Source organism: Gossypium hirsutum, chromosome D07 (genome assembly GCF_007990345.1).
Source record: "Gossypium hirsutum isolate 1008001.06 chromosome D07, Gossypium_hirsutum_v2.1, whole genome shotgun sequence".
NCBI classification, from domain to species: Eukaryota; Viridiplantae; Streptophyta; class Magnoliopsida; order Malvales; family Malvaceae; genus Gossypium; species Gossypium hirsutum.
Window position 1 is genome coordinate 16389797 of NC_053443.1, and position 72089 is coordinate 16461885.

The 72089-nt window shown below is 32.8% G+C and overlaps 6 protein-coding genes and 1 long non-coding RNA gene across 9 annotated transcripts; 3 read left to right on the forward strand and 4 right to left on the reverse strand.

The window, feature by feature from the left end:
* The first annotated feature begins 9742 nt into the window (after nucleotides 1-9742).
* LOC107954123 (uncharacterized protein At5g41620) lies at nucleotides 9743-12980 on the forward strand. 2 transcript variants are annotated; one of them, XM_041097601.1, is made up of 3 exons: nucleotides 9743-10771; nucleotides 10870-10989; nucleotides 11403-12980. In XM_041097601.1, exons 1-3 carry the CDS (start codon nucleotides 10352-10354, stop codon nucleotides 12600-12602), a joined length of 1740 nt encoding a protein of 579 aa, XP_040953535.1. In that variant the 5' UTR covers nucleotides 9743-10351; the 3' UTR covers nucleotides 12603-12980. The 2 variants fall into 2 exon arrangements, with proteins under 2 accessions (XP_040953535.1, XP_040953534.1); XM_041097600.1 differs by having other exon boundaries at nucleotides 9748-10771; nucleotides 10867-10989.
* A 685-nt stretch (nucleotides 12981-13665) lies between these two features.
* On the reverse strand, nucleotides 13666-17347 carry LOC107954122 (bifunctional nitrilase/nitrile hydratase NIT4A). The gene is made up of 4 exons (XM_016889597.2): nucleotides 16457-17347; nucleotides 16055-16348; nucleotides 15150-15431; nucleotides 13666-14042 (listed from the first exon to the last, which is right to left on the reverse strand). Exons 1-4 carry the CDS (start codon nucleotides 16773-16775, stop codon nucleotides 13885-13887), a joined length of 1053 nt encoding a protein of 350 aa, XP_016745086.1. The 5' UTR covers nucleotides 16776-17347; the 3' UTR covers nucleotides 13666-13884.
* Nucleotides 17348-38197: 20850 nt separating this feature from the next.
* On the forward strand, nucleotides 38198-39452 carry LOC107954120 (probable CCR4-associated factor 1 homolog 9). Its single transcript, XM_016889595.2, has one exon. It carries the CDS (start codon nucleotides 38538-38540, stop codon nucleotides 39366-39368), a length of 831 nt encoding a protein of 276 aa, XP_016745084.2. The 5' UTR covers nucleotides 38198-38537; the 3' UTR covers nucleotides 39369-39452.
* A 10873-nt stretch (nucleotides 39453-50325) lies between these two features.
* Nucleotides 50326-51226, reverse strand: LOC107954119 (uncharacterized). The gene is made up of 2 exons (XR_001699423.2): nucleotides 50875-51226; nucleotides 50326-50655 (listed from the first exon to the last, which is right to left on the reverse strand). It is a non-coding gene; the product is annotated as an uncharacterized lncRNA (long non-coding RNA).
* A 5680-nt stretch (nucleotides 51227-56906) lies between these two features.
* On the forward strand, nucleotides 56907-57512 carry LOC107956641 (transcription repressor OFP13). Its single transcript, XM_016892229.2, has one exon. The coding sequence runs from the start codon at nucleotides 56907-56909 to the stop codon at nucleotides 57510-57512; it is 606 nt and encodes a 201-aa protein (XP_016747718.2).
* A 2853-nt stretch (nucleotides 57513-60365) lies between these two features.
* On the reverse strand, nucleotides 60366-68495 carry LOC107954118 (transcription factor E2FB). The gene is made up of 15 exons (XM_016889594.2): nucleotides 68014-68495; nucleotides 63859-64048; nucleotides 63614-63670; nucleotides 63361-63446; nucleotides 63199-63287; nucleotides 63056-63110; nucleotides 62382-62434; nucleotides 62246-62296; nucleotides 62109-62157; nucleotides 61915-61980; nucleotides 61720-61796; nucleotides 61339-61564; nucleotides 61022-61088; nucleotides 60812-60938; nucleotides 60366-60728 (listed from the first exon to the last, which is right to left on the reverse strand). Exons 1-15 carry the CDS (start codon nucleotides 68215-68217, stop codon nucleotides 60719-60721), a joined length of 1407 nt encoding a protein of 468 aa, XP_016745083.2. The 5' UTR covers nucleotides 68218-68495; the 3' UTR covers nucleotides 60366-60718.
* Nucleotides 68496-69566: 1071 nt separating this feature from the next.
* Nucleotides 69567-71386, reverse strand: LOC107954116 (uncharacterized). Of its 2 annotated transcripts, XM_016889592.2 has the most exons (3): nucleotides 71301-71386; nucleotides 70293-70460; nucleotides 69567-69960 (listed from the first exon to the last, which is right to left on the reverse strand). In XM_016889592.2, exons 2-3 carry the CDS (start codon nucleotides 70363-70365, stop codon nucleotides 69713-69715), a joined length of 321 nt encoding a protein of 106 aa, XP_016745081.1. In that variant the 5' UTR covers nucleotides 70366-70460; nucleotides 71301-71386; the 3' UTR covers nucleotides 69567-69712. The 2 variants fall into 2 exon arrangements, with proteins under 2 accessions (XP_016745081.1, XP_016745079.1); XM_016889590.2 differs by lacking the exon at nucleotides 70293-70460 and having other exon boundaries at nucleotides 69567-69968.
* Between the last annotated feature and the right edge of the window lie 703 nt (nucleotides 71387-72089).

Genomic DNA, 72089 nt, shown 5'->3' on the forward strand with positions numbered 1-72089 from the left:
ATCCATAATACAAAGTAAGGTGATATGTCAATTTCTCAGTATTATGTTAATCTTAATGGGTTGTGGCAAGAGTTGGATTATTATCAAGACTTTCAAGCAGCTTATGCTTAAGATGCTATTAAGTTCCAAATACTTCTTGAAAAGGAATGAGTCTATTATTTTTTAGCTGGACTCAACCATGAGTATGATCAACTCACCCACAACAGTATTGAGGACCCATTGCATCATATCCACATTAACACTAAGGGTCTCTACCACTTGTTCCTTGAGGTAATCTTGCCTCGATTCCAACCCTGTAGTATGCCCATCAACTTCCTCAGGGGTCTCCCTTATATTACTTATGGAGCCCTCAAGTTTGGCAACTCTGCCTTCCAAAGTTGACAATATATCCCTCAAACTACTAGCTTTTTTGCCCCCACCACGGGTCTCTTTAGGCTCAATCTGCTCATCTACTCATTTCATTATCTCAACCGACGCCTTTGGACCTTAGCTTTGATACCAACTGTCATAGAGCTAAAACATAAGTCTGGCAAACCGTACAGCCTTAGGCAATTTCTTAGCTTCAAATCCTCCTAAATTAGCCTAACTCTCGAAAGCACATGTCACAACCTGTTACACGACTCGACGACATGACCATGTGAAAAATTTTGATTAATTGCACTTTTAACCCACACTATTACAGTAAGTTACACGGTTTGCTCGCACGTCCGTATGACTTTAGCTCAAGACAGCTTCAGCCTTTCACACGGTCGAGGGACACAGCTGTGTGACCTGTAACACCCCTATACCTGGTTCGACCCAAGGAACCTGATATAGGAATATTACATTTGGTGCCAAAGTGATTTTGGCTAATCACTAATATATTTGAACCTAAAAAAAAAAATTTATAACTTACATTTTAGTCCCTACTACTTGGAACACACTTGACCTTTCTAACGTACATGCCATTCTATTCAAAATTTTGAAACATAACCTCTTGGCACTTAGAGATGTGATGAGATGGATGCTCACAACCTCAATTACAACTCTTCAAAATCACTGTACCTAATCTGCGCACGGAAAACAAAACCGTACGCTGAGTAAAAACTCAGTGGTATTTCTATAATCTGAATATTTAAAGATAAGATAATATAATAGACACAATTAAATTATAATGACATATTAATGTCTAGTATCATAACTATTATTTTTCATTTGTTAAACAATATCCTAATTCGCATAATTGCTATATAAATGGTTATTCACATATAAAACCATATTTATTCGTACAATGGCATCAGTCATGCAATACTCAATTCATGAATACATTATTTCATACCATATTCAATTCTCATCATTTGCTATATAATAACTTTTCACAATATGATACACATATAATTTAAACAACAATATTGTTCATTCCATATCCAATTCATGAATACACAATTCATGTGTCTCAATCCATATTTCAAATCACTATCTCATTTTCATTCCACATACAATATCATCCAATATCAATTATAGTGTCATTTCAATTAATTTCCCCTATTAAAACCCTTCGTCTCCTTCTTTCTTTCCCTTTTTCTTTTCTTTCTTTTCCTTTCTGTTTCGTTTTGCTTGTCTTTCTTTTTTTCCTTTTTATTATAATATATATACTTAATAATTAAGTAAGTATAATTTAATATATATAATAATATATATATTAAATTTGCCGCCTCATTAATAAAAAATAGTATAATTGCTTCTTTAGTCCTTTTAATTTTTCTTTAATCTATAATTCAACTTTCATCCTATATGCAATTTAGTCTTTTTACCTAATTACTCTTAATTCAAACAAATTCTCTTAACCAAGACCTAATTAACTAGACAACTAGCTTTGTAAATATTTTTAATAAATATTTACGAGTTTGATTTACGGAAACGGAGTTTTGAGAATACACTTTCTGACACCCCTGACTATTGGGTTGTTGCATGACCCCTGTTTACAAAATATTCCATCTTTTTTGTATTTGCTTCAAATTGATCCATGATTGATACCGGGTTAATCCAAAACTTTCGTAAGCTCGACTTAAACCCGAATTCGGTTGTATTGCATGTTATATCCGTTCATATGTGACAAATTAATATTGAACAGAAATTTTGAGTTTAGAATTGCATATAAATATTTCGTAATTTTCTGTAGCACTCTATTACTCGGGTTTGACAATTGGACTAGGTAAGGAGTATTTCAATTTTCTCACAAAAATTCTTGTAAGGCACCAAAATTAGCAAAAGCAAACTCAAAAGGTAAAGGAGTTCAGAAGAACTGAAAAGCCAAAAGAAAACAATGCACACCAAGTATTTGAGTAAATGCTCTCAAATATTTTTTAACTTAAGAATAAAGTACTATGGGATTATTACAAATGAAGGAGAAGACCTCTATTTTATAGTTGAGCTCCCCCAGATCCAATAATATAGATTGAATTACATCAATTATTGAGATTAGTGCTTATCTACAAGATGAGAGTCAAGAGTCTTAAGAGATTTAAACTCTATACATTCTTATCCTTTAGGATTTACAATAATTACTCTGGTAACTTTAGTTTTATCGGAATGTTTCACTGGACTACCAAGACTTCAAGTAGATGAGCTTTTCCATATATTTCACAAATCGAGCCAATATAAGTGAGTCAAATAAGTCTCATTTAATCAATTAATCTCCATGAAACGCTCTATGTACATTCGTCATGAATTTTAATCTGCGACCCGTGATATAAGCACTCATTTAGAGAAGACAACAACAATGCAAAAATTATGGCTGATTTGGATAGTGGCTATTTTAGTCCTCCGATCAGAGAGATCTTCAATTTCGATTCTTTTTGTGTTTGTAATAGTTCACCGGACTACCAGTGTTGCTGGCTAACTGTATGGGATGTTTTCTTCACCTACTGTTTGATGTTTTAATTAATGAACCTTCTAAATAAAAGAGCTTGATAAAACAATATAATGGAACATGAAAACAAGTGGTGATGATCAAAGGATAAAGGACCACTGTCACTTATCAGTTATGACGACTAGGGGTGAGCATTCGATCGAATCGAATCGAAAATTTTTGAGTTAATCGAGTTTTTGAATCTCATTTTATCATCCTAACTTTATTTGAAGTTTTCTTGAATCGATTCGAGTGAGATGGAATTCGAATCGAATCGAATCGAATATATTTGTTCGAGTTAAATTTTAAAAAATAATTTTGGGTCCTTGTAACCACTGTCACCCATTGTAATAAAATTTGTCCACCTTAATCAAAATTTTTATTAACTTTCATCACCTCATAATTTATTTATTAATTTTTTATATATTGGTTAGCTTCTTTGCTTGCTTAATTGTTTCAATTATCTTCAGATTTTTGTCACTATGTATTTTGGAATTAAAAAATATATTAAATGTAAAAATATGATTTTTTTAATAAAAGTTATTTTAAAAATAAAATGTGAAATTGATACTAATATAAAATTTTAACACGAATATTTTATGGCATAATTAATAATTCAATTTTAATATAAATATTCAATATGACTAAACAATTCAATAATATAAATAATATAAAATGTGAAATTTAATTTAATAATATAAATAATAGATATAAATAAAATTATTACTATTTATGTTTAGTGAATTTTTTTTTGGATAATTTTGATTTTTTATTTGAGGGTAAAGGGTGAGAAGTAAAGTTTAGGGGGAAAATAAAAAGTTTTGGAGAATAAAAGTTTGAGGGAAAATAAATAGAGGGAGTAAAATTTTGGAGGAAAAATATTAAAAAAAATTGGAGGGGGGAGGGTTTGGGGTAGATTGGGAGGTGGGATGGGAAGGGAATAAAAGTTTTAGGGGAAAAGTGGGAGGGAGTAAAAATTTTGGGAGAAAATAAAAGGTTTTGAGGGTTTTTGGGAGTAAAATTTTGACAAAAAATAAATGGGAGAGTAAAATTTTAGTGGGAAATAGATTTTGGGTAGATTGGGGGGTTGAGAGGGGAGGGGAGTAAAAGTTTTGGGGGAAAAGTGGGAAGGAGTAAAAGTTTTGAGGGAAAAGTAAAAAGGTTTAGGAGTTTGGGGTAAAAATGTAAAATATTATAGTTTGATATTCGAATTATTCGAATTATTCGAGTTATTCGAATTTGAAAACTCAACTCGATTCGAACTCGAAATTCGAAAAAAAATTCGAGTTGATTCGAATAACTCGATTAACTCGAATAACTCGATTCGTTTAACTCGAAATTCGAATTTTTTTTCGATTTTTTCGAGTCGAATCGAGTTTTGCTCACCCTTAATGACGACGAGATGACTCTGCTCCTTCAGAAACAACATCTAATGTTCATAAACACCAGGGTTTTCGTGGACCACCAACTTCATTTTTACCCCCAACAAATTTTGACATATTTCAAAATATAATTCCAAATTATCTCATGTTAGAATTTAATAATGTTTACTTTAATTGATTTTGAAAATTTTAAAGTATTTTATTTATTTATTTTGCTTTGTGAATTTTAAAACATTTTAGATTTTTTTTTCGATTTATTATTTTTTTGTAAGTATGAATTTTAGATATTGAAAATTAATTGTTTTAGCTTCACAAGAAATTTTAAAATTTGACTTATGCTTTATTATTTTAAATACAAGTGATCTCATGCTTGATTATTAGAGATTTTAGATTCTACAACAAAAATTAAAAAAGATAATACAAATTGTTTTCCTTTCTTTTATTAGGGTTGAAGGGGATAATTTTTTTTTTTGTAAATTATAAGAAGAGGGTAAAGTCTTAATAGCAGCGCGATTAGCGTAATTTGAACCGAAGCTACACCTGAAGCAGTAAATACTCTAACCATCAAGCCAACACAAAGGGCTCAATCAACTAAGGATTTTATATAATCTTTCGTCACTCCGTTAATGGTTCAATCAATAATAATACATAAAGGTTAAAATAAAAAATAAAAGAATTTAAAATATGTTGTTAGTCATTGTATTTTTATAGAATTTATGATTTAATTTATCTGTTGTAAAAGTTAAAATTTCAATCTTACTATTTTTTCAATTTAAAAATCTTAGTTCAATCATTATCGTTATTGGTAGTTTTCACTAAAATTTGTCAATTTAACATGTTTATTTTCCGTCAATCATATGCTACATCACATGAGAGTAGCCTAATCAACATGCCAAATTGACAAAATTTAAGAGAAAATACTTACGATTTACATGAGAGTAGCCTAATCAACATGCCAAAGGACTTAATTGTTAATTTTTTAAGTATTGAATCTCAAAATTTATCAAAGTACAAATATTAACAATATATTTTAAACATATGAAAATCTAGTTTTATTTGAGAAATTTAAAATTTCACAACTAATGTAACAAAAAAAATATTTTTAATATCTTAAATGTGTATCTTACTTAGTAGTGTTTGAATCGGTTGGAGCGAAAATGATGGGGGCATCAATTTAATGAGATGTATAAAATTGATTGACCTATGGACTAAAATATTACATATTTAATAATTTATTTATTTTAAATTTTCGGACCAACTCATAATATGATTGATTAGGCGATTATTGTTCCAAAAACATTTATCTTATTACCTTGTTAACTCACTTCGAAAAAAATTAAAAATTTTAATTATTAAGTTAGTTTGGATTTGAAATATTCAGTGGTTGTTTCTTTTATTTGTTTTTGGAGGAGAAAGAGATAAGAAAATGGAAAATCCGAAGATAAAATTCCAAAGAAATAGAGCCGTTGGTTATAGTGGGTCCCTTCCTCATGGCCTCGGCTTTCCTTCGCAATCAATGTTTTCCTTTCTTTTTGTTTGCTTGCGGGAAGATACTGATTAATCCATTGATTGATCGTTAAAGTTAGGGATTTATGGGTGGCTCACATTTCCACAATTATTACTTTGTACTTTTCCCCTAATTTCTTTATTTGTAATCTACCCCTTGTCTTATGTGCAATTTTTCTTATCACTCCCTATTTATGTCTTTCTTTTTAGTTGGTTGGGTGATCACTGATCATGCATTATGGAATTTGGAAGAGTAACGTTATATGCATGTCCCCTTTTGCATGAGGTCCTTCAATCATGTATGCTTCTCACGATGCCTACTATCTAGGAGATAGTAGGTTTGATGAATCATGGTCAGCTTTAGAAATGCCCTCTCAATCATCCTTCGTAGGTCGATTCAATATTACCTAAAATATGAATCGGTTTGGTACGAGGAATAAAAGTGGTTAGTTATCCAAAACCTAATTCAATAGCATTAATTTACCAATAAATATTGATTACAGTCAATGTAGTCGTCTCCATGGGAGGTATCTATGGGTGAAGTCATGGCAAGGTATTGCTCGCTCAAAGTGGTTGACTTGCCCAAGTTTGCTTAGGGAAATTCAAATGTATAACAATTGCCCTTCTAGTCAAAGCGAAGTGATATTCCCTTGAGACAAAAAGTGTGGGCGAGGTCTTCTTTACTTCGGTGAGCTTATAATTTTTTTCAATTACACAAAAACTTGTGTGGAGCATGCTAGATAATTTAAGTGTTAGTGGAGGCATGATTTTGGGGAACATGCTTTGATCACATTATTAGTAGTTGAAGGCGTGACTCTTTCGAGAGACATGAGTATTTAGTGTAAATTTTTATTCTCATTTTTGTATTTTCTTGTGTTTATTTGTTTAGTGTAAGAGAATCGGGTTTGTACGAGGGGTGATGTTTACCTTGCTTTAGTTAAGAACTTTTTTTTTCCTTTGCTATTTTTGTAGTTGGATTCTTGAATACAACATAGGATGTCTAAGTAGGGGGGAGGGGGAAAGGAAAGGGCATGGCAAAAGTTCCTAAGAAGAATTATAGTTCAGGGATCAAATTAGTAATTAACCATTTAAATTAATATACCCATTATCTTCTTAACGGTAGTTAACAATTCAATAGTGTTAGTGGCTTTTATGTGATTTTTGAAAATTGAGCTATTGAAATGTAATTTTAAACAAAATTTAGGGTCAATTAGTGTAGTTTACCCTTACAATTATTATATTTACTCCAATGATTTATTTATTAGTATATTAATTATGTTTATGATTATAATTATGGGTTAAAATACAATCACTTTTCATGAATTATTAGAATTATGATTTGTAAATTTTTTTCAAGATTATATATTTACTTATAAATATATAGATTGTAATAAAAATAAAAATTATAATAATTTATCATAAATTTATGAAAATTGAGTTAAAAATTATTAAAGGAACTAAACTTTTTAAAAATAACAAATTCTATAGCAACGGCAGTTAGTAAAATATGTTACATTACATCAACCAAACACTTAAATTTTACATTCAAACCAAATTAATCAAACAAGATAATAAAACATACTAGACATTATACCTTCTAATCTTACATTCCTGTAATCCTTGAACCAAGACCCCTAAATAGTTGGATTGATGAGTCACAACCAACTTTGGAGACGTGGTTGAAGTGGCTGTGGGAAGTCTCATATTTGTAAGTTAGCTTGAGTAGACCACCTTTATGAGACCAAGTAAGGCCGAGGTGCAACATAAAAGTATCTAGGCGAGGTATCTTTAAGCGGAGTATCTCAGCGAGTTTTAAGAACAGCCTAGCTAGGTCTTAGTTGGCCAAAGTGGTTGGCTTGCCGTGGTGTAGATGTGTAACACGATCTGATAACTTTTTGGTACATTGAGATGGCAATAACAGAAATTGAACCTTGCTCTTTAGGTGCCAACAAGTTGTTGACCAATTTAGTAAATTAAGACTTTACAAATAAATGTTATATTAAGATATTGTTAATGGATTTATAATCATTTTATTTGATACATTATAATTATTAAATTTTACTAAAATTATTAACAAATCTATATAATGAATTTTACAATTTTTTCCTAATTTGATATTTAAATTTTTTTAGTCTAATTTGATACTTGAATTTGACATTTTTTAAACTAACGTCGTTGGTGTTTTGGGGGGCAATTTGTATAACATTTGACAAGTTTAAGTACCAAATGTAAACAAAGTGTCAAGTTCAGATGTCAAATTAGAAAAAGTTTCAAGTTTAGATATTAAATACTATATTAATGGATATTTTAATTCTTTTGGGTAAAATTATGGATATGTACTTTTTTTAAAAAAAGCATTAGGGGTTATTTGCGCAAATAAGCTATTTGTACTAACTAAACTACTGGGGAGGCAAAAACACGTTTGAAAAGCACTTTTTCCAAACGTGATTTGCTTATAACATTATTTGCCATTTATCCTTGTGGTTAAATGTAAGTGAAAAATATTTAACACAAATAATTTTTTATAATATTCGAATTTATTCTACTCACAATATAAGTAAAAAATAAATATTTGACACATAAAAATCATATATAAGAAATTGGTATATATGTAAGATAATGATATATATAAAATATATTTTTTATTATTTAATTAGATATTTTTTATTTTGTTCATATAAATAAAAAGGTTATTAGTTAAAAACATAAACTAAAAAAATGCTTGAGAAAAGATTAACCAATTTCTTTTAGGTGAATTACAGGGTAAAGCCCAAACACCTAACACAACTAGTGCGACCTGAATTCAGGCCACATCTAGAACGATGAACACCCTTAACCATTAGATCATCACATAAGGTATATAAAAAGGTGGTTTTGGGTCATCTTAAATTTGGCATTCTTTCTGTCATGATTTTCCTGTTCTGATAGCATTTAGTATACTTTTTAAGATCATATGATCATTCTTAGTAGGAAAATAATTTTACTATTATGGAATCTTATTATTCATGATTTTTGCTGATGTGCTCATTATTATTTCTACAAAACTAAAGATTCCACTTACCCATTTCATTTAAAATCTATCAAATTATTTTATTTTAATAATTAAACAAGTTTTTATTTTTTTAATTTTTTTAAACTTACATATAGTTTCATAAATAAACTAGTTTTATGATATAGAATTTCTCAATAAATTATTTAAATTTCATATGTCATATATAAACTATGTTGTAAGCATGAGAGTTTGAGTTTAATCTCAAGCAATCCGTTCCCTACCTCCAATTATAAAAAATAAAATAGAAAGTAATTAATATATATTATTCTTTATGATACATTTATTATATGGTTGAAAAATAAAATAATATAAAAATAATTCGATTAAAAAATTAATGCAATAAGAAAAATAATAAAATATAATTTGTTGAGATTCAATATAGAATAATATGAATTTAAGTATGTTGAAATGTATTTTTACATTCTTATTTAAGATTTAGATAACAGTTAATTTAAAAAAAAAAATTGGAGAAGTGAATAACTTATTAAATTACCTTCAATATTGTATTTTTGTTAGTATGCAATATTATCTAAACTTTTGTTTTTACATTTGATTAATTGAGTGAAAAAAAATTTAGGAGGGGGAATTCAAATGTATATTTTTATGAGAGTTAAAATGTAATTTTACAATTTTAATAGCTTATATCTTTATAGAATTTATAATATTAAATAAAAAAATTCATTTTGGGAAGGGGTAAAGTGTAATTTTATCGTTTACTAAATTAAAATCTTATAAGACTTAAAGGGCTAAAGTGAAATTTTACATTTTCTTCCTAGTCTATGATTTTTTATACCCTCTCAACTCTTAAATAGCCCACAATGCATAATATATAAAATTAATTTAGTAAAAGAATTGCATAATATTATAAACTTTAACCTTTATATATAATAAAACATGTTGTATCCATAAAACACTAAAATCTGATATTGAGACGATGACTCCATTTTAAACACTTGAGAAACAAACCTTTCTTCTTTCTATTTTATTATTTTTCCTAATCAAATCTTTTGACATTATATTTGTTGTTGACAGCTGCCCACTTCTTGAAAACGCTTTTTGTGATTTTATATATATATATAAAAAAAACTATTCCTTTCTTTCTGTAAAATCCAGAAGAAGAAGAAGAAGAATCCTTGATTCATAATTTGATTGTCACTGTCTTTGCTTCTTCTTCTTCTTCTTCTTCTTTTTTTCAATTGATGAATTCAAGGCAACAAGTTCTTTGAGGGTCAGGGACTTGCCTAAAAAGTAAACATGCCTTTTCTTTAATCTGTTTTCTTCCATCATCTTTTCCCTCACTTTTGCCTCTTCTGATATTCCATTTTTAAAAACTTCCCATTCCTTGAAACAATAAATAAATAAAACCTTCATTTTTTGGTTTCTTTCTCGAATCTTCAATGAGATCTTGAGTGGTATCCCAAAATACTTCCAAATTTTTGAAATTGGGTCATCGAATTTGAGACCAAAATCTTGTCAAAATAAAAAATAAAAAATAATCAAATATATATAACCTATAATGTCATGGCAACAACACCATGTAAGATAAGAAAACGAGGTTGTTCATCTTCTTCTCCATCGTCGTCGTCGTCGTCGTCATCATCTTTCATCCAAAAATACAGATTCAAGCGTGCAGTTTTGGTGGGAAAAAAGGCAGGATCAACGACCCCTGTTCCTACATGGATAACGGCTACAACGAAGTCGCCGTCATTAGCAATGCCAAGCGCTGAATTTCCACCAAAGATTGTTGCCCAAACCAAAGAAGCCTCAGTTTCCGCTAGAAAACTTGCTGCCACTTTGTGGGAGATTAATACAATCCCTTCCCCACAACCTAAGGAAGTATTGGCGAAGAAAGATAAGAGGAGAAAAGCTTGTAGAGTTGCAAAAATGGCTCATACTTTGGCCCAAAATTTGTCTGATCCGTCCTATAGTCCTTTTTCAGAGGTTGGGTTTTTAATTTGTTCATGCTTTATATCAGTTTGAAGTTCTGGAAAACATTTCTTCTGAAAATCTTATTGGCTGCTTTTTTTTTTTCGTAGAAGATGGATGGAGGCAGAGTCCAATCTCATAGGAGAAGAGCTTCAATTGTTTCTCAAAAGCTTCAAGTAACTGATTATAAGTTGGGGAGCTTGGGCCCTGTTGGCAGTGGTAGTTTCATGGAGGTGATAACTTTCTTTTCTTTTTTCTTTCTAACTTTTGGCTTTAATTCTTAAGTTTTTCTCTTTCAACCAGAGCACTTTTTTGGTGTCATTATCTGCAAATCTTGGCAAATGCATGTTCTACTGTTGTTTTCTTCAAAATGGCTCTTTCTCTTAAGGTTTTGCAATGGGGAAATTATCATATTTTTGCAATTGTTTTTTAGAATTAAAATTTCACTTTTTGTTGAAAATAGAAGTGGGGAACATTGATAATGACATCTGCCCAGATTTATCCCCCACAATCTGCAATTTTAAATTTATTGCAGATCAAATATTTTCAATTGTGTGTGCTTTTTTAGATATCTATGTTCGTTTTTGTTTGTATATTTGGGTAATTTTATTTATTTTGGGTACTGATGATATGCCTTGCAATGCAGATTGAAACTCATTCTAAACGCAAAAATTATGGCGGATGCATAATTGGAGTTAGAGCTCGTTTAAAGGATGTGAGTAATGGCTTAGCCACTTCTAAAGAACTACTTAAAGTTTTGAATCGAATTTGTGGTCTCGAAGAGCAACATACGACGAGCATGTCTTTGGTCTCAGCATTACGTGTTGAAATTGATCGAGCTCGAATCCATGTTGATCAATTGGTTCGAGAGCAACGATCCAACCGCAATGAAATCGAGCACCTCATGAGGCATTTTGCGGAGGAAAAGGCCACTTGGAAGAGGAAAGAGCGCGAGAGAATCCACAATGCCGTTTCGTGCATTGCCCAAGAGCTTGAGGTGGAGAAGAAACTCAGGAGGCAAACTGAGAGATTGAACAAGAAACTTGGAAAGGAATTGGCTGATACCGCAGCATCACTGTCCAAGGCAATGAAGGACCTCGAGAGTGAGAAGAGGGCGAAAGAGATCCTGGAGCAAGTCTGCGACGAGTTGGCTCGAGGCATTGGAGAAGATCGAGCCACAGTCGAAGAACTGAAACGAGAGTCAGCTAAAGTGAAGGAAGAAATTGACAAGGAAAGGGAAATGCTTCAGTTTGCTGATGTATTACGAGAGGAGCGAGTCCAGATGAAGCTCTCTGAAGCTAAATATCATTTCGAGGAGAAGAATGCAGTCGTCGAAAAGTTGAGAAATGAACTTGAGACCTACCTAGGAAACAAACTAGACGAAGAAAATGGCGATGGTTCACCGAATCTGCAGAGAATCAAAGAGCTCGAAGCTTATTTGAAGGAGATTGATTTTGGATCCTGTCAAATAGTGGAGAAAGATGTAGATAAAATCAATGTTACGAACGAGGAAGAGTGCCAAGGAGATGATTCAGCTGATAGTGATCTTCACTCCATTGAATTAAACATGGACAACAATGACATGAGCTACAAATGGAGCTATGCTTACAGAGATTATGTCGAAGATGGATCGAAGAAAACTTGGGTCGAAAAAGAAAGCAAGGGAAGGAAATCACTTTCTGAGATGATTTCATGGGGAAGTATTTGCCTAGAAAGAGGAAACTCAAACTCTAAAGATTGGGATTTTGAACTCGAAATCCCAGAAAAGTTCGAGAGGGATGGGACATACAATCCACCGTCGCAAGTCCAGGCACACGATTACGAAGACGAGATCAAAAGATATTGATCAGTTAAGAGTCTAAGAGATCATATATTACATAGCAATAAAATAGCTCCCATCCAAAGTTTTCCTAGTCCGACCAGGCAATGGAGCCATTTCGAGACAGGCTCGCCGGGGTCAAAGGGGGGTGGTTCGAAGCCCAAGCTCATCGGTACAATAAGTGAAGGCCGAACTTCAACAAGCTAAGATAGAAGAAACTTGTTATTTGTTTATTTGTTTGTTTGTTTTTTTTCTTTAGCTCTCATTACCGATGGCTTTGTTGCATTTTCTTGAAATTCAAAAGCTGGTTTTTGCTGCTTATGTTTTTAATCATTTGCCGAACTTGGGAAAAGCTGAAACTGTAAATTAACCTTGTGAATTTATGGATATTTATAAAGCATAAAACAATTATGGGGTTCATAAATTCTTGTCTCTAATCTGGGAGTAGTGACACTTGTCAACAGCCGGATGATTGGGAATCATACTCTGACACTATGAAAAAAGAGAAATGGGGAAAGGGGTTCCTTTGTCTTGTTTCTCCATGTTCTTTGAACATGGTTTTATCCCTCGTCCACAACTCAATTATTCAGCTCCAATGTAGAACAAGGAAATGTCGGAGTCGAGGATTAAGAAATTAAAAATAATTAATTAACGAGACACTTTTATTAATATTATTATTCTGAATTATTTCCAACATGTTACTTGGTATCTTATGTATTCTTTTTTATACAAGTCACCATCATCCATGTGACATTATCCTACCAAATCGTGTGGAATGAAATTTGTCTCAAAAACATACATTTGACAAAACTCCAGACACCTCACATGCCTCTGTAATTTGTATGATTAACTAACACCACCTCTTTATCTTTCATTCTCCACCCCAGGCCCCAATGGGTCTTCCCTCCTTCAATTATTTGACCAGTGAGGGTGAAAATGTGATACACTGGACATTTTTATTATTGATGCACCATGGTTTTTAAATAATGAAAACACCAAAATTGAGCAGCATTAATTTTATTTACACTTGTTAATGGCATGCACAACAAAATAGCTAATGAATCCCACCACAACTTTCAAACCAAGAAAATGGACCGTAAAAAGTAGCAGCATAAAATGAAGGGAAATTCGCAGAATCAAGGTTCTGTATCATTAGTTACAGAGGGGATGGATGAACACGAGCACAAAGGGGTCATCTGTTGAAAGAGAGATGCATTCCAATACCCTACAATTGGTACAGTCAGTCATCAGATGGCTATACAACTTTTATTCATCTGATTATAAGGGACCCAATGCGTATAACTTAAGATCACAGCAACTTATGAGCGTCTTCAGTTTTTTCAGATGCCGATGTAAAAGTAACTGGCTTTGCTGGATGGTCTCTCACAATCAAGCTAAGCACTTCTGGTCTTGAATAATGGCCCACCACATCGAAATCGAATTTCGCCCGTGCAATTTCTCCCATATCTGCTTGTCATTTAATCATATATACAGTCGGTGATCAATAAAGAAAGTTAATATCAAAGTATGCAGAACCAGTGGAGTTGAAACATGCAAGGGACATAGTAGTCGGAAACAGGAATCCTGCCTACAAGAAATTGGACAAGCAAACAAAGAGAAATAGACGAGCACATGCAGATTCAAAAACTGAGACATGGTATTATGGTCCACTCCAACCTGAAAGGTTCAATCATTTTAAGTTTCAAGATTTTGTCCACAAAATACACATGTTAAAGATAGTATGGCTACTTGTATCCCAAGTCAAGCTTTAGTTTACAATCGATGTTGGTTTCATGGTTTCTTTCTAGGACCACGACACAAATGTTACAATCCACACGAACTTGCAAGCTATTGTTTAGTTTGGCCCACTGAACCTTATGGTTTTGTCCTCGAAGGCACTTCACAAGTTAAAGATTCCTGATCAAACTCTACACAATCGATGCACACCACATAAACAAGTGTTTAAATCATGGTTTTCAGAACTGGACAGACCGGTCAGACTGGTTGGACCGGGAACCGATTAAGGTATCGGTCCAGAACAAGAAGTTGACCTGCAAACTGACACAGACTGGTTGAACAGGGTTAAAAAACCAGTTGACCGGAGGTTGAACCAGTTTTTTTCTATTTTTTTATTTTTAATGATTTTTTAATCGAACTGGTCAGACCGGTGAACCGGTGGTCTGACCAGTTCAACCACCGGTCTGGTTTTGAAAGCCTTGGTTTAAGTCATCATTGCATTGAAAACCCATTCTCAACATTGCTTTGAAGGTCAGCTCCCCATGGACCCTCTGACACAAACAAGTGTCTCAAGAATTTTAAAGAAACACGGGATCATCCATAGTCCAAGTCCAAGAGAAAGAGCATCTTGAACTATTAATATTACTTCTCATCAACATCTTGATGAGAAAAAAACCATATGCTGAATGGTTATTCATAACTTTTAAGACATTCTCTCTAGATTCTAAATCTAATACATTCTCCCTGAAACAACCAATTGCATGCAATCCAGCAATGATTTGGTCAAGTTAGAAAGAGAAGTTGAGTAGATATTAAATCATGGATTACTGTACAAACCTAGATCTGCTGATATAAGTGCCTCCCCATCGTAATTGGGTCCAGCCAGAATAGCTCCAGATGGTGATATAATGACACTTCCACCGGCACAGACGACAGAATCTGGATTGAGTTCGTCTTCTGTCCCGGAAAACAGATATTCTGGAGGAGGTGGGTAGTCTTTCCTCCGACAGAACTGGTTGGCTGACAACACAAAACACCCGCCTTCAAGAGCTATATGGGTCATTGATGCTTGCCACACAGCCCTGGAATCAGCGGTTGGTGCACAATATATTTCAATGCCTGCAATCCAATGTGTACATTCAAAGCCTTGCAAAAATAAAAAAGCTTTTGGTAGATAAAACTTTTGCAGGTAGATAATTCTTCGGTGTTGAATGACTGATTTTGGGCTAAATAACATGATCAAGTATCTACCACCCTCACTGTAACTCATGCATTCTACAAGAGTTATGGCTGCTTACCGACCATATTCGATAATGTTAAACACTAAACAACTATATCACATAAAAGGAAGTAAAACAAGATATAAGAAATACAAGAAACACAACAAAAATAAAATACATTTATGTTACTAAGAAAATACACAAATTTCCCTATTGCTAGCATATACCAAGGAGAATAGACTAAGCACTAAGCGCACAGGAAGTATTTGGCCCCAATGGTGTTCCACAATTTCAAGTTAATCCAACCCGTATCACTAATTCAATATCCATGCTTGTTTTTTTTTTGGAATCACTGTTTATATTTGAATAAAATATAAAATAATTCTTTAGATAATGAAATGGGTTTTCAACTTTCAAGCAAAAATAGTTCTTTTTCTAGTCTAACCAGGTCCCTACTTGCAATCAAAATCAAATTATGTACATTGAGCGTCTAAATGTAGGTGAAGGGTCAAATAATCGAACCTTTTGCATACATTGCTGTTCTTAAAAGTGGCATTTTATTTTCCCAACAAATGGCAGCCCCTATTTTCCCGATGGGAGTCTCGAAAACCGGAATTGTGGATCCATCTCCAAACCCCCAAATTATGCGCTCCAATGCCGTCGGCATGATCTTGCGGTGCTTCCCCAGGAACCGACCTTGAGAATCGAAAAACACCACCGTACAATATAGAGTGTATCCATCTCTCTCTATCACACCCATCACCAAGTAAACCTTATACTTTCCAGCCATGGCCGCCAAACGCTCGATTTCAGGACCTGCAGCAAACATTAATGGAAAGTGGCATTATTAACCCAAAATTTATTATCCAAAATCTGACAGAAATGATCAGAAACAAAATTTTAAAAAGCATGATAAATACAAACCAGGAACATCAATGGCTGAAGCGTGATATTTCCGGAAGTCTTCCTTCCCTTTAGCAGTGCGGTTCCCAATGGTAACGCCGAAGTTGGAGCCGCGTGGATATCCGCCGATAAACGCTTCAGGGAACACCACTAGCTGAGACCCATATCCGGCGGCTTCAGCCAACAACCTCTCCGCTTTGTCTAAAGTAGCGGGGGTGTCATAGAAAATGGTAGAAGCTTGGACCACGGTAGCTCGGACGGTGGGGGCGGAAGCGTCGCCACCCATGTCGACCTCGGCGAAGAGAGGTCCGTCGGGTTGTGGGGCGGGGACTATTGACATAGTGGGATTGGGATTTGAGAATGTGTGGTAGTGGAGAAGGTTGCATGTATGGTATGTGGAAGTAAATTAGAGTTTTAGTTTGAACAGGTTTTTAGGCGTTTTGGGTTAACCAGAGATTTCTAGACTGTTGTTCTACTTTAATCAAATTTGCTCTTCTGCTTTCAACAATTTCATGCTTTTCAACTAAATTTTTTATTGATATATTGATACATTTTAGGGAAGTTTAGTGAGTTTGAGAGAATTTCAAATTTATTTATCATTATTTTTACTTATTTTTTATTTAATATCAAAATCGATGGGTTTACGTAATCTGGCTGCGGATAAACCCAAAGCAAGATTGAGTGGTGACGAAAGAAATGGAAACCTCAGCCTGACATTATCAATATCTAAATAAACAAAGGTTTTTTTGATGAATTCTAAGTTTGCCTACAATCCTAACTATACATTAAAAGAAGATACTGTAGATGTTTTGCCTTCTAATCTTGACACGTTAGTCTTTTTTTCTTTCTTTGGTTTAGGTGGGATGGATGAAGGAAACAAAGAAAAATATGGTTTTTTTTCTACTTTGAATTATTTTTTATATAATGTACAAAATTATTTATAATTTTTTAAACCCTCTGAATAAAAAGAAAAATTATTTCAATATGCTTAAACCCATATTTTCTCACCTTCTATCCACAATCGAGTTATGCAATACCATATAGTGACCTATTGGTAGTCTCACAAACATCCCCAGTATCGTTGTTCTACCTAAGTGGGTCATCCTCGTAACCACCGATTCAAACAGGAGGGGATCTACGATGGGCAACTAGGACATGATTGCAATCAACCACGGAGGAAGGAGATAAAGTCATCAATCAACCTTGACGTGCACGTCAAGATGAAGTCAAAGTCGACGAGGAGTCACTAAACCAAATAGTGCGACAAAACCTTAGGCGTGCCCGACATCCACTCAGTTGTAGCACACATTCGGGGCACCGATGATTATGTTATTTTTTTAATTTTTTTGTTTTACATCCCAAATGTACACTTATTTACAATAAACGAAACAAATTTGTTAAACTGGTTTGATTTTTACACAATCAAGTTGTGAGTTTAAATTTTACAATTATTTATATTACTTTTTCATTTAAGTTTTTCTTCGTCCATTTGTTAAGTACAATGTTTTCAGAAAGCAAAAAATTGCTTAGAAGGTTCGAAAAAAGATTAAAACTTTGGCTTACGTATTGTAATACATCTTACTTCAATAATGAATATTAACTTACACTTTACAGAAAAATCAATGAATAAACGAATAAGTTAGTGTTTTCACTGCAAGAGTTAGTGTTCTACACTTTAATAATTAATGTTAACTTTGGCATGCGATTTCTACATTTTCCTCGATCAAGTTTATCTTCGGAATCCCGAGTTGCAGGAGCTTAGAAGTAATCAAGTTTGGTGGTTGAAACGTCTAGAGAGAAAATGCTCCCTGCAAGAGGTGTTTTCATCTGACATGGTAGTGAAAATGCCTCTCGCAGGATGTGTTTTCCATTGACTATGGCTTGAAAACGCATCATGCAGGAAGCGTTTTCACTGCCATGCCAGATGAAAACGCCCCCTGCAAGGAGCGTTTTCTCTCTTGGTGTTTCAACCACCAAACTTGATTGCTTTTGAGCCCTGCAACCTGAGATTCTCGGGATAATTTTTTCCCCTTTATACCTCACCCCATCCCCTATATAAATGCTCTTTCCTCATCCCTTACTCACATCTCAATCTTCTCTAAATTGTTTTTTTTTGTTGAAATTTTCAGGTTTAAAGATTTATTTCTCTCTCGCTTTGAGGGAGATGTAGTCATAGTTTTAAGTTGTGTTTAGGTTCACGATGATGTCATAGAGCTCGGTAACCTACAAATTTCACCTATTGTGTGAGTATGGAGTCATCACCTAAGAAATCAGAATCGTTTTGCAACTTAAGGTCCAAGTTGGCAGTGATTATACTATCTCAAGTTAAAGTGTAACTAAGGCTTCAAGTTTACAAAGGTTATTTTGTCAAAGGATGGAGCATAACTGAGACCGTAGTTGACAGTGTTAATGCAGGCAGCACAATGAGTTTCTCCTCATTAGAGGAGCATGCTTCATAAAACTTAAACATAAGAACGAGGAAGGAAAATGCAAAGGGCCTTCCAGTATAATCAAGTAATTCGTGTTGTCCATATCCACCAATGGTGGTGACCTTGTTAGTATAATTTGTTACACCTCAATACTGTCACAGGTTATAATAACGGGGCCATCGCCTTTGGTGGTGATAGATAAGACGCATTACTTGATTATATTGAAACGCCACTGCGTTTTCTTCCTCGTACTTATGTTTGAGTTTTATAAAGCATTCTCTTCTGATAAGAAGAACTCATTCTCGTGCCCACATAACCACTGTCAACTACAGCACCATTTATGGTTCATCCCTTAACAGTATAACATTTGTAAAGTTGAAGCTCCAGTTACACTTGAACCCCAAATTGTATAATCACCGTCAACTGAGACCTTGAGTTGCAACGCAGTCTGGCTTCCCGGGTGATGGCTCCATACTCACATGGCAGATGAAATTTGTAGGCCACCCAGCTTCACGGCACCGCCGTAAGTTCAAGCATTCTGTAAAACTATAACTATGTTTATCTCAAATACGGGCAAAATAAATCTACAAACTTTTAATTTCTAACCACAAAAAAAAATTTTAACCAAAGTGAAAACGCGCCTAGTAAGACGCGTTTTCAAGAGAGAATAAAAATAATATAGATGATAAATTTTAAAAAAATCAGCATAGTTTCTTAATTAGTTTCTTTTTTTCAACATATATGGTTAAATTAACCTGAAAACAAGCATGCAAAAATATTTAAATAACAAATAATGTTAATAACCTAAAAGAAGGCTAAAAACTAAACATAGGTGGGTAAACTTTAAAAATAATTCATCGTTTACTCATTGGTTGAAATATTTAAACTCACAAATAAAACGCTTTTTTAATGATTGATTTTCTTAAATTATCTTAATTTTACTTTAGATGATATATTTAAAGTTTTTTAAGAGTAAACAATCACTTCATATATTTAAATATTTTGTTGCAAACTAATTTAGGACTCATACACATTTTGCTTACAAACACATTATTTTTATTGTTAAAATATATATAATATTAAATAATAAATAATAATTTAAGTGATTGTATGATTAAAAAGTATAACTATATTGTCGAAACCACTTTTTAGGTTTAAAAAAAACGGGGATCGATTTTTAGAAATGAAAATTGGGAGTCGCCACCGATCCTTTATTGAGGTGTGATCAGTACACCTTAAAACGATTTTAGGTCTACGAATTTTGAGGAAATAGGTTCGGGAGTCGGTTACGCACGAGGAAGGGTTAGCACCCTCGTAACGCCCAAAATTGGTACCGAATTGATTGTTTAATGTCTTAGTGTCGAAATTTTTGAAAAAATTTTAAATACGATTCTTTCTCTTCGTTTATTAATTTTACAAAAGATGCTTGGATAAATCGAGGTGAATGCTAAAGATCATCTCATCTTAGAGTAATAAAACGTCATACCCAATATATTAGGACACGACATTTTTAGTCCTCAAGAACGAGCTTGTCTTTTGATTTTCAAAATTCTTAAGGTTGAAAAGGGATATTCAATTGCTTGAAGTCAGATGAAAAATTGAAACCCAATACGTTAGGGCACAATTCCTCAAAATTCCTAGCATTGAACACAACCCTTATTTTTTTAAAAATCTTCATTTCGAGAAAATGACATATCGCATCCAATGTATTAGGACACGTCGTATCAAATTCCCGAGAACGAGTTTTTTTTTTGTTTTGATTGAAGCATATCCTCGATTATTTAGATTCAACAAGGAGAATTGGAACCCAATACGTTAGGGCTCAATCCTTTCGAAGATCCTAAATGTCGAGTATTGCGTTATTTTTGAAAACTTTTGTAAAAAAGGGTTTTAATGCTTTAATGAAACTAAATATTTTAGATTAAAACGATGGGATGTTAATATACAACACGAAACTATAATTAATGAGCTAAAATATGTACCAAATAATCATCAATAAACAACAAACACTAATAAATAACATAATACATATGCGGGCAATAATATCCAATACACATCATACGAACACAAATATCGACATTCAACAACTAAATGAGTTAATCATCGATTTTGGAACAAGAGCTAAGCGAAACAACATAAATAAAATGTAACAAGTTTTCAAATAAATAAAATGAATAATGAAATATATCAAAAGGTTCGAAATAACTACTATGTGAAAAAATAATATACAAATAAATTTTCAAATAAACATTTCATGAAAAGAAACTCAAAATATATACATATGCTAGTTTAAATAAGTGATACATACAAAATGCAAAGAAAAGTTTATAACAGTATGTATGCCAAATTTAGCTAATAGTAATTTAAAATAATAGTATATACATAGTAATGATATATAAGAGTTAAATAAATAAAATAAAATAACAAATTTAAAAGGAATAAGGCTTTTATGCATAAGAAAATATCATTTGAAATTAATAATACATCATTATATACATACGTACATAAACTACTAAAAATACTATGTATGCCTATATATAAAACTATAAAGCATTATTATTAAAAAATTTAAAGTTTATTATATGTATATGCGTTCATGAACGAAAACAAACAAAAAGGTATGTATAAATCATATTAAGATGATATCTAAAACATAAAAGATTTATAACATTAAGTAATGAATTTATGGAAGACAAAATATTAAGATGAATTAATAGAGATTAAATTAGAAATAAAACAGAATTGAAGGGAAAATGTCGAAAATAGGATAACATGGCGGGTCAAAGCGTGACGTGCGGATAACATGGGGACCAAATGGGAAATATTTCCCATACCCCCAAAACGCAGCGTCTTTGCGCGGACCGAAATGACGCCATATCAGAATGCAAGGCAAAAAATTAAAAAGGATCGATATAGAAATGCGCAAGGGCAGAAAGGCCCTTTTGCGCAATATACCCAAATGCTGGAAGACGCGCGGATCCTCCCTGGATCAGGTCACCGAGCGGGTCGGAGGCTTCTAAATGGCGTCGTTTTTCAACGCGCATAAACACCCCATTAACCTGATCAGCAACCCCCCTTTTCATTTTCAAAACAAATGTTTAAAAAGAAACAAACGAAAAAAAATAAACCCTAGGCCTCTTTCATGCGCCGCTCGACGGTTCATCGCCCCCTTTCAGAGACTCTTCGAACCTTGCTTCCAAACTCCGATGATGACGGAGAAAGAGCAAAAGGTCCGGTGGCGAGGTACGTCTTTCTCTTTTTGTTATCTTTTTTTAAAAACAATTGATAGATGTAAAAAAATGAAAGAAGAAAAAAAAACTTCGAAAGTAGAGAAAGGAAACCAGAAATCACCTTTTTGGTTTTTTTTTTGTATTCTGATTGCGTAACCTGTTAAAACATATTCTTGGTCTTTTTATAGTCTCTATTTACAAAAAAATGAAAAATAAAAATCAAGACAAATCGCCCCTATTCTGTCATTTTTGTTTCTCTCTGCTCCTTTTGTGCTATTAGTGCCTGCTCTGCTGCTCGTTTGTGCGTCTCTTGCAGGTATGGAGTGCAGGGTTTGGGACGTGACATGTGAGGGCAGAGACTCGGCACACGCGTGGGAGGGTCTCGTGTGTGGCTAGCGGCGGCTGAGGCCGAAGGTTGCCGAAGGCTAGGGTTTCAGGGTTTTTTGTATTTTGGGCTGATTTGGGTCATTGGGTATTTGTAATCTGGGCTTGTAATTTTTAATTTGTATTGGGCTTAGTTAGGTCTGGTGTAATGGGTTAAGGACTGAATTGGGCTTTGAGTCTGTAAATGGACATTTTGGTTCAATTTTAATATTTATAAAACTGGGCTATATTTGTTTTTCTTTTTGGTATTTATTGGGCCGGGCAAAATGAGTTATTACATATATAATTATATAATAGATTCTTTTATTTAAATTGTAAATAAATGACAATGAAAAAGTAATTGAATATGAATACAAAATATAATTCAATATTTATTCAACTTTAACTTTTTCATTCTTTTAATTAATTTTAATATATGGAAAATGTAATCTTCAAAATTTTCTTTGAATTTGATTAAAGGTAGAAAAACAACTCATAATAATGTAAATATCTTAAAACTTAACTTCTTTTGAGAGCTTGATTTAATTTATATACCAATAATGGATAAGTTTAATTATGTTTTTAATGTATTATTGACCTAATTAACAAATTTTTTTATATTTAGGGTCTATTTGATTGCCAGTAAAATATTTTCCGTAAAATGATTTCGGGAAAATGTTTTAATTTTCTGTAAAATGACTTACTGGAAAATATTTTCTGGTGTTTGATTGAATCTGTGTAAAATATTTTCGGTTGTTTGGCAGATTTCCTGAAAATATTTTTCGAAATTTTTTTTTACATATATTGATATATATTAATAAATTTTTATATTTTAAATTATTTTTACATATATTGTAATGATTTATTTATAATAATACTCAATTATTAAGCCACAATATTAATAGTTATAAATTGAAAAAATTAATATCAAATAAATTATTTGTAATTGTGTTAAAAAAACAAGTATTGAATAATTAAAAAAACAAGTTACTGGAAAATCGATAAATAGAAGCAATTTTCTATCGGAAATGAAGGAAGGAATGAAGGAGGCAATAGAGAGGAGAGCACGGAAAATGTCTTACGGAAATTGAAAGGGTAAGACATTTTCCCTAAAATGTAACCCATTTTCCCTTGTTTTGGAGTTCATTTTCCAAATGGAAAATGTTTTCCGCCTATCAAACGCTGGAAAAGTTGGAAATGATTTTCCGAAAAATCAATTCCTTCAATCAAACAGACCCTTAAAGTCAAAACCTTGGTTTTTATTTCAGTTGTTCTTAGTTTTCATATTAAAAACTAACTTCTTTGAAATTTTAAATTATATTAAAATTTTATTAATTTAAAATAAATTCAAATACAATCAAATCACCCATTGAAGGATTTTAACTTAGAATTGTTATATAAAACGAAACAACACCATCAATCATAAAATCACCATGCCATGTAAAAATAAACCATTTCTCTCTTCTTCTTCTTCTTTTGGGTTAATTTAACAAAAAAATGTTGAAATTTTTTTTTGAGAAACTATGTTGATTTTGTAAAAATTTATCGATTTTATTCTGTTTTTCTTCTCTTTCCTAAAAACGAGTCCTACAATGTACGTTTTCACGCCACATAATAGTGATTATTTAACTTTAATTTTTTGAGAAACGTGGACGTAATGATGGTAGTGATAGTGAGGGAAGCGAAAGAGGAAGATAGATTTTGAGAATCGGTGGTGGAGCCTGAAATTTTTTTGGGATCAAAATTAAATTGCATATTATTATAATAGTAAAAATGTGATTTCATCATTTTAATAACTTATATCTTTATATTTTTTAAAGGGTTAAATCATATTTTTATCATTTTAGGGGCCAAAGTGTAACTTTATTATTACTAATTTAAAATTTAAAGAGGCTAAATTAAAATTTTACCATTTTAGGAGGGCATGGCCCCCTGTGTCTCCACTACGTTTTGCCACTGTTGAGGATCAAATAAGGTCATTTGTAAATTTTGAGGGTTAATTTTTTAAAATTATGATTAAATTGATATAATATGTAAAAGTTGAAGGCTAAATTTGTTATCATTCCGATTTTTAACTACCACGTCATCCTTTCATTACAAATTTAACAACACATAATGGAAAATGAACCAAAGAAAAATAATATTGATTATTTGGCTAACCAAATTATAAAAATAAAAAAATAAAAATAAAAAGATAGTTGGGTGGCCAAAAAAGAAAATGGACAATAATTGGGTGACATATGGTGTAGTTTACCCTATAAAAAATTATTAAAGGGTGCTCATATATATATATATATATATTTGTTATGAAATAAAAGAATAGAGAGAGTAAAAATAACAATAAAAAGAGAGTAAAGAAGTAGAAATAGGAGAGCAAAAGAGAATGTATTTTATTGATTAATTGAGATGTTTATAGTACTTATTCAAAGTTTATATTTATAGACGTAATAAGTATAAAGGATTTTTATACTTCTAATGTATATCAAACTTCTCTTTAACATCCACTTGATAATAAAATATTCATAGCACTCCTCATTGCATGTCCACTTGATAATAAATTATTTGGCCCTCCGTCTTAAAAAAAAAAGAGAGGTCATTTTAGCCATTTAACTTGCGTTGTTTGTCAAATCATCTAAAAAAAAAGATGGAAAATGTTAACTTTTCTAACGTGGCATCTATGTGAATTGCCACATGGATGCTACATCAACAATTAATTATTTTTTAAATTTTTAAAATTCAAAATATATGTTATAATTTTTTTAAATATATATATATTTTAAAAAATATGTGCTTTAATTTTTTTAAATTATTAAATTTAAAAATCTATGTGGTAATATTCCACGTATATGCCACATCAGCAAAGTTAATAAACGTTATCTTTTCTATTCATTTTGGGTAATTTACAAATAACACAAGTTGAAAGGCTAAAAAACGAAAGATGTCATATAACTTACATCCATAATTAAGTTAGTATTTGGTGCACTAATAGTGTAAATTTTTTTAATTTTATAAACAACCTTAAAAAAATGGTCATGTGTCTCTTTTTTAAAATATTTATTTTTTAATATTTTATTATAGACACTTATTAACCCTACTCTTTTGAAGTCTTAAACCTCTAATGACAGTATAATAAATATTTTCTAATAAAAATTATTCTAAAAAAGTTCCCTTTAAAAATTACTATAAACATTTTAAAATTTTGTTATATCCTAAAAATATAATAAAATTTTAAAAAATTATCTCACGCCTCAAAATCTATTTTACTTTATTATATATTTTTGTAATATTACAACTAGACTTGTTCATAGGTTGGGCTACTTGCCAAGGCCCGAAGGTTCGCTCAAAATTTGAGAGGGTTTGGGTAAAAATATTATGCCCGAGAAATGGGCTTTGACAAAAAATTAGCCCCGTTTAAAATATTGGTTGGGCTCGGGCTTAAACATTCAAGGCCCAACCCCGACTTGTTTTAAGTTTATAATACTTTATATTATGTTATCTTTATACATTATGTAATTTAGAACACATTAAAAGAATAAATCTATACTAAATATATAATACTCCTCTAATGTAAATATTAAAATAATGTTAAGATAACTATATAAAAAGTTCAATAAATAAAAAATGTATAAGATTATTAAATATTAAAGTAATATAATATAAATATTTTTAAAAATTTAAAAATAATATAGACGGGCCTAAAATGGGCTTGAGTTAATCTTTTACAAATATAGGCGGGTTTAGACAAAATTTTAAGCCCAATTTTCGAATCGAGCCGAACTTGAACAAGCATAAAATATATTAATATCATGCTTAAACTCGACCCGGCCCATAATCACCTCTAATTATTACTATAACTTTTTTATATAAACAAATCCAATGTATGAATGAGACACGTTAGCTGTCAGGAGTTTTTTTTCTTTTTTTGAATAGGGTAGCTATTAGGACTTAAAATTTCAACTAAAAGTTCTAAACCTACATAAAAAAAAAAAAAGTGGTTGAGGTCACCTAAAAAAATACACACATTTATAACAATAATCTTTATTTAATGTAATTTATATAAAATTTTGTTCAAATTTACGATATACAATTTTAAAATTAGTTGCTTTTAAGAGAATGAGTGGAAGAGAAAACAGTCCAAAGCTTGAGTTGAAGCTGAATCTATTATCACCACCTACAGCTAGGCCTAATAACCAAGTAAATGGGTCGCCAAACACGTCGGAGATGTCACTCGAAAGTTCTTGCGTGTCTTCGGAGACTGACGACTCATCGATGATGATGATGCAACGCCGTAGCAGTGAGGAAGAAACTCCGATGGTGTTGGTAGGATGTCCTCGGTGCCTCATGTACGTTATGTTAGCCCAAGTGAATCTCAAGTGCCCCAAATGTAAAACCACCGTCTTCCTTGATTTTCTTAACCATTATAACACCAAAATGCCATCCAACTGAATCTATCCAACAACATCTATCATTCTCCTTGCTTGCTTGTTGGAAGTTTTGTGTTATTTTGTTCCATTTCATATACTCATCAAGATGTCTGGTTGCTCAATGTTTGAAAAAAAATAACTCTTTATACACAACATCAAGTGTTGTAATTGTTTAATTAGGTTTGCCTTCTTTGTTAAGGGAAGATTTAGCTTTCTCTCTTTTCTTCAAATAAATGAATAATTAAAACAATTAAGTTCATGTAGTGCAAATTAAGCAAGATCAATAACAATTAACTCTTGAGAAATATGAGATCTAAAACGGCATAAATGACGTGATAAACCCATCATCAATCATCCAACTAAAATATTAGTAAGTGGAATCAATATTATTTTCCCTATTAAGTCATTTCCAATGAGTACGATTGTAAGTCTAGAAACCAATGATATGATTCAAGTCGTTATCAACTGAGGGTTGGGCATATACTATATATAGATAGCAAAGCATCAATGTCGATGCATGCACCCGACTGTCACTAAGGGTAGTTGAACTAATTTTATGTAATATATTGAATGCCATTTCAACCTTAATCAACTTTCCACAACCAACTTGAAATTGACTGGTCTTGTCTTTTAAACTTAGGCTTAGGCATTAGGCTTTACTCGGTGAAAAGATTGAAATTTAGAGGAGGACGATAGTGAATAAAATTATATATTATTTAATTTTTTTAAAATTAAATCCATTAACATTCATTTTTAGATTATGTGCCATCATTTAGTGTACTAACACTACATAAACTTATATATTATTAGTGGGACAGAGCCATGTAAGTTGGATTGCGAGGCCAATTTTTTTAAAAAAATTAAAATTAAAACGTTTATTATTAGTCATGGATAAACCAATATATTTAGTTAAATGTAAAATTATTACAAAACTATTAAAGCAGTAAGTAAAGGAAAATGTATATCAAATAAATTTGAATAATGTGTATCTTTTTTCTATAATTGTTCACTACGCTTTTTTCATATGTTAAAATCGTTGAATTATTTTCTCCTTGTTAATGTTGTTAAAAATATGTTTCTCAACATATGTAATCAAACAATTATTCATCCATTAATTTTCACTACAAAAGATACTCTATCCAACACTTGTAGCAATTATCAAAATCAACGCAAACCAACATTTGGAACAAACAAATTTAAGCCTTTATTTTAGAAAAAAACTCTACCTCACTATTAGACTTTTTTAAAAAAAGATATTTTTTCATTATTGTTTAACATTTAGAAAAAATAAATCTAAACTTTAAACACAAAAGTTTTCACGAAGCCAACATATAATAAGTAATTTTCTTTCACAAAAATAAAAATGTTAGAGTTGTGACCCAAATTCTTATTAAAATAAAATGCAAACGGCAAGATAGGGGGATCCACGAGGGTGAAGGCCGAGGGTTTACTTCTTCTGTTTGATATTGATTTGAATAAGGTGTTTCAACCTTACTGCATTACTTCTATTAGATGTTGATTAAAATAAGGTTTTCTAAACCTATAAATAGATGCAGTCTATACTCCTTGTAATCATTCGAATTTGACATAATGAAATTTTCTTCTCCTCTATCCGTGGTTTTTTTTTCCAAAAGGGTTTCCACGTAAAATCTATGTGTTCTATTTTTTTCTCTCTTTTCTTGCCATTATCAACATTCTATGTTTTACATAAAATCACTTAAATGACTTTTAATTTTATAAGAATGCAATATGTCAATTTTCAAACACAATATTTACTAGAATCACACTAGCAACAATTATTTTATATTAAAATGTTAAATTTCTAATTAATATTGTAACGCCCCAAAATTTTGAGGATTTAATTGTGAGAATTTGTATTAATTAAATTTATGTATCTGTGGTTCTGTGTTCTCCTATTGTGTTTAAGGTTTGGAGTTCAAGTTGTATCATTAAAAGTTTTATCCTTTTAGAACTACCCTTATCCATACATTACATAGTTAAGTGTAATTCTGTACGATTCTATGTTAAGAATGAGCCTACTGGTTCACTGGTTAAGCATCTATCTGTATTTTGTCTGGCCTGAGTTCGAATCCCACCGTATGCGTTAAGGAAATTTTTGCTTGTTGTTGGAAGTACGTTGGTGGTTAAGACAAAAGCATCATTTTTTTAATGTTCTGTACTCTTTCTTCTTCTTTCCCTTTTCTTTCTTTTTTTACTCCTTTGATTTCTCCTTTTCAATTATGTTCAACAAGTGAATATCAGAATTAGTGAGACCCCTAAGTTGTTGGAAGATTTCTGTGTAAGTTCTGTCAGAATCCTTAAACCTCTGGGAAGTTTCGTTAGTTTTCTGTTGTGTTGCTAAATTGGGAATTCTCTTATTGTTTACATAAGCTCTCTAATAATTGGTCGTTTTGTTTTCCTTAGGCGTGAGTACGGAGGGAGGTGATCCTTCACGTATTGTGTCGATTTAGTACTATTAAACTGTCGGTAAGTGTTCGTCGTCGAAAGTTTAATGTCGAGGTTTCGACACTTTTTCTTGAGAGTTAATGTATGCGTTGATTCATTTTTATAGTCATGTGATTGGTTGTTGAATGGTTAGATTAGGTTCTGGGTTCGTGTTGTTACTACTTCAAAATCTCTTTAGGTGCGTGTCAAAAATTTTATTTTTTGCGAATTTCAGTCACCGGAAATCATAGCTGTAGACACCACATGGCCAGGCACATGGGCGTGTGCCCAGGCCATGTGAGCCACATGGCCGTGTGCCAGGTCGTATGGGTGGCCGTGTAACTCACTGTTTGTGATTTAGGACCACACAGCCAGGGACACAGGCGTGTGTTTAGGCCGTGTAACTTACTGTTTGTGCTTTAGAACTACATGGACAGAGGACATAGGCATGTGCCTAGGTCGTGTTAGCCACACGGGCAAAGACATGGGCTTGTGTCCAAGCCGTGTGGCATATAAATAGGGCCTGAAACCTATTTTTGAGGGTGTGAGTGTTGCCCAACACTGATATTGACTTCCTTAATGTATGAATGATTTGATTTTGATTATATGAGAACTCTCTAATACTCTGTGACTAACGTATGAATAACATAATTGTATGTGTACTGTGATATTTATTCTGATATTGAACTGTATTATCTACTTGTGAAATAATTTAGAATGATCGAATACATATTGTGGATATTTGTACTCTGCATTTGCATGGGTTGTGATGTTGTGAAGAAGGAAGTAATCTACTTTGAATTGGTGGCTAAGCCACAATGCGTATAAATCTGATTCTGGTACTTTATCGCATTTCAATCTAGCAGCTAAGCTGCGTCTCTGTAAACGAGTCAGGCAGACACGTTAAGGTGTGCAGGGTTGGTTGGGCATTGAACGCCCTTAACAATGTGTTGGGATGGCCGAAGACGGTGTGTAGCTGATGGGGGTAGGAATATTGCATATGAATCATATATGTTCTGTATATGAAACTGAAATTGCTTTTGTATATGTAACTAATTTGTTTTGAATCTGAACTGGAATTACTTCTGATGGTTGTTGATTCCACCAATATAATCCTACACCCAATTTGTAAATTTAAGCAGTATAGGGAGTAGGGTCGATCTCTCAGAGACTGGGTTTACTGAAAATTATTTCTCTCTCAACCAGAATTATGTCTGGGCAGTTGTCGTGCCTAAGAAGTTTGGGGGGATAAAATATGAAACCTGAAATAACAGAGTAAAAAGTAAAAGTTGAAGACAATTAAATAAAAAAACAGTTAAGTAAATTTGAAGAAAAATCAATCAAATTTAGCTCAGCTTCAGGCACGAGAAACATGCAAAAACAGCGACAACGGATAAGCAAAGTAGAACCAATTTATGTTCCCTTCCCCTACTTATTTTACATTGTCCCAATTTAATTTGAATTAAATTAATGGATAAAAAGTAAAAGTAAGTAGGGAAAGGAAAAAAGAAACTCCCCATGTATTTCAACATCGTGGAGGGTTGCCTCGTAGGTGTGTGAGTACGTCTGTCACTAAGGTGTATAAAGAGTCGAGTCCTTCCTCAATTCGAGCCAATCGAGTTTCGACAGAAGTTGGAGGCTTCATTCCGTGCTAGTGTCTTCGTTGGAACACTCTATGTGACGGATCTGTCCTCGTACCTGGAAGGACAAAATAAAAAGAAGAAGGGGTACCAGAAAGTAACCCCATAAAATCCAAGCAGTATATATCTAAAGCGTCTGTTTTGTATGCCAAATTTAAAGAACTAAAATTGATAGCTGATGGATTCAAATTGGAGGCCAAATGCTTGATGTATGCATCCAAAATGAGTGGCCTATTCGACCGCAAAATATGATGAAACTGAATAGCAAACCAATAACCTAAATTTACCTTTCTACCTGAATTCATGCACTATAGAAAAAATAATTCAGTCTTAGTTAAAGAGGCAGATGCATCATTGCGTCCGGAAAAATTGAAAGCAATGAATCTATGTATGTATCTAAGTGCAGGACCGTGAATTCCTATGTCTTTACAATGTTTCGGATCATACGAAATCTGTCTCATTTCAATTAACAATGCCAAAGCTTCATTAGCATCCAAGTCGGGTGGTATGTCGAGATATGATTCGTAATAGTCATCAGTTGCTAAATAGTCCTCTCTAACGAACCCCAAAGCAACATTAAACTCAGAAATTGACAGATTATAATACACACCGAGCAAGCAAAAATAAACAGCGTGAGGTGTGTCTACGGTGTTAGCAGAGCGGTTGAAGTGAAATGGGTTAGGGGTGTTACATTGTTTCCTCATTTATATTTACAGGTTATCTTTGTATTATATGTGGACTAATTGTTTTTAATGTCACACTCAAAACTACTTCTCATGAATTCATTTATGTTTTCTTCATTGATTACTTGTTATAATCATTTTGTAATATAAGACTGATTGGAAGTGTTAAACAGAATTTACGTATGTCGATAATCCGACTAATTGGTGTCAGTTATAAATATGTTTGACAGTTGTTGGTAACTGAACATGAAAATGTTCAATTATGTATATTTGTATGCATAATACCATTTGCATTTGCATTTGTGATTGGGACATGGTTTTGAAGTGAAAGAAGTTTGTATTAGCTGTTCCACTGCATATTTATATTTTTAGCGGTATTTTCGCATTACTAAAAGTGGCATACGACCCCTTCATGGTGTGAATTAGTTGGACAGGTCCACCATAACCCAATAGTGGTTATTAGGTTTGATTAGGAAAAATTAAATTAGGGTATTAAGTTTTAAATTGTTTAGGGTTTTAGGGTTTGATTTTTTTAATTGCTAAGTATTGTTCTGGGAAAAATAATTTTGACAAGATGGGTTCTGAAAAATAAATTTGAGATGATGTATTTTGAAAAAATTATTTTGATGAGATAGATTTTTTTTTTTTGAAAAAACACTCTAAGTAGAATGCACAGCCAGTAATATATTTGTACAAAAATATTCAAAAGAACTTCTATTTTATTAAATGAAACAATATAAAAATAATTTGTACAAAATTATTCAAAAGAACTTCTATTTTATTAAATGAAACAATATTAAAATAATTTTTACAAAAATATTGAAAAGAACTTCTATTTTATTAAATAAAACAATATAAAAACAATTTGTATAAAAAAATTCAAAAATAAATCAATGCATGTGCTGGTCGGAATCAGTGCCACATGGGGATGGTCGACGGTTATCTCTGGATTCCTTCTTGGTTCAGCTTTCGACCGAGGTTGTGGTTGTTCGGGATCAGCTTGTGGTTGTGGGTATTGAGAAGATGACCTACCTTAATAGAACAAAGATAGTGGAGTTGTTTGCATCACCCACGACGAATGAGCGTAACTGGCTTGAATCTCATAAGGCGATGGGGATTGGAAATAAGTTGAGCTCCTCAACAATGTCTCGTGCGGTCCCTCCTACGATGATGACTTATATATCGTCGGTTGACTCGGAGTTATCGGGAAATGAGATGCACCGAGCCATACATTCTAAATTGGCATAGGAGTGGAAAAAGAATACACATAAGGGTTAGGATACGTACATTGCATAATCTGAATGAGCTGTGGTGTGGGTATCGTTGCTTGCTCCGTTGGGGCTGGTAATTGCGTGGGAGCTATTGATGGGCCCGCTTCTCCATCCCTTGTCCTTGGATTTAAAGGGCCCTATTATTCCTTTTCGACACGGATTTACTGACGTCTCTCATCTTCCAAGAGCAAATATGGCTTACCATGAATCCTAAACTATGGCATGTAATCCGGATTACACACTAACTTCGGAACGATAATCGGTTCGCGAGTAGGTACATTATCATACTGATTTTCCCATATTTCGATGTATTCCGAGTGGAAGAGCGGCCAATATGTATATGGTCGCTGTAAGACAATTTTGTGCTCATCATCGAGCACCTTAGGTGCTACAGGAATCGATTGTCAAAATTTGAATTGTCGCAACACTCTGTCCGTTTGGTGCATCTCGACGATAGCGTAGCTGACCAATGGGACCCTAACGTGCCAGATGTTCAGATTTTGTAGGAATCTATTCAGAATTACTGTCTGAATTACTGGATCCTCATATGGTGTCTATTAAAACTATATGAACTTGATAAAAATATTGGTTTTATACATAATACATAATACTAAATACGGAATCAACTATGTTATGTATATATAGTTCAAAATGAAATAAATACTTACATCTGTTTCTAACCGTTGGTCTAATAGAAGCCGTATATCTTCAAGAGCGGTAGGTATTCCCTCGTAACTCGACGAATGGTTCCACCTATTTAAATAAAATTTTAGCATAATATTTTATTTTAAATCTATTTAATAATTGTAAAATCTAATATAAATTTTACCTTGTTACGAGTGAGAATGTATACAGGTGGCCCACTCAAGCGAAACCAAGCCCATGATTGCAGTAGTGAGGGGCAACCTCCGATTTTGATTTTATTTGGTTGTGTCGCCCGACACATCTCCTAGTACAATGTCGCCAACACGACAGACCCTCAACTGAGTTCGCTAGTTGCTCTAAAATCGATGAGTTTCAGCAGCCACCTTAGATGTACGAGGTCTCGTGACTTTTCCGGCATCAAATAACATCTGAGGATTTTAAGGATGTATGCCTGAGCATATCATACTCTTTGTACTTTAGTCGAATCATCCCCCAACATCGGGAATATCTTTCGTAATCAGCCCATATTGATCCGACCTTCGTAAATAATATCCGGAATTGCACCCAAAAGATTGTAACATATGGCTCCCCAATTAGCAGATTGAGCGAACCTAGTGAGTACGAACCCATCCACCAAAAACCCCAATTGTAACTGCACATCCTTCAAAGTGATGGTACACTCCCCACATAGAAGATGAAATGTGTGCGTCTCGGGTTTCCACCTCTCCACAAATGCACTGATGAATTTTGGGTCCAACTTGCACCCCCGACCTATATTGGCCACGTGCCAAAAACCCACTTCCCTCAAGTAATTTTCAATCAACGGTGATGGAGGACCAGGTAGATTATGAATAAAACATTGTAATACTCGATCTACCGGCTATTATAAAAAATTATAAAAATATTAATTAAATTATAAAAATTAAATAATATTAGAAAAATAAAATTAACCCTTACCATTTGCATTTGGTCGACGGAGATATGTTTATCATCGAGACGAATTAATTGTCTGGACATTGCAAACACGATCAAATTTCTTATAAATTATAAAAAGAATCATACTAATTCAGACAAAAATAAAAAATTTAGAGAGCTTTGAGAGCTTTTTTGAGAATTTTGGAAGAATAATAAAATTGATGAGAAAAAATGGGTTGGGAGATTTTATACTATTTTTTTTCTTGACCATTAGGGAATTACACGGCCAAAAGCGCGTCCTTGTCAGCGCTTTTTACTAAAGCGCATCCACGTCAGCGCGCTTTTGCCTAACACAAGTAAAAAAAGTGCTGACGTGGAAGTATTTTTCTGAGTTTTTCTCTGAAAACGCGTCCAGGTCAACGTGTTTTTAGATTTTCAATCCATATCCGTTATTATTTTTTAAAACGGCTCATTCCCATAAATAATTTCGGAAATGAACCTTTATTTGTACTAAACCCCTAATCCTCGTTAAGTTGTAATCCTTCCTTCATTATGAAATGAATATTTGTTAAAGAACATTTCCTTTTCTATTACTTTTCTTCCTTATTAATCACATTCAAATTTTTTTATAAATACTTAATGGTTTATCGCACATTGTAATCATATTCAAATAAATATTTTTAAAAAAATTAACTATGTGACATTAAGTTTATCTCAATTAAAAACAATGCAATCCAAATAACTACTATTACAGTCAAATATTATAATATTATCAAATTAATAACTAAAATAAGATCCAAATAAAATATTGCAACACTATCCAAATACTAAAATATATTTTAATTTAGACCAAATTAAATACAACCTCAAAGTTCTTTCAACAACCTCCTTACCATTAAATCAATATCTGGTCCAAAATTCATATATAATTTTTAAGTTTTATTTATAAATTGGAGAAAATCTTAAAATTGTACATAAATTTTAATTTAATATATAATTTGATATATAAACTTTAATTTGGTGTAGTTATGCGCATGAAATTTTGATCGTGGTTTAAATATATACATAAAACTTTAATTTTGATTCAATCATACATATTTGAAGAAATAAATACATCAATTTATTTTTTATATTAGATAATTATAATGACTTATGTATGCAATATATAAACATAAAATGATGATATATCAATAATTTGTGAGGATTGAATAAAAGTTTATGTACAAAATTGGGTGGAATTCCGTGATGAAACACTCTTGAGAAATCTCGTTTCAATCTTGACAATAAATAATTATTAAGTGCTCTGACGGCACCCTAAATTATCATCATATTAGCATTGTCATACTTATAAAGTTGTTTTAAATAATTTTAGGGACAACTAAATGCAAATAAAAAATGTGAAGAATATGACAATTTACATCACAAGGCATTTATATTAGTATATTCACACATCGCTTAATATAATATACACAATACAAGCTAATAAGCATCATGGGACTTTAGAAAAATCATTTGGAAACTTTTAATATTAAAATTCAATCCGAGTTTGACTCGGACAAAATAGGGTTACTATATTATATTTTGTTATAGATTGAAATTTTATGTGTTACAAATTACATAATATATAAAATAACACAATGTAAAATATTACGAACTTACAGAAAATAGGTCAGGATTGGGCTTTGAATGTTAAAGCTCAAGTCTGACCCATATTTTAAATGAATCTAATCTTTTTACCTAACCCATTTTTTGAGGTCTAATATTTTTATTCAAACCCTATCAAATTTTAAGTGGACCTTGAATGAATAACCTGACCAATAAGCAGGTCTACTGGCAACTGATGACATCAACAGTAGAATAGTTGACTCACCGGTTGTTAACATTTACGCTAGCGATGTAAGATAAAAATAAAAAAAATGTTAATTAAATAGCTCAACTGATGTAATTTGAGAGTTTAAAAGGTTAGATATATCTTAATTGAATTTTGGCAAGGTTGAAGAGCTATTTTACCGGCAAGCCTTTTTATACGAGCACATTCTTTTAATTGATAGAACTATGTTGGGGATTATATAATTTGGTAGATCCAAGATCCATGGATTCTTTTATTTTAATATTAAAAAGGAGAAGAAAAAGAAGGAATGGTGGCGGGTTTTTTACAAAATTATTATAAAAAATAAAAAATAATCAAACTATTATAACTTTTTTTTATTTATCAAAATATTATAAATTTTTTTTATTTACTAAAATATATCAAAAAAAAACAAAAAATAGAAAGAAAAAAAAACCTGACACAGTCTGATCAGGCCAATCACATTGGCGGCACCAATGGTGCCAAAGGACTAAAATGTTAGTTAATGATAGTTTCAAGGACCTGACATGCAAATTTATCATTTTAAATTTTAAAAGTTAATTGCTGTTGTGGTGCGCACTAAAATTGAAATATTGCTAATTCCCTTCTAAGCCCTCTTTATTTATTATTTTTTTATTCCTCTTCAACTCAATTTTTTATTTAATAACTCTATTTTAATTTATTAAATTTAATAGTTTATGTTTATAGATAAAATAGTTTATGTTTCCATTATTTTTTTCCTTTTGATTTAATATTAGTTAAGGGAATATATTAAATTTATAAAATTAAAATAGTTTAATTTAATAACTCTATTTTAATGTAATAAACTATTCTCATTTAATAACTCTATTTTAATTTAAAAAAATTAAATTAAACTATTTTAATTTTATAAATTTAATATATTCCCTTAACTAATATTAAATCAAAAGGAAAAAAATAACGGAAACATAAACTATTTTATCTATTTATAAATTTAATATATTCTTAATAGACTTATAACATAAACATGTTAGACTATTTTAATTAAAATAGTCTCTTAAGATATTATGAAGCAACAAATTTTATATTTCAGTAAATTTTATATTTTAAATGAAAATAGAGTTATTAAATGAGAATAGTTTATTAAATTAAAATAGAGTTATTACTTAATTAGAATTCTAAGTATCTTAATTATCACTTAACTAATATTAGATTTAATTAAAAAAATTTATATATCTATATCTATAATCTATAATCTATTAATAAGAAATTTACATTTAGAAATAAAAAATTTCAAGTGAAATAGAAGTTATTATAATTATAATTATATATTTAAAAATAATTCTAATTTAATAAAAGTAATAATTACATTTTTAAAAAATTGTGCTAATTTAAAATTTTGTTTTACGTAAAATAAAGTTATTCCTTAAATATAAAAAATCTAAACATCTTAATTATCATTTAATTAATATTAGAATTAGTTGTTATTTTGAAAGGACAAATCTCAAAATTAGTTATTATTTTTTTAATCTATTTTTAACAGATTTAATGAATAAATTTAATGTTTTAATCTTTCTTTTCTTTCAAAAAGTTTCAATTTTTCATACGAGAAATTTTTCTATTGAGTTAATTTTTTTTAGATAATTACATTTATTTTCTTTAAATTAAGAGGTTTTTTAATTTAATATATTATTTATTTTATTATTTTTTACATGTAATTATTTTATTAAATTATCTAAGTAATAAATTATATTTCATTAAAAATATTTCATATATAAAATTCTATATCATTTCTGTTAACTTTTATAACTATACTTTCGTTAAATCTAAAAAAACAAAAATTGATAGTAGAAAAAAATTTAAAAATATAATTAAAATCAATTTAACAAAAGATACAAAGTTAATTTGTCATTAACCAAAAGGAAAAGGAAGCGAAAAGTTGAAGCTTATCGCAACGTCAGTTACATGCACTTGCACGCAACGCACGCACAACTGACACCAAAATCCCTACTGTCAGACCCACAGAAAAATGTGAAATTGGCAAAAAGCATTCAAACCATTTGCCACTAAAAACAAACCAAATTTGCACCTTTTATTTTATTCAAAACATGGTCCCTCGATTCTTATAACCCACCATCTTCCCCAAAACCAGAAACCGTAAATCAAAAATACGAGGAGAAAGAAAAAGGATCAATTTTTGTTTTCTCAGTTTCTTTGCGATTTCCCGACATGGGGTTTTTAAGATCTGTGAAGATAAGGGAAGTTTGGTCGGATAATTTAGAATCAGAGTTCGAGCTGATCAGTCGGGTAATTGATGACTTCCCTTTCGTTTCCATGGACACTGAATTTCCCGGTCTTGTTTTCAGACCAAAAGTGGACCTCACTAGGCCTTACCATGAGCAACTCCTCCGACCCTCCGATCATTACAAGATCCTCAAATCCAACGTTGATGCTCTCAACTTGATCCAAGTGGGCCTCACTCTCTCCGATTCTTCAGGTAACCTGCCGGTTCTCGGAACCGACGACACTCAGTTCATCTGGCAATTCAATTTCTGCGACTTCGATGTGGAGCGTGACGCTCACGCCCCTGATTCCATTGAGCTTTTGAGGAGGCAAGGGGTTGATTTTGAGAAGAACAAGGAAAACGGGATCGACTCGGTTCGATTCGCTGAGTTGACCATGTCCTCTGGACTCGTATGCAACGACTCAGTGAGTTGGGTGACCTTCCACAGCGCGTATGATTTCGGGTACCTGGTTAAGATCCTAACGCGACGAGACTTGCCCGAGGGCTTGGATGAGTTTTTGAGAATTCTGAGGGTGTTTTTCGGGAGCAAAGTTTACGATGTGAAGCACATGACGAGATTCTGCAAGAGCTTGTATGGTGGGTTGGACCGGCTGGCTCAAACGTTAGATGTGAACCGTGCGGTTGGGAAATCTCACCAAGCCGGGTCCGATTCTTTGCTGACTTGGCACACGTTTCAGAAAATGAGGGACGTGTATTTTGTGAACGAGGGACCGGAAAAGCATGCTGGTGTATTGTATGGATTGGAAGTATTATAAAATTGAAATTAGTTCTAATTAAATTATAGTGTTATCTAAATATAAAAATTGCAATTTGATTAATCAAGTTCTAACTTTTGCAAACATACTCTCCAAATTGTTTATTCATTAACCCAGATGTGTTGTTGATTTCCTCTTTATACCAGGTACTTGCATTGAGCATTTAAATTTGGGAAACACCCTCGAGAAATTACATTTTTTTTTAAAAATTTTGCCAGTGACTTTGAATCAATAGGGGAAAAGGAAGGTGATATTTTTCACTTGGACAGAATGATGTAGTCTTGGAAGGACTCAATAGGGCCTTTGCCCAATGAGTCTTGCTTCAGTCACTATGAGAATTTGTCCGATCATTCACTCCAATCATGGGTCGATGGTTGTTTTTACAAATAAAAGAACACCATTCCAACGCATACCTTATCGCTTCTAATGTGGTGGATTCCCTTCCCGTAATCTGGTTTGCAAAACCAAGATCAAAAGTTCTTTTCTTCGCAAGTGGAAGGACATCTTCGGTAGCCTACAAAAAAGAAAGTTGGACTTAGAATGTGCTTTAATGAATGCACAACCTGACATCTCTACCCCAAGCACCTTAGACCAGGAAAAGGAAATCAGAGCCGACCTTAAACTACTTGAAGAACAAGAGCAGCTACATTGGCTTCAAAAACCCAAGCTTCTGTGACACAAATCGGGAGATCAAAACACAAATTCTTTCACCTCTCTACAAAACATAGAAGAGCTAAAAATAGAACCAAAGGCATCAAGGACTCCAACAATGTCTAGGTTGATGATCCGGTCCTACATCGGTCCAACATGTCTTTGTTAACTTTTTGAGAACTTTTATTGTAGCTGTTAGGATCGTCCCGATTAAGCAACGAACAAGTAAAAATAGTAGAAGAAATTGAGAAGATAAACACACAAATTTAACTTGGAAAAACCCCTCCAAAGAGGATAAAAACCGCGGGCAAAGATAATTTTACTATAATGGCAAAAGAACGAAGAGTACAAAAGATGGAGATAACAACTAAACCCCGAAAACAAAGAACCCTCAAAACGTAAACACAAAATTCTTTGAATGTGTTATGAGTTCTAATCTAATGAGTGTATTTTTAAGATTGTAAAAGAGCCTATTTATAGGCTAAATTAGTAAGTCAAATAAACTATACTAATAAATGTTAAATATATTATACTAATAAATACTAAATCTTCTAGAAAGAAAATATATTTTTGTTTAACTTGACTTGCAAGTAATCTCTTAGAATTTGGGTCACACAACTCTAACAATCTCCACCTTGACACGAATTCTTTCAACGCCATCTTCGCCAAAACCCGTCATGGGCCTATCTTAAACTATGCAGGGAATTAACTGAGTCAAATCTATGCTTAAAAGCTGGAAGACTTCTAGCCTTCGACTTGTGCACTGCCAAATCAAAACTAACCCGGGTCTGATTTTCACGAATACAGTGCCCTAACTTTTCAAAACTTGCATCCAAAAGAGAACCTCTCTTCAACGAAACGGTCATACCTTTTTCCCTCCTATGACCAAGTTGCCTCTGCTCCAAACGAGTTGACTTTGACTCCGTAACGGACGAGGGACGTCCGATTTCACCGGTCACTGTAGAACCTTCCAGAATATAAAAACAGCCAGTTCTTTTACCTTTTAACAAAACGAGAGCTCCACGAGATACTTTAATGTCGCTCGACTCGATGTTGATTCTACATCCTTTCAAGTCTAAAATACTCAAGGAGATGAGATTCTTTCGTAAATCAGGTACATACCTGACATCTGAGAGTGTCCTAATCGTCCCATCGTGTATCCTAATTTTAACAGTACCAATACCGATTATCTTACTAGATGAATCGTTTCCCATGTGCACAACTCCACCTTCAATTGAACTGTATGTGGAGAACCATTCTCTATTGAGACACATGTGGAAAGAACATCCTGAATCTAGGATCCACTCAGACGTAAGCTTGGAGTTATCGCTCGTTGACACTAACAAGAAATCATCACCACCTTCATCGACCAAATTAGCACCAACTACATCTTCATCGTTACTCTCAGCAGTTTTTTTATTTCACAGTTTATAACAATCTACTTTGACATGACCTAACTTTTTACAATAGCGACACCTTTTGTCTCGTTTCTTTGATGCTACCAAAACGGAAGCTTGCCTATCTGCTTTGCTATTCAAACCAAACTCATTGTCGAGTTTGTCTCTATTCAACAAATAACCCTTCACATCTTCGAACGAGAGTTTGTCTCTGCCATAAATCAAGGTCTCCCTGAAAGACTTGTATGAAGAGGGTAAATAGCACAATAATAGCATAGCTTGATCTTCATCGTCAATATGAACCTCAACGTTCTTTAAATCATTTAAAAGAGTAATGAATTGACTGATGTGATCTTTAAGAAGCTCACCTTCGTTCATACGAAACGTAAATAGACGTTGTTTCAACACTAAACGGTTAGCCAGAGACTTAGTCGCATAAAGAGTTTCTAACCTTTTCCACAAGGCGAATGAGGTCTTCTCCATCAATACCTCCTGCAATACTGTATTCGCGAAGCACAACTGGATTACAGACAAGGCCTTTTCATCATGCTCTTCCCATTCTGTTTGATTTAGATTCTCAGGCTTTTTCCCTATAACAACCTTTTTCAAGCCGTTTTGAACTAGAATTGCCATCATCCGAACTTGCCACAAATTGAAATTTGTCTCACCATCGAACTTCTCAATTTCAAACATTGTTGCTGCCATCTCTGAACGGGCTGATCTATGAAAATTGAACTAGCTCTGATATCACTTGTTAGGATCGTCCCGATTAAGCAACGAACAAGTAAAAATAGTAGAAGATGAACACACAAATTTAATGTGGAAAAACCCCTCCAAAGAGGATAAAAACTACGGGCAAAGATAATTTTACTATAATGGCAAAAGAACGAAGAGTACAAAAGATGGAGATAATAACTAAACCCCGAAAACCCGAAAACAAAGAACCCTCAAAACGTAAACACAAAATTCTTTGAATGTGTTATGAGTTCTAATCTAATGGATGTTTTTTTAAGATTGTAAAGGAGCCTATTTATAAGCAAAATTAGTAAGTGAAATAAACTATACTAATAAATGTTAAATATATTATACTAATAAATACTAAATCTTCTAGAAAGAAAATATATTTTTGTTTAACTTGACTTGCAAGCAATCTCTTAGAATTTGGGTCACACAACTCTAACAGTAGCCCAGTTACTATTAGAAGGGAAACTATTGTGGTTTCTTTGAGGGAAACTAACATCCCTTGTCTCACCTAGGATGACATTTCTTTTCTTTCTCAGCCATTCATGGGGAGGGAAGTGAAAGAAGCCATTTTCCAAATTGGTGCTCTTAAAGCCTTGGGTGTTATTGATGGCAAGTCGAGCCTCTTCTACTAGCAGTTTTGGGACATAGTAGCCTCGACATTACTTTTACTTTTTCTTTTCTATGATCTAATGTGTTGTTAAGGGAGCTCAATAAAACCATCATTACCATTGTCCCTAAATGTAATTCTCAAGTTTATTTAATTGATTTAATTGTCTTATTCAACAAATCTGTAATGACTTAATCAATGTAATTCCTACTTCAAATTTTAATTCTTTAATTATAATTAATTAAATAATAATTCGAAGAACTTAAATTAATTTTTAAATCATATTCTGTACTTAGTAAGAAAATACATTCACTACAGATAGTGATATATGTTATCTATTTATCTTCATCATTTTTATTTGTTTCATACTATTGGTTCTACATGCCATTCGTTTCTGATTATCTCAAGCTAGTAAAGGGACCAATTGGACATATATAATTAGGGATCATCAAATAATTTGTGATTTAGTTCCAGCTCTTTGTTTATTAATTATAACAATATTTAGTCATGGAGTCATTCCACTAAAGTATAATAATTGAGTTCTCCCTTATTATATATCATTATGAAAGCTACTCAAAAAGTGCTAATCCAATGACATTGCAATAAATGTGTTAAACTCATAAGATATCCTTAATCTCTTTGGGATAAATTCATTCTCCCAATATGATTCTATTTCATCTCATTCTAACCATTACATATTCCTTCATTAAAATTCAATTACTATCAAATAATAATTAAATAATTTATCACAAAAAAGAATTACTCATGACTTTGTTTACTTTTCATCTATCATGTAAAGTCGTCAAGAGGGTATCATTTACCTTTTATTGGGTTATTAATTTCACTATTGTGAAATGATGCTACATATTGCAGAAGTCGTATACTCAACATACCAATTTTTGGTTCCTTGTCTATTTAAACTTAGACTTTCATTTACAACAAAATATATGTGTTACACTATGAACATCACAAGTGAATAAGTCCATAAACATATCTAGGATTTATTCTACTTGAGTCCTATCCAATGTATTATCGGTTAAGTTAGTCATATTTATGTCTCTATCTTCTGGAAGTTATCCACTCCAATACTCAAGACAAAATATCTCTCTAATTTGACTTGATAAGTTGTATATTACTCTTTGAATCAATTCGCTCAATTCTGATTAGACTAAGGACGTGTTTAGATTATTTTCCTCATATAAAATGCCTATTAAATTTCGCTAAAATGTTACTTTTATAACAATTTTGCTATTTATTTTAATTTTAATTAAATTTACCTTTAAATCAAAACAAATAAAATGTTTTGGTAAAAATTGAAAAACATATTTTTCTTCTTTTCCGCATCACATTGATCAGAAGAGAAACCTAATTACTTATTTCAATTTATTTATTTAAAAAATAAGATATGAAATTGATTTGCTAGAAAAATGAATAAATTATTATAAATTTCAAGTAAAAAAGGAGCAGCAAGACAATTTAATAAAATATGTTTTTATGGTTTTGCTATTATTCAAATAATAAAATAGTATATTGTAATCAAATAAATCAAAGAATATAATATGTTAAATAATCATAATTTTTTATAATAATTTTAAACCCCCATGTTGATAGCATTCATACCATTTCACATGTTTCTTAATCATGTTTTATAACTCAAAAGGTGGTTTCACTAATAGGATAGTAACTAACATCTTTCTTCATTTATCGGTTTTTATCGCAATGTAGTTAAGAGATCAGCTGATGAACTTTATTATGTTTGAGATTTCATTTAGTTTTATTTTTGAGAGTCATCACTTTTTTTCAAGTAGGGTTAACTTAACTTAATTTTTTTTACAAATAGAATATAAAGAAGGGATCACACTACTAAAGTTTGAACTCTAATTCTTGGATGTGAATAGGGGCCTCCACTGCTACGTTTTGAAGTTGGAGTTCTAATAATACTTGTTTGACATAATAATAAAAAATACCCTAAAGCTTGGTTCGGTATAGACCTGTCCATGGACCGGATTACTCGAAAAGTAAGAGGGTTTAGACAAAAATATAGGCCTGAAAAATAGATTTGGGCAAAAAAATATATGGGTCAGGCTTCAAATAAGACCTTTTTTGCCTGAGCCAAGATCTGCACGAAATTGCAAAAAGAAAAAATATATATGTTTTTTTTGTTGTTTTCTCACTGTTTTGCTTTTATTTTACTATTATATTGATACTATTTTGTTGTTATTTTTTAGATATCGTATAACCCTTATTTTATTGTTAATTTTGTTACTATTGTAGAGACATTTACTTGTTAAGTTGCACCTATGTTAGAGTTATTTAAGTATAATTTTTTTATAAAAAATCATTTTCAATTTGTTGAGAAACATTTATTTTAATTTTTTTAGTGTTTTTAATTTCATGTCAGATTTTATGTTGTAAAATTTTTAATATCCAAGTTGCTTGTTCTGGTGGAATGCTTGTCGTTTTATATTGATGGAGAGGTTCTTTGTTGTAAATGGGTGGTAAAATGTTCCATGTTTGGTTAGCCTTTCCTTGAGGATTTGGAGGTGTTTCTAGATGACTTTTTCAAGTTTTATGAGGGTAACAAAATCTAGTCATGCTTGATGGAGAATCACTTTAGGGATTTTTTGGACTATAATCTCAATTTTCTTTATACAATTGGACAATTACATTACAATAAAGAAATGGAAATGGTTTATAAACATAGAGATCGAACTCTAGACCTCATGCCAATAAACTTAAAACCCATACAAATTTATTACTAAACCAGTGACGTGATTAGCATAATTATTTTTAGCCCAGCCCTATACCAATATCCCAATTCATTATTCACTTACCATTAAGAAAATGAGGTCTACCCTCTCTAGCACGTCTTTGGTCTACTGTTTCTAGCATGTTCTTTTGTTTCTAGGGTTTTGTGTTTTCTTGGTTGGGCGGCTTTGGTGTAGTGTTTTGCTTAGTCTTTTTAATTGATTGTGGGCTTTGGTTGGTGAGAATAGAAAAGGATTTGGATGATTTGTCTTTAGATGATAAAGAGGATGAGATTCTATACGTGCAAGGACAAGTGGGTTCTGTGGATGTGGATACTGAGTTTTGTTTGGTGGGGTGTTTTGTGACAGCCAGTGTCATTTACTTTCTGACAATGAGAAGTACTATGGCAAACCTGTGGCATTTGGTTACAAGGGTTCAGATATCAGATCTGGGAGAAAAAAGGTTTTTGTTTAAGTTTTATCATAGAATGGACATGGAACGTGTTGTTAATGGGAATCCTTGGATTTTTAATAATCATCTCTTGATTATTCACTGTCAAGAGAATAAGGAAGATCTGTTGAAGGTTCCTTTGATTTTTGCATATTTTTAGATTCAAATTCTTAAGGTTCCATCAATATTTCGTAATGAAGCTTTGGCAAGGCAACTTGGTGATTTTCTTGGAAAATTTGAGGAGTATGACAATGCTAGTTTGGGAAGAGGATTTTGAAATTACTTACGGGTTAGGGTTTGTTTGGATGTTCGTAGTCCATTGAAAAGGAAAAAGAGGGTTATGTTTCCCCCAAGAAATTTTGGTTATGTTACTTTTAAATATGAAAGATTAAAGCTATTTTGTTTCTTTTGCAGTCGTCTAGGGCATGGGGATTCTTTCTACTAAGTAAAAATGTCTTTAGGGGTTGAGGTTGTTGAGATTTGGTGGGATTTGTCGTTACGAGCCCAATTTAAAAGGGCTATGGAAATGAAAAGCGTATAGCTTAGAGATGAATGAATGGGGGAGAAAAAGGGAGATTCTATTGAGAGGTCTAATTCTGGAAGGTGGAATTGAGGTGAGGGGGTGAAGGAATGTCTACTACTAGTATCGATCTTATATTGTGTGTGAATTTGGAATACGATCTTTATTCTACAGTGGCTACCATAGGGGAATTTACAAAGTCTCGGGGTCAAACGGCTATGGATCATGACTTAGAGGAATCAGCTAGTGAAGGGGTGAGGGAAAAAGAGGGCTAGAAGAGAAGGTGATATTTGCACGAATGAGACGAATATGGGGTCTTTGGTGGTCAGATTAAGGAGGGCGATAGGACAAGACTACCTTATATCGGCGGCTGCCAATGGGTAAGCCAACTGATTGCAATGAAAATATTAAGTTGGAACGTCTGTGGTTTGAGGAATCCACAGACCGTTAGAAGACTTCGGCATGTGTTGAAGATGTATAATCCCCAAGCTGTCTTCTTTATGGAGACTAAACTGAGTACAACAAAGATGGAGAGGGTTAGGACATGTGGTTTCTTGTATGGTATTGAAGTGTCGACGATGAGTTTGAAAGGAGGGTTTTATCTAGCATGGAGAGAGGATGTTTCAATCAGTCTTAACAGTTATTCTAGTAATCACATTGATTTTGAGGTAATGGAAGATAATAAGAGTTTGAGGTAGAGGTTAACCGGATTTTATGGGTCCCCATATGTAAGGAATATAGATGAGTCATGAAATCTGTTACATAATTTAAGGCATAATCAGGAGCTTCCCTGGTTGGTGTGTATGGATTTTAACGAGATTTTGTATGCGTTTGAAAAAGTAGGAGAGGTGCCGAGGGAGGAGGGGAGAATGGAAGCTTTTAAAAGATTATCAGTTGATGGATATTGGTTATTCCGAGGTGTGGTTTACATGGGAAAGAGGAAATTTGCCAGAGACAAATATCAGAGAGCGACTGGATAGGGGTGTAGCCAATGCTAGATGGTTTAAGATGTTTCCTAATGCGATGATTCAACATCTTCCACATTTTTTCTCTAGTCATTGCCCGCTCCTTATTCGCACAGAACATGAATAGAATAAATTGGTTAGGCGAAAGTTTCGATTTAAGGCTTGGTGGGTTTTGGAAGACTTGTTTGAAAAAGAAATGAAATGTTTATGGGAGTCAACTTCTGGTGAGCTGTTAAGTAGGCTTAAACAACTAAAATTTGGGTTGATCAAATGGGCTAGCTTGATAAATTCTAAAAAGAAAGGTCTCAAAAAAGAATTGATAGAAAAACTTGAGGATTTGATACAAGAGGAGTTAGATGATGAGAATTTTGCTTAAATTATTAATACGAAGATCCAATTAAATATGGAAATTGATAAAGACGAAATGTATTGGGAACAAAAAGCAAGGGCAAAATGGTTAAAAATAGGGGACAAAAACACAGCTTTCTTTCACAATTATGCTTCTTGTCGTAGGCAAAAGAATTTAATTTAATGTTTGGAGATGGGAAATGAAAGGGAAACTAAAGACGAGAAATAAATTGAGGAAATTGCTCGAAATTTTTTTCAAAATCTTTTTTCTTTGGGTGGGGTCAGAAATTTTACTCATATTCTTTCAAGGGTTGAACCGTTAATCTCAAATGAAGTGAATCAAAGGTTTTTTTCTTGTTATTAGGAGGATAAGGTTATCACGGATTTAAAGGCGATGGAGCCAACCAAGGCTCTAGGGGAAGATGGGTTTCTGGCTTTGTTTTTTCAAATATGCTGACATATTATGAGGAAAGACGTTTCGCACTATTGCTTAAGAATCCTTAATGAATGTATGAATCTTGAACCAGTGAATGTTACTAATATTGTGTTGATCCCTAAATTTCCTAATCCAATAAATCTTAGAAACTTTGGGCCCATTAGTAATGTTCATTACAAGTTGATAACAAAGATGATTGTAAATCAGGTCAAAGATGTGTTGGAGTTGTGTATCGATAGGGCTCAAAGTGCTATGTTCCAAGGAGGCTAATTTCAGATAATGTCCTTTTAGCTTATGAGATTTTGCAAACTTTTTGTCAAAAGCAAGTGGGTAAAAAATGGTTTATGGCTTTGAAATTAGATATGAGTAAAGCTTATGATAGGGTTGAATGACAATTTATGAATGAGACGATGATTCATATGGGTTTTGATAGGAGATGGATTGATACTATTATGAGATGTATTTCTTCGATTTCCAACTTGGTCATTTTGTATGGAAAAACTGGTAAGAGATTTAGATCTAGTCGAGGGCTTCGATAAGGAGATCCATTAAGCCCATTTTTTTAATTTGTAGTGAAGGTCTATTAGTGCTTATGAAGTTAGCCATAAAGGATGGGCTGATAAGAGGCGCAAAAGCAAGTAGGAGTGGGCCTCAAATTTTTTATTTTTTATTTACATATGACAACATTTTATTCGGAGAAACTACTACTAATGGGGCGCATACAATAAAGGAGGTGCTGAGGGAGTACGAAAGATGTTTGGGGCAATGTGTAAATTTTGATAAATCCACTATTTTTTACAATTTAAATATGAATGAGGGGGATCAGCGAATTGTATTAAGTATTCTGGGGATGCAATCGTCTAATAACCCTGAAAGATATTTAGGGTTACCAAACATAGTGGGTAGATACAAAAAGGCTTCTTTTCAATTCCTTAAAGATCGATTTAAGATGAGAATTGAAAACTAGAGTACTCGATTTCTATCCCAAAGTGGTAAAGAAGTGTTCATTAAATCAGTTTTGCAAGCTATTTCCACTTATGTGATGTGGTGTTTTTTACTTCCTAAGTCTTTTTGTGGAAAGCTGGAGAATATCATGGCTAAATACTGGTGGCAAAAAGGTCTAGGGAAAAAGGTTATTCATTGGTGTGGTTGGGAGAATTTGTGTGATTCAAAGGATTTTAGGGGGATAGGATTTTGTAGTCTTACTAGATTTAATATCGCATTATTGGCAAAACAGGGGGCGTCTTATTAATTATCCCGATTCGCTATTAGCTAATGTATTAAAGGCTAAATATTTCCCAAATTTAGAATTTTATGTATGCAAGGTTAGGTAATTTACCTTCGCTTACTTGGAAGAGCATGTGGGCTGCTAGAGCGCTCTTGCAAAGTGGGTTGTGTTGGAGAGTTGGCTCAGGGAAAAAATTTCCATTCGAAGTGATGTGTGGCTTCCTGGCTCTACCTCTTACAGAATTAACGAATCAGTTGGCAATGAGGAGTTAGTGTAGGTTTCAGATTTAATTGACAATGTTGATAGGAAATGGAAAGCAGATCTAATCAATAGTACATTTTCAGAGGAAGTTGCAACAAGGATCCCCCAAATTTCTTTTAACACAAAAAGCTCACGATGACTTACTGGTATTGAGCGGTGAGTTGTCGATGGAATTCTCTGTTTGAAGCGCCTATAAACTATTACATAAAAATGATTTTTTCTCAAATATAAATTTGACACGAGATGACAGCAATGATTTCTACAAGAAATTATGGAAATTATAGATCCCATCTAAAATTAAAATTATGTTGTGAAAAACTTCTTGGTATTTTCTTCCTACTTTGGCTAATTTATTTTCTAGAAGATTGGTGGAGAATGCTTTTTGTCCTAGATGCGAAAGCACAGTGGAAGATCTTGTCCATATTTTTCGAGACTGTCCTACATCAGTAGAGGTATGGGGTCATTTAAATCTCAATTGGATATTATCAAACTTAGTTATAGACTATTAGGGGTGAACTACGTGGGTTTTTAGATGAAGCACAAATAAATAGTGTAGGATGTTCTGTTGTTCCGTTTAGGCTATATGAACAAATAGAAACCAATTAGTGTATGAAAGAAAATAGTTTAATGGGAGGGAATTAGGTGAATGGGTAGTCCGTTATATCTGAAAACTAGAAAAAATTGAAGAAAGAAAGAGTATCATATTGAGAGGAAATGAGGAATGGATCCCTCCAACTAATTCATTGATTAAAATCAACTTTGATGCCTCCTTCAATCTAACACAGGCCAAATCGAGTTCGGGGGCTGTTGCCAGAAACGCATTGGGTGAGATTATTGCCTCTAAATCAGTTCTCCATACAGGGGTTGTGTCCCCGTTCGCGGCGGAGGGTCATGCATGCCTTCAAGCGTTGTTATTGGGGATGCAATTAAGGCTCCGAGCGGTGGAAGTGGAGGGAGATGCAAGGACAATAATTAAAAAAATGTTAGTCAGATCTTCAAGACAAATAAAAAATAGGAGCCATCAAGCGAAATATTCAACAAATAAAAAAAGGGGATTTCAAAGGATCTGGTTTAAGCATGTGCCTAGATCTGCGAACACTTTTACCCATGTTCTAGCCACTGAAAGTTTGAAGAGGGATAGGGAAGATTACTTGGAAGGAGGAGTTCCAGACTTCATTGTTGAGGCCTTGGGATGAAGAAGACCAAGAGAACCCGACTGAAAGGCATGTGGTGGAAGGCTCTGAAAGGGACAATAGCAACTGATAGGGTTTGTTTTTTGGAAAGTTGCTAGCTTTTGGAAACTAGACCGACTGAGGTGTTAAGATTGAGACTTTCTCGGGAATGGGTGCCCGTTGGTGTGTCTAACTGGATACTGCTTTGTTTTTTTTTTTTTTTGGGTTTTGTTTTGAAATGATAGGCCAAGCTTTATTTTCGTTTAGGCCAGGATTTAGATCTGTTTTTGTTTTGAACTGGTTCTGTTTGTCTTTATTTTTATTTTATCAATTCTAGTCGAGATTTTTATCAAAAAAATAAAAAGAAAAATACTTTTCTTAATATTTATATATCTTAATAATTAAATTTAATTAATAAATAATAATCTAAATTGGTCAAACTCGAGAATAAATTTATATTTAACCTTTGAACAAGTATACATATGATGAAACTCGTTAAAGGGTTATTAACTTACATCTAATAAATTTTAATTATCTTCAAGTTTATATTCAAGTTAGATATCTATAATTATTAGGTCGAATGTTTAAATTGGGTCCAATTTTTTAAGGTTTGTCACATAAGAATTTAACCTTTTTAAATGATTATATAAGAGTCTAATTTTTATAAAAATATTTAAATGAAGGTTAAACCTTTCAAAATAGTCAAACAAGGGTAAAAACAATTCGAAATTGCTTAATAAGAGTCAAACTTTTTTGAAAATGCTCAAATGAGAGCTTCTAAAATGTCGCATATTAGGTTTTGAATTATGTTTTTATTACTTTATTTCCTTTTAAAAAAATATCGGATTCAGCTGTTATGTGTTTTATTCTAAACACGTTAGCACTCACTTAATTTTTACTACAAACCGGTCTAAACTGCATGAACAACCCTTATTTGAGCATTTTTGTAATGTTTGGCTCTTATATATCAGACTTTTACTTACATCAAAGTGTGTGAGTCACACATACATAGTCTGTCATCCACTCAGTATTTAGGTATGTCACACTATGAACGTTACAAGTGAATAAATTCATAAACAGATTCAAGATCTATTCTTCTTGGGTTCAATCTGATGTACTATCAGTCCAATCAATGACATTTATGTCTTTATCTTCTGGGAGTCATCCACTCCGATCCCCAAAACAAAGCATCTCCACAATTGGACTTAATAGAAGGCATATTAGTCTTTCAATCGATTTGCTCATTTATGGTTACACTAAGGACAAATTTAGGTTCGTCTATTAATATAAGTTGTCTTTCGATATTACGATTTGACCATGTAATGCCGCTTAATATTAGTTTAAGTATTAGACAACAAATGAGCAACATTTGCTTTTATTTTATTTTGCATGCAAAAATCATATTAGGACAATCTTATAGAGTATATTAATGTAATCAATGATATTTTTATTAACCAATCTATTCGAAAAAATTAAAAGTATACAAATGAATATACTACACTCAAAGCACCAGATACAACATGTCACAACACCGAGCGCAAAGTCGCGACACCAAGCCTCCAAAGTCATAATATCCCTAAAGATGTTGAAGTGAAAAATTGTGGCCATCACCAGTAATGTCACGACACCGACTAGTGGATGTCGTCACATTGAAAACCCCCACAACTACTAGAGCAACATTAGCAAAAATATTATTGTAGGAGCATTCTTTTGTCCAACATCAGCTCAAGCCAAAACACAACTTTTATGGGCATGTTTTTTTAAAAATTAGAATTGTATCTTAGCTGATAAAAGCACTTTTGGCTGAAAACTTTAAAGGAGCCAACTTTCTTTCATTTTTTAAGCTTAGTAGTTAGTTTCTTCTTCATCTTTTAGGGTTTAGTTCATTAAATTTTCTGAGTTTAGTTGGTTTAGTTGGTAGTTTAGTTAGTTTTTACAGTAACTTGGTTAGTATTTGCACTTTGATACGCAAACTTTCCTTTGTATTTTCATTTCCATCCAAATCCCTTAATATATTTTAGATTAATTTGCTTTCCAAAGTATAAAATTATGAAATTTACTTGTATTTCCACCTCTATTGTCGTTGTCAACATCTTCTCCAGGCAACCATCAAAGAAATTCCTAAGCTTTCTTTCACCCTACTCTTATGTTTATTTTAATGAATGATTAGAGTATATGTTGGGTTTTTGTTTGCATGAAAATGATGTTTAGTAACTAAATCTATGGTTGTTGGTTGATGGAAATGTTGTTTGGTTAGTTTTTGGTACAATGACTAAATTATAAACAAATTGACTAAATTGAATAGACTTTAAAACTTAGAATTAACGTCTCTAAGTGAACATTTAGATAGGTGAGGCTAAGAGTAGATCCTATCGAGCATCAATTTGGTTATCCCCAGTTAGTTTGGTGAGTTTGAGAGATTAATCAGACTAAATCGTCTAATTTGGTAAAATGGTAACTGAGAGGCAAAATTGAGCCAAATAGCAGTTTAAGCTTTTTAAATCCCTAATCCAAAGATATCAACAATATGGAAGTCAACCAACAACTTGCATTTCTTGAATTGTTAATTGTGTAATTTTGACTATTTTACAATTTAGTACTTCTTAGTGTTAGATGGTTAATTAGTGCAATTACCCATTGATTATGATTTGTCGTAATATGATACTTAACGAGTAGTTAGCTAGACTTTATGTTTGTATGCTTGTAGCACATTGATCACTTTGCCCCCAAACTCTATTGGGTTTGATCTTTGAAATACTCGAGTTGTTTCATTGTAACACTACAAATATTACAACTTGAATTGTCACGCTTGTAATATATCATTGGATTATTATTTGTATTTGTGTTGATTCATATCCCCGGTGTACTTGCGTCAAGGCATGGTCAGGTATTCAATGATAAGTTTTTCATCAATTGCAACTGAAGAAGCAACTTGCAGAGTAATATTCCTTTTTGTATTCAGATTTACAAGGACCCAATCATCTCATAAACCCTCATCATGTTGATGTCTTTAGCCTTCTCTATGCTTGTTACCTTGATGGATAAACACTGTGGGAGAGATCTCTTAACTTTGTGCTCCAACTCGGCATCCGAGTACTCTTCACCAAAAGTAAAAGTTTGGTTAGAGATGTCACATAACTTAACAAACAAATGAAACAAAATTTATTCTTCTCATATTCTCATATTCTCGAACTTGGTTGTTAACATCTAGAGCTTGCATTATTTTACAATAGTAGTCCCTCCATACGTTGTTTCAAGAATAGTCCAAGCTTTACGAGCTATAATGCGCTTTGAGATTCTTTTTATTGCTTGGGGATCCACACCGTTGAATATGGAATTTAGGGCCCTAGAATTATAACTAGCTACTTTAGTCTCTGTTGTGGTCTACATTGACTCAATTTTGGAAGCATTAACAACAACAATTGATGGTTCTCGTATTGTAAGAACACTCTACATGTTTTCTTGTCTATTAACTTGATAAACACCTTCATACATGCTTTCTAGTAGCCATTATTTGACCCATTTAGTATAGGTGCATAGGTGGCTTGGAGATTGAACTTCTTTCCATGTATCAACAAATCAATAGAAGGATCTTCACCAAATTTCTTTGGTGTCTAGCTATGATACCAAATGTAAGTGTCGAGTTGCTAGTTCAATTGTTATTTGAGTTGCAACTAAAAAACAACTAAATGTTGGAAATATAAAATAGAGAACACATCCATTTGGTTACACAATTTAGATCCAATCTTAGTTTGTGGGGCCTTACCTAGAAAGTAATCCACTATAATCTCAACAGGAAAAGAGATGGTTTAAGTGCAACCTCACTCTCGTTCCTCAGTCTTACAATTATAATGATTTAACTTCCCACTAAGACTTTCACTAATGAAAGCTTAGCTCAAATTGTAATTACATGTTGCAACAATTGAGCTGGTTGCAATTTCCCTTTTTCTTTTTTTATCATATTTTGACTTCATTTAAATGTCTATGTTTTAGAGTCTTTGTAAGGGAATTTCAATCAAGTAAGGACAAATCTAAATGAACTAATTGTTGGACAAAGCACGTTAGCGAACAAAAATATATAAATATATATAATAAAATAAATTGAATAATTTATATTTAAATTATCGGATATGAAAAACCAATAAATAACATAACAAAAAGCATAAATCAAAAAGAAGAAACGAGTTTCACTAGATGTTGAGGCATGTTTTACACAATTTCCTTGAGACAGATTCGGCCGCTCCTATGATACTTGGAGAAACGTTGGTCGAATGTCTCCCAGGATACAACATGATGATCAAAGCAGTAGCACCTCCACAGTGATCAATGAACAAACGATACCTTTTTCTATCACTGAACTTTGGAAAATATAGAAAGAAAAAGAGAAGAATTTTGGAGAAAAAATAATCTCGGTATGAGATTGAGCAAATAATTCCTGCCAAACAAATTTAATTATTTAATTACCAATACTTTACGTCGCCCACATCGTGCAAGTGCAACCCAACTTTAATGGGGTTTAGACTTGCACCCTTTTGCGCGCGAGGCAAGATTCCAAGCTTAGCCATTCAATCACCCTTTAAGTGAGTTCTCATATATATACACATCTTATACTTGGTATTTAACCAATGTGGGATCTAAGCTTTTCTTTTCCTCAAGAAATATTTCCAAAAAGCTTACTTTGAGCATCAATTTCTCATTCATCACTCAACCATTTTGAGCATATGATATACCATTGTAAAGGTCTCGTTGAGTAGAATATGAAACCATAATTTTATGATTTAACTCTTCACCTTTACCTATTGAGAATATGCTTCAAATTTCCCATAAATTACAATTTTTCCAACACTAATGTGATGACTTTTCGTATTTGAGACAGGAGATCAAAAAGTTTAATTGAATAGGATCTCTATTTTATTCCATTCTTTAAATAAAATGGCATATTGGACCAAAATTGTGGAAGTTTAATTCTTTATCACACTAGCACTAACAACAACTATATATGAGGGCTTTGCTTACGGTTTTTGTATGAGTTTCAGAGGTGAATATAATTTATTTACTTTTGTGAAAATTAATATATATACACTATTTAATATTTTGGGTCACGTGAATGAAAGTTAGAGAAAATTTACTTTTTAGGTGAAGTTTGGGTATTAAGATTTTATAGAAATCAAGTTCAAGACGAATCAATAGGATGCATAAAAAGGGGATTGAGGTGAGCAAAAAACCATCTTTCCCTATTCCATTGCCATCTTTATTACTTCATCAATAGCACTAAAAATATTCTTTAAAAAACCCTTTAATTCCATTATCAATAATTTTATAAGAATATAAATTTAAACAAGTCAATTTTAAAAACTAAAACATTAAATAAAATATTTTTTTTTAAAAAAGGAATGAAGTTCTAACTTGTAGTATTCATGGGCTATATGAATTTAAAAAATTCCATTTATAATTCAAAATTGACTCGACTTACTTCGTTTTTAGTATTCATATATTATAAACTATTAAAAAATAATTAAATAGTTTCATTTAGAAATTCTAGTAAAACGGAAAAAAAGAAACAACAGTAATAGTGACGAATGAACCGTCACTGAATGGTGATGAAATGGCACCGAAAAGGATGTCTATGTCCTATCAACTGAAACTGCTACAGGGAAGCCAAACTAATTGGTCACTTCTCTACTTAACATGTACCAACAAATTGGACTTGGAAGCTATATTTCAACCAATCCTCACCCCAAACGTCTTGATTATCTCAAATAGCTGTATTTCATGTTCCTCAACATTAAAGCTGTCAATTTTTATTAGACGAAACAAGACATTGAAACTTTTATGATGAAGTTAAACCAATAATAATGTCGTTCACATGAAAGCTCCCAACGAACTATCGTCTGCTTTTCACCTTACTCTTTAATCTGCAGACACTATCAATGCTGCATTTAACTCGCACTCTCGTATAAAAACAAAACGAGACCAAAGCTAAGTACTGAGCAATGTGAGTTGTGATGAAGATGAAATTTCCTTCCATCTGCAACAAATCGAGAACCAAAGGGATGTCATGGAAACTGTCGCTTTTCTATCACTTGAAAGCCGTTCCATTCATAAACAAGCCTAGAAGGTTGAAGCATTCCACTTCTGCTTTATCAGACAGCACTGCCAAGTTTATTTCAGCCTTGGATTGCTCTTGGTCTCAATCAAGACATTGTTTCACAGTGCCCAAAGATTCTGAAGAACTGTTGGATATGGCTATCGAGGCACTGCGGTCCAACAGGCTGTTCTTCGAACCGGATGACACTGGTTCCATTCTAGAGGCAGCCAGGTTCCCATTCAAGGATTGTGTGGCATTGGCCATGGAAACAGTGGATCCATACATGGATTTTCGAGTTTCAATGGAAGAGATAGTGGAGGCATGTGAACTCAAGGAACAGAAACATCTAGAGGAGTTATTGGCATGGTACTTGAAGATGAATCGAAAGAAGAACCATGAGTTTATAGTGGGAGCTTTCATCGACATGTTTGCTACTATAAATTCATGTTCCTCTTCTTGTTTTATCTCTGTTTCTTCTTCAGCTTCAGCAGCTTCCAGGACAATTATCAGAAAGCATCCGATCCCTTGAGCTAGGATAGGAATATTATGTACGACCCTGTTTTCTTTTTTTTTTCTTTCTATTTTTACCAATAGTTTGTTGGCATATATTACGATGTTGATGAACTGGTATAATGAATTATCAGTTTAACTTTCATGCGAGATAATGTAAGAAAAATCTAGATTTGAGTCCTCTAGGAGAGGCATTATATTGAAAAAAGATGTTTGAAATGTGTGCAAAGACTTAATCCACAAATTAATTTTTAAATTATATTATTATTTTCATCTTGGTACTTAAATTACTTTTTTTTCCAAGTTAATATTTTTTTATTATCTATTTTACACCAAAATATTATATCTGTTAAAAAATTTAGCCAATAATAAAGTAGGTCAAAAAAATTAACCTTTTCAAGATAATATATGTCTAAAATTTGCTTGAAATGCAATGTATTAGTAACTATGGTTAAAAAGAAAGAAAAGCGTAATTGATCATGTGGCCCGACATTACTTAAATAGATACTGGTTGTAGGTCTTTATATGTTTATTCTTCTCATGTTAATTTACTAGTATTTGTTGTTGGACTCATGCCTCTTTCTCTAAAATATTAAACAACTAGACTTGAATCAAAATAATTTTACAGAATTTACACAAATTGTTTTAGCTTTATAATTGTATATTTTAAGCACAAATAAAATTTGTAACAGCTTCACTAAATAACATATAAAGTTTATTCTTTTTAATGTTAAAATTACCAAGATTTGTAAACTGATATAAAGTTTATTTTTTGTTGATGTCTATTATTTTTATTACAATATATTTATTAATTTTATTAAAATTTAAAAAGAACTCCTGAATTCAAAAAAAAATTTTGATTTTTTTTATCATATTCACACTTGTGTTATCATTTTATATACCTGTTACCCCAATCCACATTAAAAAAAATTGTGTTTTTTTCTTTTTACACATGACAATGTTTGATTGTATAGGATAATTTTTTTAACAGAAAACATGGATGATGTGATAAAATGTACAAAACAACCGTATAGAATCCAAACTCATAAAAAACTTGTACGGGTGCCAAAGTGATAATATAAATATAGTACAAAAGTCAAAAGAGAAGTCAAAATAAACTTAAATATTTAAAGATTCAAATAAGAGTCACATTTATTTATATAATTAACTTTTTTTTTATTACACTTATATTATATTTGTGAAACCCTCAACTTGCTTGTAGAGTCTATTAACAATGTACCAAATAATTTCTCTTTTTATAATAGATGTATACTCAACACCATTCGGATAGCAAATGATTATAGCTAAATTAAAATTTTAAATGAATTTAAGGGAAACTATTTGATGTACTTGTTACTGAAATTTTTATATTTCACAAACAAGATCAGGTTTTAACAAATTATAGTAAAATATTAAAAAATATATATTTAAAAGAAAGGCATAATTTTTTTAAGTTACTTGTGGAATAAAATAAATATATTATCAATGTATCAAATATTAAATTTAAATTTAATTAAAATTATGGATTGAGAGAATTGTAATTCTAATAATTGCATGTGTTCATCTACTTAGTTTTTCAAATTTAAGAGATTTATGATAAGGGTTATCATCTATTAACCCTTATGATTGTTTTTCCACTACCCACACATTAAAGAAATAAGGAAATTTGATATTACCTCATAAAGGTATCGTTAATGAATTCCATCATTTGCCTTAGAAATAAAGAATGGAGGTAGAGACACGTAACTTCGTATCATATTGAGGCTTTTTTTTATAAAATTAATCCAAAAATTTAATTAATTAACTTTTTGTTTTTTCTCTTGCATCTCCTTACTACTTCAAATATTAAAAAAATTAAAAGTCCTAAAAGTAACACAACTTTTTTGTTTGGATGGAGAGAGAATTTATGGTCAGCAATTCTACTTCTTTCTTCAATACCCAAAAGCTTTCCTGCTTTGCTTCCACTCAAACTTCCATCAAACCTAGGTTTAAAACCTTCACAATCAAAGCTATCAATTAAAATACACAAGAAATTGAAACCCCTTCGATGTTACAAAGTATGGTCTTGAAGCTGGGCTATGGAACGTACTTAATTCTCTTTCCTTAATTAGTTTATGATTCATCTTCTTTAACCCTTTACATTGGTAGCATGGCCTGGTTAATGGTTGCTTTGGAAGTTTATGGACTAAGGAATTGAAAGGAAGCATTTGGTATTTTGCAATGCATGCAGTTCGTGAGTTTCTCTACTACTTTTGACCCTTTGGAAATGATGAGAAGCTAACTCTGCGCCTATGATTCCATTTACTTTTTTGTTAAACATCCCAAGATATTCAGGTTCAAGGAAGAAGAAATAGAAGTCCAAGGAGCTGCTTGCCAAATATGGAGGAGCCTACCTGGCAACCTCTATTACTCTTTCTTTGATCTCCTCCCTTTGTTATGCACTAATTAGTGCAGGCATTGATGTTCAAGCTTTGCTTCAAAAGGTAAAAACCAAAAGAGACCAATAAAGAAAACCCAATATACACATGGGTCACAGATTTCCCTTGAGTTCATAACTTTTGATGAAGGGTTTTGGGAACTAACCATTAGATGGCCTTTCAATTTCCAGGTGGGAATCTCAACCGATGTGACCGGAGGGAAAGTGGGGACCTTTGCATTGGCATATGCTGCACACAAAGCTGCATCTCCTATGAGGTTTCCTCCAACTGTGGCTCTCACTCCCGTTGTTGCTAGTTAGATAGGGAAGAAGGTTAAAAAAGACGAGCAAAATCTGCGGCTACTTGTATATTCAATGCCCTGTTTAATATCTAGTTTCCAAGTACATTTTTTGTGTTTCCCATAAAGATTACAGTTTTTCTTGTAGCTCCAAAACTTCTGAAAACTGCCATGCCGTACACTGAACATGGCATGCAAGTCACAAGCATCTTTATTTCATCAAAAAGAATTTCTCAATACAGTAAAAAACAAGGTACATCAGATCATTTGTTTGCCATCACATGATGTCTATATGACCCTATGCCAGTCAATCTAATAACACGTTCTAGTTGATGCAATGAAAGCAAATGAGATGGTAATATACAGCGATTAACTCGGATGAAAATATGACCTTATATGCTACAAGATCACTTTGGATCATTGGTATTACTTACTGTACATTGATTGAGCTACCAACTTCCTATTCTTTAGTTCCTCAGAACTTCCGAGGAAACATCTGGTAGCCAACCTTTAAGGCAGCCTGCAAAGAATGAAAAATGTTCTAAACAAAAAAGAACAGGCCAAGTAATCTTCAGTTTCACACATGCAAATATGCCTTTTTACCTTCCGGTGGAATTAGAAGGCACTTCAGTTGCATTTGATGGAGGAGGCGTTTGGGGACCTGACGCGCTAACAGTAGCCATGCCAAAGTCCTCATGAAGTGTATCAAACTCATTCCAATCAACCCCAGCTATAGTCAAAAGAGTCATGGAATGCAAAATATTAAGCAAGATAAAATAAACATTAATTTAAGCACATCTCAATAGAGGATACGTTCAGTCCGCCACATGTCAGTGATGCTAACACCAGGATCCGATAAAAGCCAATAATCAGCATCACTCTGCAAAAGAAATCAGAAAATAAGTAGTAATTATTGATTTACTAAAAAGGCATAAGAATTAGAACACATGCGAGTATTTTGAAATGGTTATTCCTCAAAGAAATGCAGGAATATGATACCCGAAAGCAAAAACCTCTTGAACAATCAACACACTCGTACATTTAATATTCACAGACAAAATGTTTGTCGTCTGAAAGCTTTTTATTTTCTCAGAGCAGCACTATTGATATGGTAAAAGAGTTGAACTTACATCAACCTCTGAGGGAACTATCTTCATGATCCCACTCACAAAGTCCTGTGAAGCACTAAGATCTGAGCACATTCTATTAGCATCATGGCCCTGCATTTCAATCTCCTTCCCTCTGCTCTCTTCTGTTACCATCGCCATTGCTGAGTTCTCATTCAAGCCTGAAGTTGATGGAAAATTTGGAGGCGGATCTCCACCTTGTATCTCTTCAAATTTCTCCTCAAATTGACTAAAATATCAGAGAGACAGGAATCACCAGGAAGTTGACCACTTTGAATAACAGATAGACATGTGTCCTTAGCACAAGGTTTTGCCATGCCATAATAAAAAAATTAAAATTACATGCAAGGATACCAACTTTTAACCAGCAAGAATCAGCGGTACCTGACAAGGTAGACATCTATAGGACCCATTGAACTTCTGAGGACAATCCTATATCTCCTTTGTGAGTAGTCAACAGCCTGCTATAAAAAGACAGTTACAAATACGAAGGAACATAAAAACATAAAATAAAATAAAAGTTGATTCTTCAAGCCTTTGAGAGTTCTTGGTCAGAAAAGAAAAAGCCTTTGAGAATACCTCATCGGGATCTGGGACTTCCAAAGTGGTTCCATGTGGAGCTTTTATAGCTATCAGTGTTTCATTCTAAACAAGGCAATAGAACATATAGTTAACAGCTGAAAGTAGAATGCGTCCCCTAGCATTACAATGCCAGGTGACCCTACAAACTAGCAGCTCAAACATATAGTATAATACTTTATCGATTAGCAAACCTGGAAACAGGGTAAGCTCTTGATATCGTCCTCAGTCACAAAAAGCCACCTGAGATGGGAAAAGGTGAAATGTGTTAAGTTGCTCAACTAAAGTTGTGAAAAGTAATAATATCTTGAGTGGGTAAATAAAGATTTACTTTTGATTGTTTTCATCTTCACTGAGGTCCCTCAATCTTTCTTGCATTTCTCTGTACAATATAGAAACCTCAGCAACAATCCAGAGAACAAAATCAATTAACAGAGATACAACAGCAGAGACCATAGCAGCTTAACCTTATTTTTTCATCTAATCTGCGCTCCTCAATAGAAAGATTCTCAACCTCTGCCTGAAATAAGGGTTGCCATGAAGAAGTTCCCATTATAAACTTAGATGATGATAAACAGAAAAGTGTTTGATAGTGAACAAATATTCACTGAAGACAACCAACAAAAGCTTTATCATTTGCACTAGACCCATTCAAATAACAGGCTAGTGCTAACTGTCAAGCTAAATTTAGAGGCCAAGAAAAACAAACAGAAAGGTAGAAAACTGCTAATGAGAAATGGCGATAAAGAAGTCATGGCTTTTGACAGAAGTCAGTGTTTGAAATAAAAGCTGGAAACAACATTCCAAGAAGCCTAGTCCAGCAGGTTGAGGCATTAATGGACCTACAGTTACATAGTGTATTGATTTCAAACGATTGATATTATCTTTTCAACCAAAAAGCACTTTGATAATTTGAGACAAATAGAAGACATGTGTCATTAGATAAAAGGAGCAACGAAGCAACCAAAGAGCAGTAAAAGAGAACTAGTTCATGTGCATGACTCCAGAGAAGAAAGACGCTAAAGATTGAACTAATTTAAGTAAAAGCATAGAAAATATAACAAACCATACAGCTGAAACCTAAATCATCTAAGAATCTGCATGTCAAGTAACAATTTGTCTGCATTTTCATGAATAATACCTGTAAAGTAGCAACATTATCGTCGACCTCCCCTGGCCTTGAGACATCAAGCCCCCTGTAATAATTAAAAGATTGAGTGTTTTCTTAACTGGGAAAGAGATCCGAGCCAACAAAGTTCAGAGAAAATGAGATATAGGTCATACTTCCACTGAATTCTGTTCTTGAGTTTCTTTTCAATGAGACCAATTCCTTCAAGAACATTGGTTATGTCATATATCCTCCTCTTTTGCACCTGTAGGAACAGAAAACCATCAAGAAATGGAACTGTAAGACCTGATTGTTTGAACAAATAATGAAACAGTTACCTCCAGAGTATCAGCAGCCTTATTTAGATCAAGAATACCATCTTCAGCTTGTTTAATCAAATTGATGAACTTCTTTGTCAAAAGCCCTGAATTGAATTTAAAGAACATTGAGTCAGTCTTACCATTCACTCACTCAATTTCTTAAGCAGTGTGAAACATTGGCAACAACAATTTAGCCAATTAACTTCTTTTAGCATCATTTAGAATAAAACACCAAACAGAATACATAAGAGACAAAAAGATAGAAAACTACCTAAGGAGCTATCATAGCGACATGGACCTGCGGGGGTGAGATTATTGCCAGGGGAACCTGCAAAATTTGAAAAGTTCTCATTATCCATATAAACTTTTATTCCTTTAAATCCAGTAGAACTAGCCAAAAATACAAGGGTTTTGCAAGTAAAGCTTGTGGATCTACAACAACTGGTTATTGAAAAGGTACAAAGAAGAACCACAGACATTATCTTAGCTGTATACCTTGCAAGTAATACTACTCACCGAGATTTGAAGCAGGAGTTTGAGGACCAGATTTACTGTTTTTCGTTAGCCTTGATGTTTTCTGAGCCTTTCCTCCTTTTCCTGATACAGGTGTCTGGAGGGGACTGCTAACCAATTCAGTACATCCTGGAGGCAGCGCCCACTCACTAGATTCAACTTCTCGATCTGCTACGTCACTCTTCCTCTTTAACTGATACACGATATTTTTTTTCAAATAGCAATTAGAATCATGGGGCAATTATAATTCTAGGCACAAAATGAACCAAGAGGAAAGAAGCTGGAGGCTCCATTCAAGAAAAAGTATCATATTGGATTATAAAGTTGGGTGGAAAATATAGACAATATGTATTTACAAGAAGCTGAACCATGCACCTACAAAGATATCTGGGGCATTTGCACTTGCTGACTTATTTTTTCTTCCTATGATTGATGTTATCAAATTAGAAGATTAAAAGGATTTCTACATAAAAGAGAGGAAAAGTGAACAAGAGAAAAAGAGTGTCTTTTAACCAAGCAGAGTAGGCCTTTTCTTTATCCAATTGATAAGTTAAGATCAATGGGTTACAAAATCACAGCATTTTCATGTGAAACAGCAACCACCTAAATTCTACCTAATGCCATGATGACTAATTTGTTCATAACAAAAACAGCAGCAACAACTGAACCTATAGCAATCATCCAAACTGCAAGGGCACAATCACCAACTAGAAACAAAAATCAGTGCCTCTCAAGGAGCACCAAGGATGAAAACTAATTGCACAACCTTTGTTGTCTTTTCAATTTATCAACAAAAGGATAAATAATTTATTTGACATTTTTTTCCATCGAATCTTGTTGATCTATACTTTCTTAAAGACAATCTCCATCAAACATCCTCAAAAAGGCACTCATTTAATTAGCTTAAAACATCCTATCTTTTTTCTTTCCAAGTTTCCTTCAAAATTTAACTGGAATTTCCAACCCTGGTCAAGTCTAAAGAATGGTTTTGACTGTCAACAAAATCTCAAAGACATTGGTGAAGCTCACGCTTTCATCAAAAATTTCTCAAGACCTTTTTATTTCTTGTAGCTTTCTACATAAAGTTTTACCATTCAGACAACAAATGGGTGATCTTGATTCTTAAAACTAAAGAAGCCTCAAAGTCTTTAACATGTAGCTTAGCCAATTGAGGACTATGTCTCTCCAGAAAAAAACTTCCAAGCAACATATGATAGTTTCACTTCATGAAATTAATCCAAGTATGCACACTAATAACTCTTTTCAGCATATTAGCAGCCATTATTGAAAATTATAAAAAGAAATCAACAGACACTTGAGAGGCACTAAATTAAATATTGATAAACATATAATTAAATATATGATGCATGTAGTAACAATAATTCCACCATGCCTGAACTTACCATTATTCTCAGTGTTTTGATTAAATATTAGACAAATTATTCAAGTAAAACACTCCTTGCAAATACAGTGACAAACAGTGTACAAGAGAACAAGCAAAAGTTCATCCCTTTATAAGGATACGACATAATAATTCTTGAAAGCAAGCAAGATTGAAATGTTCATCCCTTCGTAAAGTTATTAAGTAATAACTCTTGAAAGTAAGCATGATCAAAGCGCTCATCCCTTTTATAAGGTTATTATAAGTAATAATTCTAGAAAGTAAGCAAGATCAAAGTGTTAGAGGTAAGTGACTCATATAACTCGCTTCAACCATGATCTTTTGTCTGTAAACAAAGAGTACTCTCACTGAATCAATCTTGTAGCATGATCCATCTTTGCAGATCCCATCAAGAAAAAACAGCTTCAATAGGTCTGCCAAACTTCAACTAAAAAGAGAAGCACCATCCCTGAATTTGGATAGGTTTTTCTTACCATCAGCATGTTATGAGACAGTACAATATGACCACACAAAATCCGCAGCAGAATGCATTTAAGGAAATAATGACTAAGCAGGTCTTACTTTTAATGGATAGATGTTTACAAACTGCTTTCTGATGTCAAGAAGCAAAACAAGTAAAAGACCTAAATGCATGCATCAAAAGCTATCACACCACTAAGAAATACTAAAGCCTATTTTTTTTCTTATAAAGCTTTCCTACAAAACCAATGCAGAAAAATTCACTTAACAAGACTTAGCACCCCAAAATTGGTATCATTGACAACTATTTATCTTGCAACCTCAAGTGGAAATCACAAATGTTACTTAATTACCTCCAGAAAACATCCAAAAAACCCCGCCCATCTATTAAATGGCCACATACTTATTACCCGTAAATAACTTGAAATGACTTTCAGCATTGTGATTATCATTGCGTGCTCCAGAAGAATTGTAGTTTATTTGTTTTCTAATTATGTACCAGCTATTCATCATTCATAACCAATCAACCGTTCAGAACAAGCAATTAGCAAGGACTTGATTGCAATGAAAATGACAGACATCTTTGTTCAGCTTACTTCTCTACTTGGATAATTTTCATCCTGCCTATTATGGATCCTGTCCAAAGACATTCATAAATTGGAACTTTTTTCTTTCCTACAAACCACAGCCAAAAAAGCCTCTATACTCCTATAACTTTCCTGCAAGGATGTAACCATCAAACAAGGAGGTTTTATTCCTAAAATCAACCTCAAACAAAGTACATGGTTTGAGTGGCAAAAGTGGCACGCGAAAGATAAGCTTTTTCTGTTCACAATATTTACAATGTTTCTACTCCATACGTTTAGATAGAAGAGCTTATTTTCCAGAACCATCAAAATCATTCATCATGATAGGAGTACTCTGCTATTATTGATTTATCCCCATCCTGCCTTAAGTTCAGTTGTGGAAAGTTATTCTTCTTCTTGATACTTCCAATCAATATCGACATTTCAGCCATGCACCCGCAATCAATATCGACATTTCAGCCATGCACCCGCATTACTTTTCTCATAAATGTCAAGAACTTTAATGTCAGCATCTCCCCCGAACATTTGAAACACTAATTGTAAAAAACTGCTGCTCAAAACATGTTAGTAAACTTAAAAGAAGATAAAGCACAATTATCAAAGTCAAACTTTAAAAGCTTAATATTGAATCAAAATTTCTATTATTTAAACAAATCACCCTGATCAGTATTGCAGATGCATTAATAAAAAAAGACACATAAATGAAATAATCAAAAGTTAAAGTGGGCTGCCACTTGCCAAAGGGGCAAGTCTTCTCCAGCTTCTACTTAAACTGGGTTGCATAACATACTGCACAAATTAGACATTTAAAACAGTCAGCTTGACACATGTTGCGATTAATTCTACTATGGCAAACATCATGACCAAGCAGAAGCCTGAAGATAATCAATCATAATTCTACCATGGTCAATGAGTATAGAGTGTTTATGATAATTGCTTGCCCCACCCCGCTCCACTAGATGAAAGTTTACTCTTGTATATATAAAACTATTAAAAGGACAATAATGTAAAACTGTGTCATACAAAAACACATGTTTTATGTTTAAATTTTTACTTGACTTTAGAAAGACTGAAAATATTAGAAATAATGGGAAGGAAGGAATGCATCCAATATACATGGAAATGGTAATGATTTTCAAGGTTACAATGAAACAGGGCAGGTGGTGTGGCAAAGCATGCCAGCTATGGTGTAGTAGTGGATTTGGCTATGTATGCTCACGCCCTGCTCCATTGCCTTCCCTAGCTTTAGATTAGAAGCTGGTGTCTAGCTTGTTTTGCTCTTCTTCTTTTTAATATAGCCTGTTTTGCTCTTTTGATTTGTTTTTCAGGTTCACTTTTTTTTAGCCATGTTCTTATTCTAGGATTCTTTAGTAAATTTCTTGATTTTGTCTTCCTTTTCTGGATTAATAAAACCCTATTTATTCAAATCAAACCAAATACCAAATTAGGGCAATAATTAACCCAATACTAAACAAATTTCACCAAAAACCGCCAAAATTCTCAACTATAAAATCCACACAACCACTATCAAACTCTAAACCAAAATAAAGTCCAAAAGCAATCTTTTCTGCAGCGACAAAGAACCAAAATTCATAAAATTCAACCACCAAGTCAAAATCAAATCAGATCTGAACTAATTCTCATGATCAACAACAACAAAAAAAATCTGCAATTAACAGGCCTGAACCGAAGGAGGGAAAAAGAACTTACGGGAGACTTAACGACGATGGCTTCAGCTTCATGATCGGCGACGCGGCGAGGCTCAGTTGAAGCAAAGCGGTGATAGTCGCCTCCAGAAGCCATAAACGGCGGCTTCGTAGAGAAAGGTAGCTGACGTTTTAGTGGCTGCCGATTTTGCTGCTGCTGTTGCTGCATGGGTTGTTTTAACTGCTCCGGAGTTTGAGAATCCGACATCACATAAAACTTACAATTAAATTTAAAACTTAAAAGAAAAAAAAGATTTGGATTTTCTTGGGTTTCTTTGAAGGAATTACTAAATTAAAAAGGAAAATGGTTTGGATTTTCTTGGGGTTTGTTTGAAGGAAAGATAGGGAGGGAAGGTAAAGATAATGGAAGGGTTTTTTTTTAGATCTACTGTTTGGGAAGAAGGAAAATGAAAAAAAGCGGGAGAGAGAAAGTAAGCTGAATACGAGAAATATATATATACTGAAAAACTGGAGGGAGGGAATTCTCGATCGGATATGTAGACTTAAAAGAAAGCCCTTATAATTAATTTTATTTAATAATTTAAATTATAAAGAAAATAATAAATTTGATATATAAAAAATCTATATATATATATGTTTGTGTGTGTGTGTGTTAAGTTGTTTTTCTAGAACTCCCGCCAATTTAAGAAAAGACAAAATTTTCATTTATAATTATTTTTTTTCCATTTTTATCTAATTTCTTTGCACTGAAATTTTCTAACAGTAACATTATCAGAGGAAAAAAAGAGTAAGAAAAAAGGGTGAAGCTTTTGGAGCCGTGCGATTAGGTGGAAAAATGCGTAGATATAATAACTCCCTTAAATAAATAAAAAAAAGAGGTTCGAATCGGCGATTCGCGCCTTTTGTAAAGAGCAATAAAGTGGCGATTGTTTGGCGCGCATAAACTCTCACCAACCAACCAGGGACAGGAAACCCTATCTGTCACTTCCCACGATTAGGCGCCACTTCATTAGGGCATTGTTTGGTTTCCATTTTTTACATTGGGCTGGAATTTGGCCTTTTTTTAATTCTTTTATCTACAAACATTTAAATCATAATTAATTTTTTAATTTCTAAAACAAGTTTTATAATGTAACATGCGTCCTTAAAATATATTTTTAGCTTTAACTCAAGTCATTTGATTAATTAAATTTATATCACGAGTTAAATCAACAATAACACCAATTTAAATAATGACGAAAATATTATTGTGTTACTTTGATAGAGAAAAAACATATAGATACATAATAAGATTTTAACCTAAACTTTTATATTTTTTAAATTAATATTTTGTCATTCAACCAAAACCTTAGTTGTTATTTATAAATATAACCCACATTAACTCACCTAAAGTCTAAATACTTAAACTAAAACTTAAATGAAAATTTTTCACTATTAATTAAAGAAATGTGTTTAAACTCAAACAATTTGAACTAAGTATTAAGTTACTCAATAACTCGAGTTGTTAAATCATAACAAAAGAAAGAGAAATTGGATTTTCTCCTCAAGAATCAAAGCAAGAAACAAAACAAAACCATAAAATCATCACTACATGAATGATGAAAGAACTTCCATTCAAGATCTTGTCCATCTTGGAAATCATAAGTTGTTTCCATTTACAACAGCAACATAGTTCTTTCAACGTACCTTCCAATTCCAAGCTCAATTCATAAGCTTTTTTATAGCAAAAAAGTATTCCCTTCTTATTTGAACAAATGGGCCAAATCTGGATCGTCCAAGTCTACATCTAACCAACCATTCAACTGCATGTATTCAATGTAGTGCTCTGGGGGTTTCACTGCACGAGGGTTTCTCGGGCTAAAACCGTGAATCCTCTCTATATCTCGAGCAAGCCATCGAACATAAACTTGGTCCAATGGTGGCACAATTTTCAAGAGAACCTCTTCTCGTCGTTCTTGCTTCGCAGGCTTGTTTCCCATGATAATATAACCTGGCCAGCTTACAACAGAAATCAGCCCGGAAGAACTTCATAGTAAATTGGTAATCTACTAAAAGAGATATATAACCTAGTTGTGTCGTATTTCTTTATCAATTTCAAACGATGAATGAATGCATGTCTTCATATCTACACCTTTGCAATGATACTAGAATAACAAGAGGTTTCTTTATCACTTAATGAATGACTGAAACTTGGGTAAAAACCAAGACAAAGTATATCAAGGAATTAATAACACCAAAGCTAATGCACTAATTTGGTGGTTTTTACATCATATGAAATCAGAATTTAGTGCTCACATCACAGAAGAAGCCATTGATTCTTACAAAAGCATATTGGTCGCATTGGCCTTGATAGGAGGCCAATTTGTGTAGATACAGTGAAGGTGTTGACTGACATCCATGGAATGTGAACCCAAATCGGCTAACTGCAAGGATTTGGACATAGCTTTTCTCCTAGAGCATTCATGCAAAGCAACCATGTTGCCACCATGCCTTGCGTTACATTAAAACAGCACAAGTAAAAATCTTTTTTCCACACTATTGGCAGAGTTTTTATACTTCCCAAATACCCTACAGGGATAGGGGTGACATTGTTAACCTATTCGTAGAGTTTAGTCCATAACTCTAAACTAGCAACGCTACAATTAACTTTTTTGAGGATCCTTTAATGTATTCCCCCATTCTAATACACCCATAACTAGATCTAAAAGAACTCGACCACAGCTCTCCTTCACAAGAAACGTGGAACCTAACAAGAAATGGCATGTAAGTGAGACCCAGAACAAAGCTCGTAACTTAAGGAACGTATAACTCTGAAGCCTCTTCAGTAGCAAAACTACAAGCTTACTTCCCAAAATAACTCTGAAACTCAGAAGATAGAACTTAGCATTGAAATTCTACTTCAATTTAGAACAGATTAAACAAAATCTAAAGACAGGAGAGAATCATGGATTCTTTAGAAAACTGATGAATAATCCGAGCAACATAACTAATATAATCATTTGTTGTTTAAACCAGGTGAATAGCTAAGAACAAATCTAACATTTTCAAGCAAACAAAAAGATTCATCTTCATCATTCATATTCCGAAAAATATTGAAACCGAACTTGGAGATACAACGGTCATCGCTTAGCTTTAAAACCTAGTGAATCCCTCTAAATTTAAAAAAATAAAGTAAAATCTTTAATCCCCAGCGATAATAACATAAAAATAATAATCAACGAGCAAGAACTTTAGAGTTTTCCAGATAAACCCATCAATAAATAAATTAGGGCAAAAGAAAATGAAATCCTAAATTTTGAAGATTTGAGGAGAGGAGATGAGATGAGTTACCAAAATAGTTTCGATAATCTCAGTTGCAGGCAGTGGAGAAACGAGATGAGGCGGAGATGAGAAAGACCGGGGGCCACAATATTGATGTGCATAAAATAAAGAATAAAATACACATATGCATAGAGTCACCCAACTATCAACAATTTTCATTTTAGGCACTTAAAATAAGTTTTTTATAATTTAAGCAATTATGTTATATAATTCATTCATTTTGGTCACTTCCATTAAAAACTCTAATGAAAATCTTACATGGCATTTTTTGACACGTAAACTTATCAATGGCTTTCAGTTTATAGGTGGGTCGGTGGCCATGGCTGGGCTGGCCGGAATCCAAACCTAGATTTATGGGGTTTTTTTATTATTTAATTATTATTTTTTCTTTTATTTTGGTTAATAATTAGTATTAGGTAAATTATATTTTTGTCGTGGGCAACACTTATGACATAATAAATTATATAATGTGATATTTAATGATTAATCCATGTGTTAAAAAATATTATGTCGAATTTTCGAGGGTGATCAGAATGAATGAACTATGTAATAGATGTCTAAATTATAATTTTTTTAAATGACTAAAATAATAAATTTTATAGTTGAGTCACAATTTATATAATTTACCCTAAAATAAATGAAGAAATCCTTTGCAAACGACATTGGTTTGCCAATGATGCAAGTTTTATGATTTTCTTTTAACCGTTAGTTTGATTTATTTATGCATAATGATACATGTAGTTATTGAAGTTTATACCTTTTGTTAATTTAGTTTTTTCTTCTTTTTTTTAACTAAAT

Coding starts and splice junctions, on each gene's coding strand:
- LOC107954116 (XM_016889592.2), bottom strand. CDS start 70,365: ATGTCAGTCAACACCTTCACTGTATCTACACAAATTGGCCTCCTATCA. Junction 69,961..70,292: donor AATGCGACCAATATGCTTTT/GTAAGAATCAAT, acceptor TAAGCTGGCCAG/GTTATATTATCATGGGAAAC.
- LOC107954123 (XM_041097600.1), top strand. CDS start 10,352: ATGGCAACAACACCATGTAAGATAAGAAAACGAGGTTGTTCATCTTCT. Junction 10,772..10,866: donor CCTATAGTCCTTTTTCAGAG/GTTGGGTTTTTA, acceptor TTTTTTTCGTAG/AAGATGGATGGAGGCAGAGT. Junction 10,990..11,402: donor GCAGTGGTAGTTTCATGGAG/GTGATAACTTTC, acceptor CTTGCAATGCAG/ATTGAAACTCATTCTAAACG.
- LOC107954118 (XM_016889594.2), bottom strand. CDS start 68,217: ATGTCGGATTCTCAAACTCCGGAGCAGTTAAAACAACCCATGCAGCAA. Junction 62,435..63,055: donor ATAATGTTGCTACTTTACAG/GTATTATTCATG, acceptor CCCTTATTTCAG/GCAGAGGTTGAGAATCTTTC. Junction 61,981..62,108: donor AGAGCTTACCCTGTTTCCAG/GTTTGCTAATCG, acceptor TGCCTTGTTTAG/AATGAAACACTGATAGCTAT.
- LOC107954122 (XM_016889597.2), bottom strand. CDS start 16,775: ATGTCAATAGTCCCCGCCCCACAACCCGACGGACCTCTCTTCGCCGAG. Junction 16,349..16,456: donor TTCAGCCATTGATGTTCCTG/GTTTGTATTTAT, acceptor TGTTTGCTGCAG/GTCCTGAAATCGAGCGTTTG. Junction 14,043..15,149: donor ACTTATATCAGCAGATCTAG/GTTTGTACAGTA, acceptor AATGACAAGCAG/ATATGGGAGAAATTGCACGG.
- LOC107956641 (XM_016892229.2), top strand. CDS start 56,907: ATGAAATTTCCTTCCATCTGCAACAAATCGAGAACCAAAGGGATGTCA.
- LOC107954120 (XM_016889595.2), top strand. CDS start 38,538: ATGGGGTTTTTAAGATCTGTGAAGATAAGGGAAGTTTGGTCGGATAAT.